The following is a 67,499-nucleotide window of genomic DNA, read 5'->3' on the forward strand; positions in this document are numbered from 1 at the left end:
CATTTGTAAGAAAATGGATGCACCTTGAGGCTATTATAGGCACTTAAGTTAGACAAAAATTAATATGCAGTCTGAGAGGGACAGGGCTCTCAAGGAAGTGAGTGCAAAAATAAACACATAAGCATAATGGCTGGAGGTAAGTGGGAATAAAGGCTTCAAGATAAAGATGCAATGAGCAGACCTACGTTGCCTCCCTAGAGGATAAACAATAATTTGAGATTACATTTTAATTAGCACCACCTGGTCCAGGAAGTCCAGATAGATATCAGTTGCCCAGGTGAACAACCAGAGCATCTGGACCCATCCTGTCCTGAAAATGCCTTTGTTCTTTCCACATACCCTTGCTCTTTGACTATCTCTCCACTCGATCAATATTAGCCAAGCAGCTACATTTTTAATCCTAGAGGTTGATTTTACTTTGACTCATTTTGTACCCACATTGCAACTTTGCAGTATAAATTACCCCTGACAAAGGGCCTTGGTGGCAACCCCACTTGGGACCCTTTCTAACAATCCAGGAGCTATTCTTCTCTCTTTATTTCCAATTAAATTCTCCTAGCTTCTTTCTTGGGTTTGAACTTCATTCCTTGATGTTGTGATACCATAAACTCAGCACATTTGACATCTGACAGGTTGGGGGTTGTATTTCACCAATATCAAAACCATAAAGCTAAGTGAAGTAAATCAAACACACTACTTTAAATATCACATGATTTCTTTTACATGAAAAAACAACATACAAAGTGCAAAGTAAAAGACAGATGAGAGGAAACAACAGAGAAAAAAGTTATTGTAATCCAACATTAACACCGTATTTAAAAGCGTACCTTGATTTAGTATAATTGTCTTACGTGTTTTATATGTTTTTTTGGCTGTTAACCTGTATATATGATCATTCACTTTATTATTTTATTTTTATCTTTTTGAGTTCAGGCTGGCCTTGAACTTACTTTGTAGCCCAGGCTGGCCTTGAACTCAGGGTACTCCTCCTGCCTCAGCCTCCCTAGAGCTGGGATTACAGGATTACAGGTGTGTGCTACCATGCCTAATCACTAACTTTATAAAGACTTATAAAATAAATAAATGAATCTGATATTGGCCAAAAAGGGGGGGGGGGCAAAAAAGAATTGAGATACGTTGTATACATGCACCAATTCTCCATTATGAATGTAACATCCCTTACCATAAACATGTACTAATAAAAAGAAAAAAACAAAAGGAAGTTGCAGATTAGCTTGGGCAACTAAGTGAGACTTAGTTTCAAAATAAAAAAGGTTTAAAAAAAAAAAAAAAAGGCTGAGGATATAGCTCAGGGGTAGAGCACTTGCCTAGCATGTTTCAGCCTTTGGCTTGACCCCCAACCCCAAAAGAGTATAAAACCCCACAGTTATGAACACACTCGAAACTCCAGAGTTGATATATAACATTGTTTTAAGTTTAAAACTTTTCAGATCCAGTAGAGGCGTCCCCCACCCCCACCCCCTCAGAGCTTCCTTTTGTCTGACTAAAAGAAACTTCCCAGAATTGAGGACTTCCATAAATTCTGTTGTTAAGCGTTAAGTAGCTTGTTCTTTTTTTTTTTTTTTTTTTTTTTTTGGTATTGGTGATCAAACTCGTGACCTCACACTTGTCACGCAAGCACTTGTGCCGCAAAGCTGTATCCCTGACCATAAATATCGTTTTAAACTTAGACATAATTAACCTCTCCAGGGGAGTTGTAGGGCCCTGCAGAAAGGTAAAGAGGAGAACCCCAAGTTTGAGGCCAGCCTGGGTTATGAGTTAGGTCAAGGCCAAGCCAGCCTGAAGCACATAGCCAGATCCAGGCTCAAAAAACAGGAAGCAGGGTTGCATGCCTGTATTATACACACACTCTTCATGGCTGAGGTTTGCAGAATCCAGTCCAGGCAATTCAGCGATTTAGGAGACAGTATAATAAGACAATAAATAAAAAGGGCTGGGGATGTAGTTCAGTGTGAAGGCTCTGGATTCAATCCCCAGTACTGAAAGGAAAAAGGAAAACAACAAAACAAGAAAGAAAAAAAACCCTCAGGAAACAATAGCTTTTACCCTGATGGCTACACGTCGTAGTGGGTCCAGTCTGTTTTGGGTGTAAAATCTCTCTGTTTCTTAGTCTTCCCCACCCCTAAGCCTCACACTCTCCTCATCTACAAAACTCAAAGATGTCCTCAAGGGAACCACGTTCCCTTCCATTCAGAGAATTCAGAGCCAAAGGCGACTCAAGGATTCTCAGTTCAGGTAACAAGGGTGCGGTGCCAGGGCAGAGGCAGGACACGGAGAGCTGGGGCCTCCTTGGCAAGGCAGACTCGCGGGCGATCGCCGACCCCGGCCCTCCGCAGCCTCCCCCGTTAGGTGCGCAGAGCACGTGCGAGGCCTCTTTGGGGTCCCCCTCTTCACCCTGCGCCGCCCCAGGCCACCTCCTGCGGCCAGGGCACGGAGACGACGCCCAGCCGGGCAGGCGCCTTCTCTGCAGAACAGGGCGCGGTCGCGGGACCGTCCCGGGCGGGACCCGGGGCGGGACCCGGGGCGGGACCGGGGCGGGACCGGGGCGGGACCCGGGGCGGTCCCAGCGCTCCGCCTCCGCGCCGGGTTGACAAGACTGCCAGTGCTGTGCCGGATCAGCTGCTGGACCAACAGGAAGGGGTGGAGCTGCTGCGCGGCTGACTGCTTAGCCGGCAGCTGACCACAGCGAAGGGTAATCGGGTGTCCCCAGCGCACTCGGGGCCCTGAGGGCCAGCCAGGCCTAGGCCAGTGCGGACCGGAGGGGCAAACCGACCCTGTCCGGGAAGCCTGGCAATGCCCTGCCACGGAGTGTCACCAGGCCACGGCCACCCCAGGTCCGGCTGGGATCAGGGATTTGAGAGACCCCCAGAAGCCTCCAGTCTGGGACGCCTGTGGATCGCCCTAAGCCTGACGCTGGTGCTGATTCTGTGTGACTCCATGATGTTCTGGGCTCCTGCCGGAGCGCATCCTCTTCCTGCTCAAAACTACCCTTCCAGGTTCAGTGGCGCGGCGCCCCAGCTCCAGGCCGCCTTTGGGTGGTGGAACCTCACTTGTCCAGTCTGCAAAGGCCTGTTCACCGCTATCGACTTCGGGCTGAAGGTGAGCAGCTGCAAAATGGGGGGGGGGCACCTGCTGGGGTGTGAGTCCAGGAGGACTAAGGTGGAGTTCAGAGTTGAATGCATCCTGGATGCTTTGCTTTAGGAAGTTTGCTTCCCTTTGGGGACCTCTGGTGCCACCTACCCCCCACCACCACCATGTGACCCTTGCAAGGTGAGGGGAAAGCTTGACAGCACCCGGGAAAGTCAGCTTCCTGAGCTGGCCACTGAGTTAAAAGAGGAAGTAAAGGACCGACCGGTGCCGCCTGAGTCACAAGGTGTTGTGTAGGAGGCACTGAGGTCTCTTAACCCTGGTGGCACCGAGTCCAGCCCAGCCCTCCTGCATACAGGGAGGCCCAGTGGGTGGCTGCAGGGGTGGCCTGGTCTCCTGATGTGTCTCTGACCTCTCACCTCTGGCTCCTCCCACCACAGAAGGAACCTAATGTGGAGCGCCTGGGCTCCGTGGCCACCTCGCTGTGCAAGCTACTAAAGATAGCGCCCCCCAACGTGTGCGAGTCCGCTGTGCGTCTCTTTGAGGACGACATGGTAGAAGTATGGACCCGTTCGGTGCTGAGCCCATCTGAGGCCTGTGGCTTGCTCCTGGGCTCCACCTGTGGGCACTGGGACGTCTTCTCGTCTTGGAATGTTTCTTTGCCAGCAGTGCCAAAGCCACCCCCCAAGCCACCCAGCCCACCAGCCCCGGGTGCCCCTGTCAGCCGCATCCTCTTCCTCACTGACCTGCACTGGGATCATGACTACCTGGAGGGCACAGACCCTAACTGTGTGGACCCCTTGTGCTGCCGCCGGGGCTCTGGCCAGCCCCCTACCTCGAAGCCGGGCGCTGGATACTGGGGCGAGTACAGCAAGTGTGACCTGCCCCTGCGGACCCTGGAGAACATGTTGAGTGGGCTGGGCCAGGCTGGCCCTTTTGATATGGTGTACTGGACAGGAGACATCCCTGCCCACGATGTCTGGCAGCAGTCCCGAAAGGATCAGCTGCGGGCCCTGAACACCATCACTGACCTCGTGAAGAAGTTCCTCGGGCCGGTGCCAGTCTACCCTGCTGTTGGCAACCACGAGAGCACTCCTGTCAATAGCTTCCCTCCCCCCTTCATAAAAGGCAACCAGTCCTCCAACTGGCTGTATGAGGCCATGGCCCAGACCTGGGAGCCCTGGCTGACCACTGAAGCCCTTCAAACCCTCAGGTATTTCATTAACTCAAGAAGGGAACAGAAAGGTGGGTGAAAGCAAAGGGAGAGAACTTGCACTTCAGGGACCCCCAAGCCTGAGTCCCTAGCTCCTCACTGGCACTGCCTGACTCCACCTTCCTTTCTATCTCATCTCCAGCCTCCTCTTTCAGACAGCTAGCAGCCTACCCTCCATGCCCCATGTGCTCCCAGTGGCCTCTAAAGCACCCCACCACCACCACCTTTCCCAGCATACCCAAGCCCGGTCATCTTCCCTCAGAAAAGGCCTCTGCTTCCACCTCTAGCTCACTTTTACCTCTCCCCTGAGTTCTTGGAGCCTTCAGCCCTCTGAGCCTTTCTTCTTTGCTTTACAGGCCCCATAATTAGTACTGTTTGGTCGTCAGCTAGACTGTGGGCTCCTCAGATGTGAGGATGACATCATGTATGTCTCTGCTTAACACAGGACCAGGCATGCAGGACTAGGATTACAAACAAATGTTGATCCCCCCACCACCACCAATTTGTTCACTTTGTTTCAGAATTGGGGGATTCTATGCCCTCTCCCCACGCCCTGGCCTCCGCCTCATCTCTCTCAATATGAATTTTTGTTCCCGTGAGAACTTCTGGCTCTTGATCAACTCCACAGATCCTGCTGGACAGCTCCAGTGGCTCATAGGAGAGCTTCAGGCTGCTGAGGACAGAGGAGACAAAGTGAGGGACCATGGGGGGAGCCTGGGAGAGTGGGCGCTGCCAGGGCTGCGGGAGGAGCAGGCACCTGCCAAGCTGGAGCCCCTGGGAGCAGAGAAGCTTGTTTTTTTGTGCTTCTTTAGCAATCCTGGGGGATTCGGTTCATGGTCACTCTTAGAAAGGCTGGCTCCTTCTATGGCCAGCACTGTCTTGATCCCGTGATGCCCTAATAACTACCCTCAACTTTCCCCCAGGTGCATATAATCGGCCACATTCCCCCAGGGCACTGCCTGAAGAGCTGGAGCTGGAATTATTATCGAATTGTGTCTAGGTAGGCCTGGACCAGGTGAAGGAGTGGAAGAGGGGGAGAAGAGTCTAAAGGCTGAAATTCTTTTGAGCATCTTACTGTCTCTGGGGTGCTGTAGGCTGCGGAGAGGAAGATGGAGAAAGAGAAACTCCCCAGATCTCTGTTCACCGCCCATACCCCACCCCAGCTTTCCCCCACCCCTAATCTTCTAATTACAATTCCGTTTTCTGGCCAGGTATGAGAACACTCTGGCTGGTCAGTTCTTCGGCCACACACACGTGGATGAGTTTGAGATCTTCTATGATGAGGAGACTCTGAGTCGGCCTCTGTCCGTAGCTTTCCTGGCACCTAGCGCCACCACCTACATCAGCCTTAACCCTGGTGAGTGAGGTAGAAGAGTCCCCCTCACCTGGGGTGGCTGGGAAGAGAGGGGGTGGGGCCAAGGCAGCCAGGGGCAGCCTGGATGTGGCCCTGTCTGGAGTCGCCTTCCTTCCTTGCAGGGTACCGGGTCTACCAAATCGATGGAAACTACCCCGGGAGCTCCCACGTGGTCCTGGATCACGAGACCTACATCCTGAACCTAACGCAGGCAAATGTGCCGGGAGCCACGCCGCACTGGCAGCGCCTCTACAGGGCTCGGGAAACCTACGGGCTGCCCAACGCACTGCCTGCCGCCTGGCACGACCTGGTATACCGCATGCGGGATGACACGCAGCTCTTCCAGACCTTCTGGTTTCTCTACCACAAGGGCCACCCGCCCTTGGAGCCCTGCGGCACACCCTGCCGCCTCACCACTCTGTGCGCCCAACTCTCCGCCCGTGCTGACAGCCCAGCGCTCTGCCGCCACCTGGTGCCCAATGGGACTTTCCCAGATGTCCAGCGCTGGTCGCCAAGGCCCGCATTCTGCTAGGACCTCAGGTACAGTCGGGAACGCTTGTTCATGTCTTAGGAAAGCAGCAAAAGCCCAGAGCGCTGCTGCCATTCAACCTGGCAAGGACATCCTGTGGAAGAGCCTATCCTCGGGCCCCAAGGATGCCTCGAAACAGGACGTTCCTTCCTGGAGCCAGGCTGGCCACATGTGGGAGCGGGCTTGCCTGCTCTCTATGTACCCAGGACCTAGACTGCTGTCCATTATCACAGCCACGGAACAGAGGCCGAAGTGCCTTGGACAGCCAGACAGGAGCTGTCACTTGAGGTCGATGCTACTGCTACCTGATCTGCCAGGATGATGAAATAAAGATAAAGAGACTTGGACTCCAGATCCCCTGTGACTGTCCCAGTTTCTTACTTTCAGGTAGGCAGGGCATAGGCACCTTGGGAGCAGGATCATGATGTAGGGGGTGGTAGGGGGTACTGGTGTGGTGCAGGCACAGAGAGGCACACAGCAGCGCAGAGAGGCTTTATTAGTGATATCAGTACAGTGGAGGTACCCGCAGAGCGGTGGAGAGGGGACCCATGCTCACACCAGTCCCATCCTCCTTCTGATCCTTCTGGGCCTTATGAGGATGGTCTGGCCTGGACCAGTTCCTCCTGCTCCACCTCAAACACTGGGGATGGAGAGCCCAGGGCTGGCCTTGCTTCTTTGCTCCTCTTGTTATTAATGCAGTGTTATCACTTCCTTGATGGGATCAGCTGTCTTCTCCAGCCCCTGGGCAGGGAACCTCAGCTCCTGAGGAGGGGTAGCTTGGGGGACCCAAGGCCTGGGAACAGCATCAGGGCCCTTTCCTGCCCCACACCCCTGAGTTCCCTGGGCCCCTGCACAAGCAAGTGGGAGGAGGAGAGGGCTGCTTCATGGGGTTTGAGCCCCTAGACGTTTGGGCTTGAGGGAGCCCCACAGCGACTGAACACCCCTGCGCACTGTCCACCCTACACGCCTGGCTACAGACTCCGCAGGGGGTGCTGGGAGGCAGGAGGTGGAGGTCTGGGAGCGGGCATCCAGACACTTCTGGTAGCGGAGCTGTAGAGGCAGACAGGGCAGTCACTCTCCACCCGGCCCCACGCCAGGTCATACCACCACCCCGCTGTCCTACCTGCTTACCATGCATGCAGCCTGCACAGCCTCAGAGAGGCTGGCGGCATTGGGCTCACACCAGAACATGTGGCAGCAGAAGGAGGCTGGGCCGGCAGCCATGATGAACGCAAACGTGTGGACATCTCTGCCCACAGCCAAGAAGGACAGGAAGCGCACCCGACACTCCCCCAGCACTGCCTCTGTCTGGAGGGAAGGAGCCCGGTTAGGAACCCTCCCCAGCCTTCTGGTCCACTGGGCACGTGCATTTTAGTGGGACCTCTTTCCTTTGCCCTGCATTCTTCTACCCCAGCTCTTTACCTGCTGGTGCAAGATGGTGAGGGTGGCAGGGGCCACGCTGACATGACTTGGGGTCCACTGCTCACGGCTACTGGAGGACAGGACTGACTCCAGGGCCCCGTTAATTACATCTACCCCTAGAAGACACAAGCACGGCACCTGTGAAGATGAGACAGATGCCCCAGTTCTGCCCTAGCCCTCAGAGCTCTGCACAAACTCTTGCTCCCCTATTTTGCGCCAGCCTTCAGCCTTGATCACAGTGCCATACGGGTCCCTCTTCCTGGGAACTGTCCTCCTCCATCTCTGGAGCTGGATGCCTCTCTTTTCTGCCTTGAATCTTACTGCCTCTGCCCCTCCTTCCATCCCCCTAGACTGCCTTGCTCATCTACGCTCAGACTCCAGGCTGCTTTATACGGTGACACTGACTCCCAAGTCAGCCAGGCCAGGATCCAACTTTTTTTAAGGTGTCCCCTTGAGGAGTGAACTGTGTCACTTTGTGCTAAGTCACTGCAGTGAATTGCCTCTTTTATGCCCACACAACCGGTTCACAATAGTCTTCATTACCATTTCTATAGATGAGGAAACTAAACCTTCTAGAGACCAGGCCATAGGCTTTAAGTTACATAGTCGGATGAGGGTTGCCTTTCCTGCAGCTCTTTTCTATATTTGTAGTTTTCAGAACTAGAAGCATCTTCAGAATTTTAGCTTTATTCCAAAAATTCTATGATGTGTTCAATGAACAAGAAACCTGAGGAGTTTAGCTTTTAAGTAAGTATCTTTCTCTTAAAACACAATGACACAGAGCATGGTGGTAAACATCTATAATCCCAGTACTTGGGAGGCTGAGGCAGGAATTGCAAATTGAGAAGAGCCTCGGCTACAAAGTGAGCTCAAGGCCAGCCTGAACAGTACCAGGGTGACCTTGTCTCAAAAAGACAAAAAAAAACTTTCATGAAATATTCAACTACATTTTTAAAAAATCACAATGATCTTCTCTGCCTCAAAATGCTTTTACACAGGCGCTCACACACCCCACTTTTACTCAAATGCAGCAGCGAAATAACACAGGAATGCACGGCTTGGCAGAGACACAGGTCCAATTCCCACTGTGCGTATGAGCAGAGAGGTTATGAACTCCTGTGTCCACCACAAGGCCCTAGGAGTAGACCATATGGCACCTATGTGGATAGAGGATGAAGCCGAGAACAAATCTCTTCCTTGAAAGTCTCTCCCCACTTTGGCCTTATTTATCTTACTTTTCTGGCTGCACCAAACCCAGATTTCTCTCCCAAAGATGTGAGTCTTCCAAACACTGGTCTCATCTAAGCTGTCAAGCCTCATAATTTGACTGCTCTCTCAGCCTCAAATGATTTATATGTCACTTACTAATATCTAATCTTTGGCAAACAGCCTGCCAGGCAGATGGGGAATACAAAGCAAGAGAAGATGATGCCCCCGTGGGACAGACTGTGACTGATGGAGAAGCCTCTGTCTGGAGTGCCCCTCCACTCTCCCTGGCTGTCTGAGAAACGCAGATTCTCATCCTTCAGGTCTTGCCTGGAAAGGCTTCTCCACTGAAGGGAGAGAAGAAGTCTGAGACAGCTCTTACCACAGTATCTTCTAACTGCTGGAAACCCTTTTCCACACTGGACTGTGGCCATCCCAAGGACAAAGCCCATGTTTAATTCATGTTTATGTCCCCAGCTCTAACACTGGGCTAATGTATGGAAAGAAGCCAGATGCATAAGTCACCTTCCAGGCAGCTTTGGAAAGTGGACTGAACTGATGGAACCAAGTACCGAACTGGTGAGACCAAGTCCTCAGGATGGTGACCATACAGGCAGGAGTGGAGAACAAGGGCATACTGCAGAGTGTTTCAAAGGCAAGGCAGAAGGATGCAATGTCTATGACATTTTAGGCCAGGGCAATAGGAAATCTCAAAGTTCACAGGGATAAGAGAGGCATCATAATTAATTGAATATGCAGATGGGGTGGAGTCTGGCCACAGTCTAAGAGGGCTTGGCTGCAAAGTGGCAAGAACAACGAACAGATGTAGTCTGGGACAAGGTGGTCAGATCTGGGAACAACACAGGACTAAAACTTATGCCCTTGCTATCACTTGCCCTCCCAACTTCCTTATTCTGTTATGGTTTTTATTTCTTTTCATGTCAATTGTTGCCTTCTAACATTTGCCTTAACATTTATATAATGTACTCATTTTATTCTCTATCTCTTTGCTAGAATGTAAGCTACTTGAAGACAGGAACTTTTATTAGTTTTTGCTCATCAGCAATGCATGGCATAAATCAATTACTCAGTAATCACTTGCTGAGAATGAAGAGTAAATCATTAAGGTATGAATACTGCAGTCTCAGGAGAAGCGATGTTTAGAAAGGAATGCGGATAGAGCAGGAAGTGGGCTGAGAAACCCCTGGTCCAAAAGCTCCAGCTTAACCAGAGCACAACCACAGTGCTGCTGATGGGGCAGTCACGGGCTGCAGGTGGCTGTAGCATTGCAAAGATCTGTGGAAGGTGGCAGGTGAAAAAGGCACAGATGTGGGAGTGTGGCTAACGACTGGAAGAGCCAGCAAGCATTTAGAAGCTGATTGTGGAGAAGAATCACAGATAAAGGTGCAGGCGTCAACCAAGCCTCATTTTTGCTCCCTGAACTCATTTCTCAGACCCTCAGCTCCAGGTCTTCAGCAGGGCCATTTGATTGCAATGGGAATACCCCATCCTCTCTGCAAATCCACGTCTTCTTTCCCAATCTCTACCTTTTCAAAAAAAGGTTCCCTCTCCGAATGTAAGATGTTTTTGGTTTGTTTTTATAGAACTTAGGGCCCACCCTTTATTTTTCGAGACAGGGTCTCTAAACTGTACAGGCTGGCCTTGAACTCACAATACTCCTACCTCAAGTCAGGTATAGTGGCACACACCAATAGTCCCTGTATCCAGGAGGCTGAAGCAGGAATATTACAAGTTCAAGGGCATGCTGAGCCACAGAGCAAGACCCTATTTCAAAAAAACAAAAATCAAAACAAACGACGACGACCAAAGAAACCCCCACAGTATTCCTGCCCCAGCCTCATTCATGCCACTTTGAATATAAGGGTTTGGTTATGAAAATCAGCATCGTTTAGCTGAGTGCAGTGATGCACACCTATAACCCTAGTTCTTTGGGAGGCTGAGGCATGAGGATCAGAAATTCAAGTTTAGCAAGACTGTATCTCAAAGTAAAAGATAAAGAGGGATGGCATACATCTCAGTGCAAAGGTACACACACACCCCCAACTCAGCATGGTTTGAAGGGAAGGACAGAGAATGGATGACCAGGGCTTGAGTTCTAGTTGTATTATTCCTGGCTCCATAACCTGGGGGTGTCTCATTCCTTCCTTCCTTCATTTGCTTATTCATTCACCTGTTGCGTTCTTCCTCAGAGCCTTTCTCCATGACACCTAGCCACTCCTCAACACAGTCTCTCCTTTCCACCACCTCTCTCCTACCCTCACTGTCCTGGGATGGCCAGCCTCCTTCCATCCGTGTTGCAGGGTCCTGAGGCCAGGCCCAGCACTGCTTCCCTTCCCCTTCAGGCTGCCCAACTTCTGGGCTGACCCACAACTCTGATTACTGACGCAGCCCAGTGATGCCCACGTTTCTGTCCCCAGCCCAGATCTCTGATCTCAGCTCCAGACCTGTGTGTCTCACTACCAACTTGACTTTACCGTGCAGTTTCCTCAAACTCTCCAAGTCCCAGACTGAACTCACAACATTTATACCCACAACCTCACAAGTAGGTGTGACTACTGCAAGGTCCACACCTGCCCAGGTCAAGCGCACTCCTACAACCTCCAAAGGGTGCTATGGCTTGGAGAAGCGTGCCCAGAGGTCCATTTGTGGGTAGTCTGCCCTCAGCCCCAATAGCTGTTGGGAGGTTTTGGAACCTCTAAGAAGCAGGCCAAGCTGGGGGTTCTCAAGTGAAAGGGCACCCCTCACTCTTGATGGGGTTGTGGGATCTCGACCTCTCCTTCCTCTTTACTCCCTGACCACAAGGTGAGTGGGTTTTGCTCTGTCTCATTCCTCCTGCCATGATGGCTGCTAAGTCTAAAAGCAACAGGGTCAAATAGCCACAGACAGGACCTGAAATGACAGGCCAAAACAAAACTTTCCTCCATAAGTTGATTGTCTCAGGTATAATAAGGGAAAGGTGACCAACAAAAATGACTCCCTAGTATGCTTAGGCTGAAGACCGAATCGCAAACCTTCCCTATAAGGTCACTTGAGTGTGACTACTGCCCAGCTCTCATCACTGCCAGCAAGAAATATCAGTGCATGGCTGGGTGTGGCGGTGCACACCTGTAATCCCCGCACTTGAGAGGCTGAGGCAGGACTGCTGAGAGTTCGAGGCCAGCCTGCACTGCGAGTTCAAGGCCAGTCTGAACTGCATAGCAAGAGCCTGTGTCAAAAAAAAGAAAAACAGAAATGTCAATGCTTCCTGTATCACTCCCCCACACTCTCCACAATGGATCATATTTTTTTTTTTTTTTTTGAAAGGAATAGAGTTGAGACAAGGTCTTACTGTGTAAACTAGGATAGACTTGAGCCTACAATGTAGCCTAGGTCGGTCTCTAACTGGCAATTCTCCCGCCTCAGCCTCCTGAGAGCCAGGATTAAGCCACCATGTTCAGCTCATGCTCTCACACACACACACACACACACTCATTCTGCTTGGAACAATCCTACCCTATCTTGTTCCGACTTGCATCCCACTTTATCACACTAGTTCCTATTCATATTTTTTTAAAACTCAGTTTAAATGTCACTTTCACAGGAAAATATTTTCTAATCCTTGAGACTGGATGAACTTCCTCTGATATACCTTGCTACTTTCTTTCCACAAATAAATCAATTTGTTATGACATATTTATTTGTGTAACTGTAACTTTTTATAAATGCCCTTAAAGCAAAACCATAGCCATTCTTGCCTCACTGACTAAGTCACACCCCCAAACTTGATAGTCTTCAATCTATTTGTTAACTGAATAAACAAACGACAAGTACTATGAAAGCTGAGTCCCTACCCTTGGTGCCATAGGTGTAAACAGGATTGTCAAGAATTAAATATAACAAAAGGATAACAAATGCCAACTGTGCTCACTGCTTTCTTCTCTAGATGCCCATGGTCCAAGCTGGTGCTGTAATACTGAAGCCAGCTTCAGGGCACTGCCAGGTATTTCCAATCACCTAACACCCGCCTCCCAAACCCACCACAGTGGGTGCAGGACTGAGGTCTCCCTCTGCACCTGGCTCTACACTGGTCACATGGCAAATGCACAGTGAGGATACGAGACTGCTTCTACAGCTGGGACAGAGGTACAGGAAAGTGGGGTGAATTTTGAGGAGCACGGGGATAGCAAACATGAGGAAGGTCCAGTAGAAGCATTGAAAGGAGAAGGTGGAGGTAGAGTTCGAGGGTCAAGGTGGCAGCCTTGGGTAAACAAGACACACATACCAACAGGTTTAGCGACAGGCACGTTCCCCAGGTAATAGACTTGAAACTTCTGTGCCAACTCATTCTTCGGTGCTGGAAACTCCACTGCGGGAAGAGGAGGAAGGCTGGGTATAGAGGCACATCTTGCCAACTCCTGGTCCCCAACACCAGTGTAGAGGCTGCCCAACCAAAGCCCAACATGCACTCCTTCACCCATTTCCCTTTAACCAAAGTCTGCCCACATATGTATCCAAAGTGTCCATGTTCCTTTTTCTACCATGTCTGTTTAGGAGTTCCTGCCTCTTCTCAGGTCACCCCACCTTTGCTGGCAAAGCTGAGCTGCACAAAGGTTGTGATGCTGACCTTGGAAAGGGACATCCACGAGTTTGGAGTGGTCCAGGGAGAGTCCATTCACCAAGCATCGAGCATTGCGCCGTTCAGCCATGATCTGAGGAAAGAAAGAAGAGAAGGGAGGGGGATCTATTAGAGCTTCTTCACCCTGGAGTCCCCCACCCCCATTCAGTGACCCCACCCACACCCTTGCAGAGCAAAGGTGGCAGCTAGTCCAGGGAGTGGAGGGGGCCGTGCCTTCGAGCAGATCTCATGCAGGCTGGTGGCGATGTTCTTGGCAGGTGCCTCGCAGCGAAACACGTGGCACTTGAGCATCTGGGTCAGCTTATCTCGAGCTACGTAGGCAAAGTCCCTGTTGGGGGAGGGGTGCCTCAGTGTCTTCTGGAACCATCAGGCACAGAGCCTGGCCTCCACCCACCCATAGCCTCCCTGCCCCTCACAGTTCCTCCTTGGATGGTACCCTATAAATGCTGTCTTCTGGAGGGAGGTGGTGGGGGACAGGCAAGCATGCTTAGGTTGGGGATAATGGTCCAGCACAGCGGGCAGGAAGGGCCAGGGCAGAATAGGGGAGCTTGGGCACTTCCAGGCATCTGGTCCAGGTGTGGGAGGGGGCTCAGTCAAGCCAGATAGGCATAGTACCTCTCTCTGGGTCCGGCAGCACAAGAGAGGCAAAGAACAGAGTTAGGGAGGACTCTAACTGCTGGATGAGCACCCACCCTAGAATCCCAGGCCCGGTCCCCACCTTCCACTGTCCCGCCCGACGCCCCACACTCGAATGCTGATGATGGGCTGGGCGTGCAGTAGTGCCTGGCTCTGTGGCTCCACCAGCTTCAGTGTCTCATCCTCCAGCTGTAGCAGCAGATCCTTTCCCTGCAGGCCCAGGAAGCAGACTCAGTGGTACCCCAGCAGGGAAGGTGGCTGATTTCAGCCACCTCCAGTTCCAGGGACATTAGCCACAGCCGAAGGAGCAGCAGGGATGCTTTGGTGCATCTGTGGGCCTCACTCTACTATAGCTCACATGTCCTCTCTTGTGACTTTTCTTGTCATGGCCATCACTGTTAGGCAGTCACCAGCCTGGGTCCTCTCCATCCCACTCAAGGTAGACCAATCCCCCCTCTCCTGGCACTGTCTTGGGCGGGTCAGATCTCCCATCTCTCATAATGCCCCGAACACATGCATAACATCGCTACTCCTGGGTTCAGGCCCTTACCTCTCCCCAGCCCCCAGACATAGGGTCGTGCAGATTGTTTTTGTGGTAGGAGAGCTGACGGATGCAATTGTTGACGGCCACACTGCTGCGTCCCGGGGCCAGCTCCTCCTCAGTCATCTCCACCCAGCCTAGGGAGCGCACGGCAAAACACTGCCAGACACAGAAGAGGGGGAAGGGGGAGGGCCTGAGCTGACATGGGAATCACCTAGAGCTCCTAACTCATAATCAGACCTGCACTGTGACTGTGAAACCCCCAAACAGGATGGGGTCAGGAGAAGCAGACTGCAGGGGAGACCCTTGCTGGTACACGAAAGTATGCAGCTAAGCCTGGAAGGGTCCCTAGCATGTCCCTGGGCTGAGTCAACAACTGAGCTCAGACACAGGGCTCCTTGTCCAGGATCTAGGAGGTTCACTGAGACCCAAGGCACCTCCAAAGCAGCATATGAGGAACTGTCCTGCACATGAGGGTGCACAGGTGAGTGTTGGTTGTGAACACACCTTGATCCCTGGGTTGGCATTCCGTGGAGGCAGCTTCTCCTCCTCTTGGGGCAATGGCTCTGGACTGAAGGCAGATGGTAACACTTAACACAGTGCCCCAATATGTGGAGCATCCCAAAGCCCCCTCCAAACAGATCCTTCTCACTGCTAGCCCAATGCACCTGCCGACTCACCTGAGGCTCTGAGCTGGGAAGGACAATGTCCCCTCCTCAGGGTCCTTCAGTCCCAACTCCATTGTGGCCTCCTCACTGGGTTCATCCTTGGGAAAGGGATTGAGAAATAAGAGACAAACGGATGCCCTTCTCTGGCTATCCTTATGTCGAAGCATGGCCCCTCACCCACCTTCCAAAACTCTCCATCTTCATAGCCTTCTCCATGGGTAAAGCCTGTCCAGGTGAGCTGGGAGGAGACAGGAGCAATAAGTGGTTGTTTCACCCTGTTCCAGCAGCATACACACACACACACCGAACCCTGGTCAAGAAACAACAGGCCAGTGAACCTCACCTGGGACTCCTCTTGAGGGCTGCTCCCCTGTGAAGGAGAGGCTCTGCCAGGGGGCTCCCACTGGGTGGTCCCCGTCGGGATGTGCCAGTAGTAGGTCCCTGAGGTGTCCTGGACCCTCATCCATCCAGCTGGCAGGTCGGAATCCGTCTCGAAGGCGTTGGGGTTCCAGAAGGAATCTGCCAGGTGGCAGGCTTGGTGAGACTGAGCTCACCCAAACAAGCAGACAGAAGACTCCTATGCTCACTCCCCATCCTGGGACCCCACAGCTGAGAAGGAGCTGGAGAGGGGCTGTCCACAGCATGATTCCTGCTTGCCTGTAGGGCCTACAGTTGGGAGTCACTACATGGGGAGCCACCAGCAGGGAACATAGCCCACAGCTCCTCCTGGGCCCTGGTACTGTCTAACACAGCCACACAGGGGGAAGGAAGGAAGCAAGGAGGAAAAAAGGATATTGGGTGGCTCCAATTAACCTCCTTACATACCCATGTCTCGGGGTATACAAAGGTATGCACACTCAGCAGCTTCTGAACAGAAACACAAGTACACAGACATACAATATATGTAAGTTCTACCACACACTCATGCAGACACAAACACAGATATGCAACATACAGCAAATGCAAGTGCTGGGTATTACATAGAGGTGCATGTGAGTGGAGGCAAACACACACCAACTTTAGTCACATACTCATGCAGAGGTGCACACACATGAAACTATATACAACAGCCTTGCAACATGGGTGTGCAGATACCACACTACTGTGACCCCAAACACATGTGTGGGTACCACACATATAGGTAGCCATACACCCAGTAAGCGTATGTCAACCCCTGCTGCCACACTCACACAGGTACACATATCATGCACATACCACTGACACATACACCATGTATCTGTGACATACACCCTTCTGTCTCTGTCACCCAGCTCACACATCCTCCATCTCTGTTGTCCCTGCCAGCCCCACCCCACAGCACAGCCGGCCCCGAATTGCCCTTCACCTGGGCTACTATCCTGCAGGATGATGGCCAGGAAGAAGTCTTGGGAGAACATGGCGAACATCCCTGGCCCCTACTGCCTCCACCCTCCCTCCTCACAGCCCCTCCAGCCCAGCCAGCTGGGCTCACAGCCTGGTGCTGGGCTGCAGAGAAAAGCTCATCCCGCCCCCTTCTCACCAGGGCAGAGCGGCTGCCAAGCTAGATCCTCCCCCGCTCTCGCCCGGAGCTCACTAGGGAGGGGCCAAGACCACCACACTAAGGAACCTCCTGGGGATGGGAATGCCAGGAAGTGGGGGGGGGGCGCTCATGAGACTCCACCCTTCTCACTCACCTCTTCTTTACCCTGGCTTCCTTCCCCATCACGAATCTCCACCCACACTCCAGTGATCACGTCAATGCCACTGTCTCAATGCCACTGTCGAGCCCATTCTTAGGAACACTAGCAGGCTCAGTCTCTGGGGTATACCCCAGCCACCTGAGGCCCTGTAGCATCTATACCTCCAAGGATAAACAGGGTGTGGCTTCAAGGCCTTCAGGGACCCCTCTCCTGTCTAGAACCTGCCCAGCAGATTGAACCCAAGGGTTGGTTCTTGTGGGTTGGAGCCTAGCAAGCTAGAGCTAGGGTTTGGGGAAACACCCGCCCTCCCTCACCTGCCAGGGCCCAGCTAGGCTGCAGCGTCTCCTCGGCAACCGCAGCACCAGGACTGGCTGGGAGCGCCCAGACTGCTGACGTGCTAGCCGTTACCAGGGAAACCAGGAATCCTCACTGGTCCAAGAGGCAGCACTGAGGGACAGACAATCTCAAGATCCAGGCTGCTGGGCAACCAGCCACAGAGGGGCTGGGAGTGGGTGTGGTTACGCCAAGGTGTCTGCACACCTGATGTAAGTTAAATGCCTCACCATCTCAGCTTACAAATGAGGATGGTCCACAGACATCCAGTGAGGAGTGGTTCTTATTGCTCACCTACCTTCTAGGCAGCCTCCACTGCCCCTCCAACCACTACTTCCCGAGTGTCAGGTTCTGATACTCAGCCAAGACTCAGCAAATCCCTGCTCTTCCCCAGAGAGCTTTCTTCTCCCTTAGAATTCTCTTACTACAACCTTCCAGGAATACCAGCACCCGGAGCTCCATCCATCACAGCCCCAGCCTGCTTCCTGGAGGGTCATACACTTCTGAAATCAGGGGGCCAGCTCCCTATCTCCTGAGTCACATGCACCATTCCATCTGCCATCCCTGTAAGCCTGTGACTTCCTGCCTCAAAGAGCTTCATCCTTCCGATCTGTCCTGGAGGGGCAGCTTCTCCTTCCTCCCCGCCCCCTGACCATCTGGGAGGCCCTTCTGGAGCCTGGCGCATCTCTCTCCAAGCAAGGCTCACCTGGGGCTTTTGCTTCCACAGACATGCATTTATTCCAGAATGTGCACTTTCGCTCCTCTGTCGATTCATGTGGACACTCACGAATCCAAATGTTCATACATTACCCTTTGTTCATGCATTCATTGTCAAATGCCACAGTGGCTAAGCCAGGTGTCCTCACTTGCCAGGAATCAGTGATTCCCTTAATGCTTCCCTTTTCTTTCCATCTCACATCACTAACACACTCCAGACAACTAGCCTGTTTTTTTAAACTTGGATTATTGTGATATCAGCACCTCATAAGAATGGGGGTATCCTCCTTCCTATTCAGTCACCTCTAATCTGGGCTGTACACTACAGCCTAAGTGATTCTTATGAGATGCTAAACAAATCAAGTTGCTCCCCAGTTTAATACTCTTAACTATTTTCTCATTGCTCTCAGGACAAATTCAAATTCCTGCATAGACCTGATGTACTGTTTATGCTCTTGATAACCTGCCTCTCATCTTATCTCTTACCTGCCTGCACTCCCTCTGCCTTGCTGTTAATGGGACAGATCCCTCATCTTCACCCAAGCCCAGCCTCCCTCTTCTTGATCATCACCTACCACCTACTCCTCCTTTCAAGCATCAGTGTACAGGTCATTTTCTCAAGCTGACCTACTCCCCTCTCTCCTACTACACACATAAGCAGAGAAGGCATCCCTGCTATACCTCCCCTAACCTCCCCCAGGCTATCAGCCTGATTATAACTAATTCTGTGCCTCCACTAGACTGTGAATGCCAAGGGGGTTAGAATGTCTTTGCCCCATAGTATACATTCCAGTATTTAGGACAAGGCCTGATGCAGAGTGTAAATCCAATAGATAGCATAGCTCATTCATTCATTTAATTCGTATATTCTTGCACTTATATATTCAATCAATTATTTTGTGGACAGGACAGGAAAGAGAAAATGATTTTTGTTCAATCCAAAACTTAATTCATGCATTCGTGCATTTATACATTTAATTGATGATTTTGTGGAGATCCTAGGACAGGAAAGATAAAATGATTTTTGCTCAATCCAAGCCCCTTCCCACAGGAGCTCAAACCTCCACTGTGGCCTTCACAGTCATAGCAACACAGTTATAAAAGAGTGAGCAATGTTTCTGGGACTGGCTCCACTCTCTACCTTAATACCCACACCCACCCGGGGACTCCTTGCCACCCCCAAAGCCTGCTGAAAACACTGTCCAAGCCCAGCAACCTCATGCCAGATCTTCCATTTTTCTGTCCTCCCCTCAGAGAGCCACCCCATGGTGACTAAGTGACCAGAACTCACAGTCCTAGGGTGGCAAACTAGTCACCTGCAACTTGCAGACTGATGCAAGCCTCAGGCAGACTGTGTGACCTGCGCTGATTTTGACAAAACAGAATTAGTTGTTAACTTCTTTTTTTGAGACAAGATCTTGCTATTAGTTTAGGTTGGCCTTGAACTCACTATGTAGACCAAACTGGCCCCAGACTTGTGGTGATCCTCCTGCCTCAGCCTTCCAAATACTGGGATTACAGATGTGTGCCACCACCCTCAGCCAGTTGTAGACATTTGGAAAATGGGGCATTTTGCATCGATTTCAGTTCCCTTGAACTGCTCAATTAGGATTATATCCCCCCATTGTCGGGAGCCGAGCCAGAGGACCTGCCTAAGCAGATGAGGCCTGTAGGAAAGAGCGAAGCCTTCAGTAGATTACCCCTCCCATCGAATGATGCCAAGATGGCGCCCGTTTCCTACTTCCGTATTCTTACCCTCAGCTTCTGCCTAGCTACAGCTGATGTCCCCCAATCAGACTTTGCCACGCCTTGTTACCCTATAGGACAGGACTATAGATATAAGGACAGAGCAGGAGGTAGAGAGGAAGAGAAGACACGCAGACCATAGAGAGTGGAGGACTACGCGGGGTTACTCAACAGAGAGAGCCCCACTGGAGAGTCCGATCAGGGAGGAACGTTCCGGGGACGACCTGTGTGGAGAGTCAATAAACGCGACCTCTGTCTCTGCATTCTGGTGTGTCGTGTGAGTCAGTTCCCCTGCCGGTCGGGGGTTCAGAGGCCGCGCGGCGCATTTTGGTGGCCCGTACGGGGAGCTGATCACCCCCGTACTGCAGAGACAGACCGCTTTTGGCTTACCACACGGCAGAGGTCGTCGGCCAGGTAAGTTGGGAGTACGCCTGGGCCCTGGGTGGCGCGCACCTACAGGGCAAGTTTCTTAACTCCCCTGGTGTACATACGCCAGGTATCGAGGTGAGCAGATCTTAGCCACCCGAGGGTATCTTTTGATAGAATATGGGCCAATTACCGAGCAAAGAGGCTGGGGATTTAGCCAAGGCCCTTAAGAGACTGTTAAAAACAAAAGATCTTGGGGTAAGTCGTGCCACTCTCGAGCTGTTTATTGCCGAGATTGACCGGATAGCCCCGTGGTTCCTACCCACGGGACGTTTGACTTTGCCTTCATGGGAGAGGTTGGGGGGGGATCTGGCCTCTGCCGAGCTCGGCGGGGACTTATCCCCTTCCGTTCGCCCCTTGTGGGAGATGATACATACCTGCTTAGAGAAGGAAAACGAGGGTTTCCCGCCCGCTGTCCATGGTGCAGGTATCGAAGAGGTGAGAGAAGCCTTCGAACGGGCGAAAGCTGAAAACTCTAGGGAAGGTTCCCTTCGGGAGGAAGACCCCAGGGGGGAGGAATCGGACTCGTCTGATTCCTATTATGAAGAAGCACAGTCCAGGAAAAGCATCTACGGGGGTCTCCGACGCGAGCTCCGCGCCATCTCAATGGGGGACGCGGAGGGAGAAAAAGAGAAACCCTCTGCTGACCCCTGCTGGCGACAGGAGAAATTACCTTCGGCCCCACCTTGGGACCTATTTCCGGAGGCGGTGCGCCGTGAGGAACTGTGCCACCAGGGGGCGCAGAGTGAGGTTAGGAGACTGGCGGCTACTATCGGTCCCCGCCCATCGCCACCGTCCTATGCTGAGCCGCCTCGGGGTTCAAGATACTTCCATGGCTCGCTCTGGCGTTCTAAATGGTGGGCAGGACCAAGGATGCCGGAACCAGGGATAGACGTGGGCCCCTATGGAGTGTACCCCATACAAGTTGCCCCAGGCCAGGGTAGGAATGTGTGGGAGCCTTTTGACCTTAAGCAGATAAAAGAGTTGAAAAGCGCGGTCACGACTTTTGGCCCCGAAGCTCCATACACGGTGGCAATACTAGAAAATCTCTGCTCTATTCCCCTTACGCCTGGGGATTGGGCCCAATTGGCTAAGGCCTGCCTTCCAGCTGGCAGCTATCTGGATTGGAGGGCTTGGTATGCTGAGTACGCAGCAGAACAGGCAGAGAGGAATGCTGCCGGGGGTCATAGGGGATGGAGCAGAGACATGTTAACGGGGGAGGGGCAATATGCTGAAGATCAAACGCAGTACCCCAGTGCAGTCTACGAGCAGATCAATACTATTGGAATGCGAGCCTGGAAACAGGTAAGCGGCTCTGGGACCGCATCCGCATGCCTCTCTAAGGTAGTTCAAGGCACCGCAGAACCATTTGTAGATTTTGTGGCTAGAATGCAAGATGCAGCAGAAAAGATTTTCCCTAGTAAGGAGACAGCTCTACCACTGGTCAAGCAACTGATTTTCGAACAATGTACTAAAGAATGCAGGGCAGCAATCGCACCACATAAGAACAAGGACTTAAACACCTGGATAAGAATTTGCAGGGAGATAGGGGGCCCCCTTTCCAACGCAGGTGTGGCCGCCCTGCTCGCAGCGGCTACCAATAACAAAATAAAGGCCAGAGAGAGGCCCCAAGGAGGCGCCTGCTTCACTTGCGGAAAGCTAGGGCATCTGAAGCGTGAGTGCCCCCAAAGGAATCGCTCCGGCGGATCCGTCCAAGGGGGAGGGGAGATTTGCAGGCGCTGCCGGAAAGGAGCTCACCGTGCTGAGGACTGTCGTTCCATCTTTGATAGTGACGGAAACCGCTTGAGTGGCAGACAGCTATCAGAGACAAAAAACGGCCAGAGGGGGCCCCTCCAAGGAGTGGGCCCCCGGACCCTGAGAATGTCCCCTCGAGACAGCCAAACCTCACAAGAGCCACGCTCGGCTCGGGAGGACTGGACCTCTGTGCCACCACCAGACTCATACTAACGCCTGAATTGGGTACCCAAATCGTAGAAACCCCGTGTTGTGGACCGCTGCCTGAGGGGACAGTTGGACTGGTGTTGGGTAGAGCTTCAGCTGCCCTGCAAGGTCTCATTGTTGTCCCCGGAGTCATTGATTCTGACTACACAGGCCGCATAAAAATTCTGGTCCGATCCCCTAACGGAACTCTGGTCATTAACGAGGGAGATAAGATAGCGCAGCTTTTGTTGCTCCCCAGCCTTCACGGAAAATTCCCCTCTCAGCAGAGGATCAGGGGCGGTAGGGGACCAGGCGCGGGGTCGGGGATTTTCGAAGGGCTGCATTTGACACTTGACAAAAGACCCATGTTATCATTGAGAATAAATGGGAGAAAAATTACAGGGCTTTTGGACACTGGGGCCGATCGGTCTATCATCTCTAAGAAGGACTGGCCCTCTAGTTGGCCCACAAATACAGCAGACAACACACTTCAAGGGTTAGGGATGGTGACAGCTCCTCAGGTTAGCGCCATAACCCTGCCTTGGTGTGATGAGGAAGGCCACCAGGGTCATTTCCAGCCTTTTGTCCTACAACTGCCAGTGTCTCTGTGGGGGAGAGACATCCTTACCCAGATGGACGTCACCCTTACATCCAATTGTTCTCCTCAGGCCAAGGGCATGCTTAAGAATCAAGGGTATATCCCCGGCAAGGGCTTGGGCTCTGCCCTACAGGGCCAGACTTCCCCTGTACCTATGGAGAAGAAGGAAGGCAGACATGGCCTGGGTTTTTTCTAGGGGCCACTGAAGAAGTTCTCCTACCCACCCCGATTAAAATCACTTGGAAGTCCCCAAGTCCAGTTTGGGTACCTCAGTGGCCCCTGCCCAAGGAGAAGCTCTCAGCACTAACGGAAATAATAAAAACCCAGCTTCAAGCTGGACACTTAAAGCCGTCGACTTCCCCATGGAATACCCCCATTTTTGTCATCAGGAAGAAATCAGGCAGATGGAGGCTGCTCCATGATTTGAGAGCGATCAATGCGCAGATGCAACCCTTAGGGGCAGTTCAAAGGGGGCTTCCGGCACTCTCAGCGATCCCAAGACATTGGCCAGTCTATGTCATAGACCTTAAGGATTGTTTTTTCTCTATTCCCCTGCATCCGGAAGACACCCATCGATTTGCCTTCACCCTGCCCACGGTTAACCAGGAGAGCCCTGATCTCAGATACGAATGGGTGGTCCTACCTCAGGGTATGGCCAACAGTCCCTCTATGTGTCAAATCTATTTGGATTCCTTGCTGACCCCTATACGAAAAGCCTTCCCCAAGATTAGATGCGTTCATTATATGGATGACCTGCTTATCAGTGCAAAGGAAACAAAAATGTTAGAAGATATGTTAGGCCAACTGGTCAAGGCCCTGAGAAAGGCTAACTTGAACATTGCCCCTGACAAGATTCAAGGGGGAGAAGTGGTGACCTACTTGGGTGCCAAACTCTCCTCTACTCTGGTTTCTCCGCAGAAGGTAACCATCAGAACGGATAATCTCACCACTTTAAATGACATGCAGAAGTTATTAGGAGATATAAACTGGGTCAGACCTTACTTACATGTCTCCAATTCTGACTTAAAGCCTCTGTTTGATCTCTTGAAGGGGGACCCGGACATTGCCTCCCCCAGAGAGTTCACCCCAGAGGCCAGGGTTGCCTTAGAGAGGGTTGAAAAGGCCATAAGTAGAGCTACTTTACAGAGGATTGACCCAGGACAGCCTTTCAAAATCTGCTTGCTGCAGACCAGATGTCAGCCCACGGCGGTGATTTGGCAAAAGGGACCACTCCTGTGGGTGCACCCTAAGGTCTCACCTGCCAAGGTCATTGAACACTACCCGGAATCAGTTGCTTCTCTGGCATTGGAGGCGCACAGTAGAGCGATCCAACATCTTGGTTCCCCGCCTTATGCCATTCGGGTGCCCTATACTGCTTCTCAGATAAAGACCCTGACCGCCTGCCTGGATACTTGGACCATCTTGAGATGCGTGTTCCCCGGGGATATAGATAATCAATTTCCTAAGGACCCCATACTACAGTTTGTTACTCAACATCCGGTGATATTCCCAAAGATCACCGCCTCCGCACCTCTTGCTCATGCAACAACTATCTATACTGATGGGTCGAAAACCGGGATAGGGGCCTATGTAGTCTCAGGTAAGTCTCCGGTTACCATACAGTTTGAACCAGATCAACCACAGGTGGTAGAGTTGTTGATTGTACAAACAGTTCTCCAAAAATTTTCAGAGGCCCTCAATATTGTTTCTGATTCGAAATACGTTGTTAATGCCCTACAGGTCCTGGAAACTGCAGGCCCAATCAAGCCAACCTCTAAAGTAACAAACTTGTTCTTATCTATCCAGGCATTGCTCACGAGTAGACACCATAAAGTGTTTATCACTCATATAAGAGCACATACGCACCTACCGGGGCCCATGGTGCAGAGCAATGCGGCCGCGGATGCGGCTACTCGCCCGCTATGGATTCTCAATATACTGTCCCCACTGGAACAAGCCCGTCAATTTCATGACAAATTTCATGTTAATGCCAGGACTCTTGCCAATACATTCCATATCCCCAGAGCAGATGCACGCGACATTGTGCGACTCTGTGGCTCATGTGACACCCATTCGCCTGTAGTGTCAGTCGGAGTTAACCCTAGGGGGTTGACCCCCGGCGACATTTGGCAGATGGATGTCACTCATGTGGCAGAGTTTGGTTCTCTAAAGTATGTTCATGTCTCCATAGACACCTGCTCTCATATAATCTTTGCGTCAGCGGAAACAGGGGAAAAGGTGTCTAATGTGATTAACCACTGCCTGGCAGCATGGGCAGCCTGGGGAAAACCCAGACATCTCAAAACAGACAATGGCCCAGCATACACTGGGAAATCTTTTGCAAAATTTTGTGAAACCATGCAAGTCCAGTTAAAACATGGAATCCCCTATAACCCACAAGGACAGGGCATCATTGAGAGAGCCCATAAAACCCTCAAAAACATCTTAACAAAACAAAAAGGGGGAATAGGCCACAGCCTGACCCCAAAAGCAAGACTATCCATGGCACTGTTTACATATAATTTTTTGAATCAAAACTGCAATGATCGCTCCCCGGCGATGGAGCATTGTAGCCCTTCTCCCGCCAACAAAGGATGGGTAAAGTGGAAGGATGTCCTAACGGGACAGTGGATGGGCCCGGATCCAGTGGTCAGCTGGAACCGAGGCGCGGTTTGTGTGTCCCCACAGGAAAAGGAACCACTGTGGGTACCGGAGCGATTGATAAGAAAGACTCCAAGCCCCACAAAGGAAGAAAAAGGAGAAGGGGACCATAATGCTAAGGACCAACTTGACAACGCAGAAGGAGAACAATGACACCCTAGCCAAGGCACCGAACCACCTACTGCTGGGTGTGGTAATGTATACTCTGGTATTCCTCTTTGGGGTCTGCCTGGGACGGAGCGCCTTCTTGTTTGCTCATGCACCGCGCCCTGTCAACTGGCATAAAATATGCCTGGCGGTACTACTGCTGATTAACGGTGCTTATGCTGAAATAGTATGGGGGGCTACATCCCCCAGCCCTGTCCATTGTTTCAGTTACATCTCCAACCCTCCCGCGAACCTATGCCCACAACTGTACAGCTAGATTGCCATGCCTTCCTGATGCCCCGATTACTTCCCATGAGTTCAATATCACTGTGCCCCTCTCTAATGATATGGTGGTTTTCTCCACCTTTAAGCCCCCAAATGCTTCCTCGCTGCCCAACTGGATCATGTTTACTGAGGAAAGCATCAGTTGGGGACCGAGAAAGACAGGTGCCTCTGGATGGCATCCTTCTTCCCCGAGGAGATGAGTGATGGAGTCAATGACGGGTAAGGCGGGAGGGGCTCTCCCGACCAACCTAAGACAGACCCCACTCTATTAGGGTCCTCTCATGGAGCTAAGTTGTTGGCATTGAGATGCGAGACCAAGGGTACTGCAGTGCCACCCGCCCCAAAGCTGGGGGGAAGGCAGGAATGAATGTCTATATGCATCCAGGTTCGGTTCACAAAAGCCTGGCCCTGCGAAAAAATGAACCACTCACCTCAAGCATGGTCCTAGCGCGAGGATATGCATCGAAATGAGGTGATGCACAGCGGGGTATAGACCTCTACATTCTCTCATGCCGTGGCCTACAAAGTAGGCCCACTCCCAGGTATCTAACAACATCATACCTTGGAGGGACCCTTAGATCCACCGCCTTTAATAAAGAAAAAAGGGGGAGATGTCGGGAGCCGAGCCAGAGGACCTGCCTAAGCAGATGAGGCCTGTAGGAAAGAGCGAAGCCTTCAGTAGATTACCCCTCCCATCGAATGATGCCAAGATGGCGCCCGTTTCCTACTTCCGTATTCTTACCCTCAGCTTCTGCCTAGCTACAGCTGATGTCCCCCAATCAGACTTTGCCACGCCTTGTTACCCTATAGGACAGGACTATAGATATAAGGACAGAGCAGGAGGTAGAGAGGAAGAGAAGACACGCAGACCATAGAGAGTGGAGGACTACGCGGGGTTACTCAACAGAGAGAGCCCCACTGGAGAGTCCGATCAGGGAGGAACGTTCCGGGGACGACCTGTGTGGAGAGTCAATAAACGCGACCTCTGTCTCTGCATTCTGGTGTGTCGTGTGAGTCAGTTCCCCTGCCGGTCGGGGGTTCAGAGGCCGCGCGGCGCACCCCATCCCTATAAATAACCAGCTAGAGTAAAATAGAGGTTGTTCCCCTTAAAGGGTAGGGGCAAAGAGGAACAAAAGCCACAAAAAGGCCCGGGAGTTTAGATCAGTGGCCTAAGAGCCTGCCTGGCAAGCATGAGGTCATGAGTTCGATCCCTGGTACCAGAAAAAAAAAGTACAAAAAGAACAGCAAGTCAGCTTTCCCTTTAGTAGAAGTTCTCAGTACCATTCGTAATGTGTTCTTATAGAAACAAAACACAGAAAGCCTGAAGTGTGACCAAGGATCTAGAACCCTTCACTAATTTACAGAGAAATGAGAGGAAGAGAAACATGTTAAATACCACCAAGGAACAGAGTTTGAAAAATCCAGAGTACAGAAAACCAGGCAGACAACACAGTTCTTCACAGTTCTTCTTTAGATGATAAGACAGATAGATAAATAGATAAAATAACTTGTAAATCAAAAGAAACTTTGAGAAACCTGTTAACAAGGGCCTATTTGAATACTGATTCATCCACCCCATACTGTGAAAGGCAACTAGGAGCTGGACATGATGGCACATGCCCCTAATCCCAGCACTTGGAAGGCTGAGGCAGGAGAATCATCACAAGTTCAAGGCCAGACTGGACTACATTGTGGGTTCAAGATCAGCCTGAATTACATAGCGAGACCCTGTCAAAAAGATAACTAGGGGAATATAAATATTGAATTGGTATTGATGATGCTAAAGAATGTTCAATTTCTATAGATATGATAATAGAATTGTGGGGAGTAGTTAAAGGTTTTTTTCCTGCAGATATGGATGCATAAAAATTTACAAATGAAAGTACTTGTTTAAAAATAACCTAGGCTGGGGGTTAGAAATGGGTGAAAGTACAGATGTAGCAAGATTAGTTATGTAGGGGCTGGGGATTTAGCTCAGCGGCATAAGCACCTGCCTTGCAAGCAAGCAGTCATGAGTTCAATCCCTGGTACCGATAAAAATGAAAAAGACAAAAAAAAAAAAGAAAAAAAAAAAAGATTAGTTATGTATTGATAATGACTGAAATCGGGTCATTTGGTAAATCAGGTTCATTATTCTATTATCCCTACTTTTATAATATGTTTATAAGCTTCCACAATAAGTTTTTCAAAAGGAACTTCTTTGCAGCCCGAGGCTCATCTGAATTGCATGCATCATGCAGAGACCCAAAGTTTGGGGTCTAGGAATGATGTCCACTGCCTGGGGAGAACAAGGTGTGTATGTGTGTGTGGTGCCTGGATCAATCCAAAGGCCTCATGTACAGTGGGCTAGGCGAGCCTTCTACCACAGCTACACCCTGGCTGCCCTAATCTTTGCTTATACTCCCATCCTAGAACTTCTGGATTGTGGTTAAAGCTCAGCATCTCTGATCTTAAACTCTGCCCTTACTCCTGTACAAGCAAATGTGGAAACTCAGTTTAGTTAAATGAAATACTTTTAATGACCAGTCTTTACAGCCCTAATATCTAATGCTCCTCCACAAAGAAGCATACGGTAATTCTCCCTTCCTTCCCTAACGTTTGGTCAATATCCAGATGATACTACATCTTTGTAATGGCCAGAAGGTGCTCTGCACGGGGTTAAGCACAAAACACTTGCAGTCTTTCCTAACAGACCTGGGGGGAGGTGCTGGCTACTCCCTCCATATCTTGCCTGTTAAAATAAACAGACCGTCCCAAGTGCACAGGCTTCCTGATGACAGTGTAACATGGAGCTGAGACTCAGATCTGGCTTAAGTCTCAGTTCTAGCGTGATCCACTCTGAGACTTTCAGAAAATGATGAAAATCTCTCTAGGTTTCCTTATCATTATGGCCACAATGACAATATATATTTTGCAGTGTTACTGTGTTGAATATAATAGTTCTGGGCAAAAGGCCAATTAAGTGCTCAATAAACCCACTAGCTCCCATATAAACCCATGCACAACTTACAGATCCATTCATCACAGCATGCATGATGAACAGATCTACCACGTCCAAGCATGCTCTGAATGAAAAAAACTTAGGCATGCCTGCTATAGCCTGAGGACACAAGCTCTCCATTGATGTCCAGACTGGCCATGGCATATCATGGTGATGCTTGACCTCTGACCCCATGCCCGCCCATATTCCTATGGCAAGCTGCAAAGGTACCTGTGTCCTCCGGGGAACCATAGGAGGGGCTGCCCTGGGATAAGGTAGCCCAGCTTGAGTCCTCATCACTGGCTGCACTGTTCCGCATGCCAAATAGGAGGCTGGCACTCTTGCCATGTTCCCTGGGGCCATCTGTAGGAGGCTGGGGCCCAGCACGGACCTCCACACTCTCCAGGGGCTCAGGCAGCCCTGGGGGAGAAGACAAGTCCTCCTCCTCTTCATCATCCTCATCTTCATCATCCTCCTCGGCCTCCCCTGCTGCCTTCTCCTCTCCCTCATCTGGCCCATGCTCTTGGGTGCTGATGATCAGGCCAGGTCCTCGAAGCCCTCGGTTAGCTGCATTTTGGGCTGAGAGCTCCAGCTCAGAGTATAGATGCATTAGCCCTTTGGGGCCCAACGGTGCGGTTTCAGGATCCTGATTGGCTTCCTCTGCCAGGGTCAAGGTCACGTTGCGATTCTGGTCACGGTGGGCTGTGGCTGCCCGCCGGAGCTGGTTCTGGCCCTCCTTCAGCCACTTGGCATTGGCAGGGCCTGGCTCAGGCCCACCACCCTCCCCCATGGCACTGCGCAGGTCCTTGGGTCCTACAGCTGTGGCCTGCAGCTTGGCGTTGAGCAGCTGGTTGTGAGCAGCGTGCAGGGGCAGGGGCAGGCTCAGTGCAGGGCCTCCGTGGCTGTTGGCATTAATGGCCGACTGGCTCAGGGACGATGGGACAGACATGGCCTTGGCTGATCCTGTGGAGTGGGAAGGGGGGACCATGTTGAGCCTTGTGGGCAGGATAACCCCTCACCTTCCCACACTCAGTGGGCCCGCACTCACTGCTCCATTCCCCAGGCGTTGTTTTCTCAAGAGAAAGACTGGACTCAATTCTCTTTGCACCATCAAGGCCATGCCCACGTCTGTAGCCCACCCTAGCCCCAAATTCTCCAGCTCAAAGTTTTTCAGGGAAATGTAGCCTGCGCCTGCTTTGCCTTCACCACACCAGCACAGCTTCTACACAGTGGCTCTCTGTGCATCTCCACATCCCCACCCAGCTCATCTGATCGGCGCTTACTGTGCCAGGGGCACAGCTGGCATGGGGCTGGCCCATGCTTTTTGAACACTGGACACTGATTGTCCCTTTCTTCCTGCCTCACTGTTATTCAGAGCCCCATTACTATGCGCTCCCCAGACTGTTTGTATCAACTACCACTGAACTCACCAGTCCCCAAGCCTACCCTACATGAGGTACAGTGTAACTGACAGCAGAGTCAGACCTCTAGGCACAGCACAGGAAGGCTGGCCACAGAGGAAGGGGCCAGCATAAACATGCAGCTACTTGGCCAGAGGAAGCTACGTTTTGGTGACTATTTCTATGACGTGGCACAGTTCCCCTGCCAGCTCTTACAATGCCATATGCTCAGGTCACTGCAGGAGCCCTTGACCTGGACCCTTCAGCCCTTCAGTTCTTTGCCCAAATGTCACCTGCTTAGCAAGGTCTTGCCTGAGCAACCATTTGAAAACTGCAAGCTAACCCTCCCCTCTCAGCAACCCTACACTCTGCCCAGGCACCTATCCCCATCTGACAAGTTACTGTAGCATTTACTTAGCTTAATGATTGCATCCTCATGACTAATTTAAGCTCCATGTTGGTGAGATTTTGTATTTTTCTGTAATACACTATGCCCAGTGCCTAGCACAGTCCTGGCGTAGAACAGGAACTCAATAAGCATTTGTTGAATGAATGCAGGAATCTGCCCTCCCACTCCTCCAGACCCTATTTTAGCATCTCCTCTGCCAGTGTCGGAAAACACTGGTTATGTCACTGAGTCTCAGCAGTGGCTCGCGGTACCCAAACAAAAGCCCCTCCTGCCCTGAAAATGAGAGGCTGTCCTCTTCTACAACGCAACTCACCCCATCTCCTCAGAGGTCTTCCTTAGAAGCCCCACTGAGCACCTCCCTGCCTTGTTGAGCCCTGCCCATCCTCCCTGTTGCTCTGCTCCAAGGCCTTCCTCAGCCCCTTCCCATCCTCCACACTGTCTGACCTTCCACCATTCTGCTACTCTTCCCTGGCCCCACTATAAAGCTCTCTCCTGAGACCTTCTCTGTCCCTCATCTCCAAGTTCTTCCTCCCTAAGCAACTACACCCCAGTTGCCCCACCCTGCATCACTGCAGCCCCTCCCTCAGGAGCTGTACCTCATTCCCTCCTTTTCTGCAGGCTTGGGTCACCCTCACAGACCTCTCTTCCTACCTGACCAGCCCCCATCATGGGCCATCTCCAGCCCACTGCACTGTGGGTCTTTCTTTCTAACTTCCACTGTACAGCCCACTGCACTCCTCAGTTTCTTCTGAGTCCATTCTCCCCCACTCCCTGTTCTCCTGGACACCCCACTGCTCCACTCTCTCTGCACAGGCTGCCTGAGCTGGCTCTTATTTCCTCAGCTCTGGTGCAAGGACCTAAGGAGAGAGCCTCATCTCACCTTTCTATCAGTTTAAGCTCTTTAGGTTCTAGCACAAAGCTGTGCATACATCTATAAAAGCAGCAGGAAAAAAAATGTTTCTGTAATGTTTCTGGCTCATGTGTCACTGTTAGTGTGCTCTACCTGGGCAATGAAGAAACTCATGGTCACTAAGATAAGTGAAGGAAAAAAATAGCTCTGCCTCTACCAGAACCACAGTAATCTTCCAAAAATGGAAAGCAGATTGTGTCACACCCTGGTTCAAAAAATTAAAGGGCTCAACACTGCCTTTAGGATAGTATCCGAGCTCATTAGCAGGACACTCAAAGCCCCCTTGAGCCAATCTCTATACAATCTCAGATCTGTTTCTCCTCCTTTATACGTATTCTCTAGCTGCATGAACTGTGTCAGCTTCTGGCATATGTCACACATGTCAAACAAAGCCTTGGGTTTTTGTTTACATTGCGCTGTCAGCCTGGAATCCTGCACCCCTGAAATAACCTCTTCTTATACTTCCAAACTTGGCTCACTTGTCACAGGTTCTAAGTAATCTTTCCTGTTCTCTCCCCACCCTCAAGTGACTACTCCCTCCTTTGTGTCCCACAACATCCAGGACCTCACGCTATCAGGATCAGAGACCAAGTCTTATTCAATTTCACATTCTCATTGCCAAGGAGAGTCTGATGTATGTCTGCCAGGGTGAGTTGCTTCATGTAGAAAGAAAGATGGAAAGGAAAGACATAAAGGAGAAATAGGAAGCTTGGAAGTGGCTGAGAATAAATACCAAGGAAGTTTGTGTGGCTCCATCGGCCAAGGATAGGCAAAGGCAGTCTTAGGGAGGGTACAGGAGAATGATGACAGGATCCTGAAAGAGTAATAAAGGGATAAGGGTACCAGACAGACGAGGCTGAAATCTAGGAAGAGAGAGGGAGAATTCATTTAAATAACATCCTCGGTCACAGATGGTTCAACAGTAACAACTCCCTCAGTCAATTTCTGGCAGTGGAAGATCAGAAGACCTTAGGATGATGAGCCCTTTTTTTGAAACAGGAGTTCAAGGATCCAGTTTTCTCAGAGGTCAGACTGAGGCCATTCTCTTAGTGGCAGGATGTGCTCAGAGAAGAACACATCTCTGCAAGGCTGGGACAATGAAAACACCAGTGGACTTCAGGCAGCCCCGCCAATCTGGTCACCAGGACGAGAATGGGGAGGTTCTACTGTAAGTACTGAAACCTGAGCAGCTATCCCAAAGGAGTGTGGTCACCATTGCCTCTTGGAAGGTCAGAGAGATGACCAGCGGCCCAGTTTCTCCAAGAAGAAGCACAACCCAGCCTCTCTTCTCTCATTGGAGTTATCCTAAAGATAACTAGAACATCTCAAAAACTGGAAAGAGCAAAATGGGTTCTGCCTCAAGGCAGAAAGCCTGAAAGAGCCTTCTAGATGGAAACTAAGAGGAGGAGCCATTAAGCCTAAAGAAAGGGATATCAGATCACAGGTGCTACTCTTACTCTTGCTCAAAATCAGGGTCGTCCAAGCTTACTAATGCCACAGACTATGCTAGGATGGAGGAGAGTGATGAACAATAAGGAAATAGTTCCTCCCTGGAGGGTCCACCAGTCTAGGGGAAAGAGTCACTGAAACACTCTGTGCAGTGCGGATGAACAAACGAATGACTACCGAGGTGGGGGAGTCACAAGGGACCACCCCAGGGGCTTTCTCCAACCCAGCTCAGTGATGGCCTGCCTGAGCCTACAACACAGTTCTTCTCAGATTACCCCTTTCAGCTCCCCTGCCTATCAAGATGACATTCTCTCCTGATTCACAGTAGAAAGGGAAGCCATATTCTTAATATTCTTAAATAATATTCTTAAACAAATTCACCAACTTGAGTACCTATTATTTTCCTTCTTCCTAAAACCAACTGCTGCTCCTGGAATTTGGATCCTTCACTTTGTCTTTCTAGGAATTCTATGCTATCATTTATCCATTTTCCTCTTCTATATGATCAACCTGGATTTCTCAACAGGATTCAAAACCTCACAACTTGAAAACAAAATATTTTTTGGCCTGACCCTCCTCCACAGCCATTGTGGATAGCTCATTAGTGTCTCTTTTCTCTCCCACCTTCTTTCTTTTTTTTTTGGTCTTTTTCGTTTTTATCGGTACCAGGGATTGAACTCACGACTGCCTGCTTGCAAGGCAGGTGCTTATGCCGCTGAGCTAAATCCCCAGCCCCTCTCCCACCTTCTTGAAAGAGTTCTCTACTCACCATCACCATTTCCTTACTTGTCACCCCTCTGCCCTTTCTAGTCCAGCTTCCATTCCTAGCACTACTCAGTAAATAGTATTTACTAAGGTCAGTATGACCTCAGCGTCATGTAATCCAACAGATGCTTGCTCATCTAGCAGCATTTGATCCCATGAACCTCTCATTGAACTTTATTTCTTTTCTTTTTTTTAATAAAGTTTATTTAGAAAAGTAAAAGTGAAGAATAAAGGAGAAACTGGCTCTGCAGAGTGAGTGTGGGTTGAGTAAAAAGGAAAAAGCAAGATAAAAATACACCCTTGAGGACACCAGGTGGGCTATTGTGAAGAAAAGTCACTTGTGCAGGGACCAATTCTCTATGGTGAATGGGATCATCATGTGTATCCAAAATGTACCAATAAAATATGATTTAAAAAAAAAAAGAAAGCCATAATAGCCTCATCCAACTTTCATACATGGCTTCCACACTCTAAATTTCCTGGTTTTCTTTCTATGATTCTGGCTTCTACATGTTGGCTTCTTAAGACACCTTTCTCTACCAGCCATTATAGGTTAGTTTGTTCTTATTCCTTTTTTCCCTTCCTATGTTCAGTGTATGTATTTAATCACACCTACATTTCAGTCTCCACCTATACACTGATGACTCTAAAATTTACATCTGTTTCAGATCTCTCATCTGAACTCCAAACTTTCTACTGAACAGTTCCATTTGGATGTCTCCAATGCCCCTTAAACTAATATGCCATTCATACTTCTCACAGCTGACCTAGTAGAGGTTCTCTTTTGGGAACTGGGATCATGGAATGATATAACCGCCTACCGTGTTATGCAGGCTACAAAGGGATATTATTTTTGATATACCTTTTCCCTCACTCCCTATATTCAATCTGTCCCCAGGTACTGAACTAAGAAAACTTTTTTTGGACTCCATCTACACTGCACCTCCTTTACCAACAACAATCTACACTGGGGTCAAAGGCCTTAAGACTGAAATTCTTATCATAGCCTAAACTGTGCTGGTTAGCCTGACTCCTATTTGCTTTCCTCCTGCACCGAGCCAAATTGGCTTACATTTGATTCCTCAAAGACCTCATACTTTCTCTTTGAACAAGACTATCTTTCTCCTTGGGACTTCTTTCCCTGCTCCTTTACATCTTAGTTCAAGTGTCATGTTCTCAGAAAAGCCTTCCTTGACCCTCTCTCCCTATCCCCAAGCCAGTTTAGTTTCTGTTCTTGTGGGGGCTCTCAAAACAGCACATATCTTTCCTTCCTGATTGTTATGGCTGTGTCTAGATGTTCCCCCAAAACCTCATGTAGTCATAATGGAGGCTTTTCAGAGATAGCTGAATGAATCTACAGTGTGTGGGGCTGGAATCAAGTGTATGTGATTATTAAATCAGTCCACTGATTGGTTTGGCATAGTTCTGGCTAGGATTGAGGGTGTGCTACACCACTCTAATCCTGGTACCCTGGGTACAATAAAAGGACAGAAAATGGGCTAATGTGCTCTCACCCACCTGCTTGCTGTGAAGTATTTCTCCTTTTTGAAGCCCCTCTGCCAAACTACCCTGCCTTTGGAACTACTTCACTATGGACTGAAACGTCTACAAACTGTGAGCTAAATAAACCTTAACCCCTTTAACTTTGGGTGTTGGGTATTCTGTCTCAGCAAAGAGAAAAGGAACTAAGACAGTGGTATTTATTACATTTGTAATGTTACTGGTTTTGATTTTCCTCCTAGATTATCCATAAGGTCAAGGGCCTAGCCAAATAGATAAGATAGATAGATAGAGCCAGTATCTAACCCAGTATCTGGTAAATATTTTTGAATGAATAAATATCAGATGCATTATCTTAAGGGATCATTGTGAATGCTATGTTGAGAATACCTTAAGGGACATAAACAAGACAGTATGTTACTAGAGCATCTGAGAAAAAAAAGATGACAATCTAAATCAAGTTTAACAGAAGGAGGGATGGGGTAAAATGAATGGATTTGAGAAATGTTTTAAAAGTGGTTGTGAAAGAATTTGGTGACATTGGATGTAGAGGGGTGCAGGAAAGGGGTGCATCTAGCATGTTGCCCAGAATTCCAGCCTGGGTAACTGATTAGGAAGTGGCCATTTCTAACATTCGAAAGAAGATTTGAAAGCAGGATGGGCAGGAAACTAGGGGCGTTAATTCAGCTTGGAGTTTGCAGCCTGTAACTCCTATTGGATTTTCAAAGGGATGTCAAGAAGACAGCTGGATATATGAGTCTGGGATTTCAGGAGAGGCGTCTGGATCAGATATGTAAATCTGGGAATCATCAGCATATGTATGAAATTTGATGCTTTGGAAGTGAATAAAATACCCAGGAAGAAGGGAAAAGGGGCAGAATGAAAGAAAACAGCTCAGGACAGAACCAAGAGCATCATCAACATCAAATAAAGAGGGAGGGAGGACAAGGGAGAGAGCAGCAGCAGACAATGCCTAGGAGAGAAACTGGGAAAATGCTTCAAGGAGAGTGAACTGACACCACCAGCATAAACGCTGCTAAAAAGTAGAAGGATCACAGGCGAGTATCCACTGGAGTCTGCCACAGGGAGGTCTCTGGTGACCTTGGCACTGGCAGTGTCAGTATATGACAGGAACAGAATGGAGTGGTTTTAAGAATGAATGGGAAGTTGGGCAGTGTAGACAAGGTTTTGGCTTTGAAGGGTGGTAAGAGCTAGGTCCACAGCTGGAGGGGCTCTGGTTGCAAGATACTCACAGGCAGATTCAAAACAGATTATTCAGAACAATCGCTGAACCGGAGATGCGAAAACTGCTCCTGCCAGGGCTAGGCCTCCTGGCAGAGCTGGGACACAGCTGGCACCAAGGCACACCCCTCGGTCGCGGAGGGCAACAGAATGCGGCTTGACAGCTCCGTGGCCTGGGACCTCCGCTGGAATCCCCACGACGTTCTCTCACCCCACCCCACCCCAGCCCAGGCAACCCAGCCCACCCCACCGCACCCCGAGTCCCCTTCCAGGGCCTGCACCTCCCCTCCCCCACCCACTCTTCCCCTCGCTTCGCGCCCCTCCCCTGCATTCGCCCCTAGACACCCCGAGGAGCAGAAGGTGAAGATTTGGGGAAAGGACGCTGGAGGGCCAAGGTGGACCGGTGGGCCTGCGAGGGAAACGCGAGGGGCTCAGAAGGCGCGCGGCCCTTGGGGATGGGCCTGGCCGAGACCTGGGCCGCGGCGGGGCAGGGGCTGCAGGGCCAGGCGGCTGCCGGGGATCGGATTGGGATCCGGCCGCGGGGCTGGGCCCGGGCTGGGGCAGCTCCTACCTGCGCGGCGAGGCCCCAGGCCCAGGTGGCGGAGGTGGCTCAGGCTGCGGGGCTCGAGCTCCACCGCTGCTTCTCCATCACAACATCCCCCGCCCAGGAGCGCGCAGGCCGCGGGGCCGCGCCCTGAGCGCGGGGACGCGCGGGGAGGGGGCGGGGCGCCATCTTGGGCCGGCGCGGCGCGGGCGTGAGGCTGCAGGCGACGCTGGCTGCTGCGCCCCGGGCCTCGCCCCACGGGGCCCACCCGCCGCCCCGAACCCCTGGGCGGCCCGGCGGCGGCAGTAGCAGACCCCACCGCCGCCCGGAAGGCCGCGCACTCACCGCGCGCTCGCTCGGCCTGGCCGTGCCGCCGGAGAGGCAGAGACCCGCGTCGGGATGTGAAGAACTCGCGTTCATCGACCGCGTAGACCGCACGGGCCATGTGAACGCCGATCCTCGCGCGTCAGCCCTGCGCCGGGGCCGCGGCGGTTCTCATTCTCCGGCGGCGGCGGCCGATGCAGAGGCTCGGAGAGGTAAAGCGCCGGCCAGCAGCGCGGTCCGTGGTGCGATCCGGCTGGAACTCGAGAGGCTTCCGAGCGCCGTGGCCGGCTGCCGAGCTGTGAGATCAGTTGCTCCCCGGCAGAGTTCACAAGAGGGAAGGAAAAGGGAGAACGAGAATGGAAGATGTGCGGGGAGGGCGGGGAGGGGGCGCAGTGTTTACGTCCGCCCCTCCCGGAGAGCGGGGCGGATCCCCGAGGTCAGATCACCGCCCAGAAGCCGTAGAGGATCCGGATGGCAGCGTTTTCGTTACCACGCAGAAACCCTCCAAAGGCACAGTCCTCGGAGGCCCTCAGGCCGAAGTTTTAATTTGCTGAATCTGTTAACTATTGACAACTGACTGGAGGTGCACCTAGAACTAAATCCAAATCTTCTAAGGTGTTTTATTGGGGTGAAAATCAATCTCTCTCTCTCTCTCTCTCTCTCTCTCTCTCTCTCTCTCTCTCTCTCTCTCCCTCCCTCTCTCTCTCCCTGGATGTAGCTCACTTCATCCATTGCAGTGAATAGGATGAACCCTTATTTTCTGGTTTGCCCAAGCCAGCAGGGTTGACTTTGAAAATACTTTCACTTCACCTGAGGTGAATATACATGTTGTAACTGTTTGAAACATGGTGGAAATTTTCAAGTATATATTTAAAAAGAACGCTATAATGGACCTTAATATACCCATCACTCATTTTCTACAGTTAACAGTTCATTATAAGTTGGCAAGCACCTATGATATACTGTGTCCCAACCAGGCCCTAAGGGATTCTAGATAAATCACATTTGACTGTAACCCACCTAGAGGAGGTGATGTCTGACCTGAATCCTTGAACCATGAGCAAGGATTACCCAGGAAAGGAAAGGTGTCCTTTTTTCAGTCAATCATCCCTTCACTAGCTTTCAACAAATAATTATTAGACATAAGGCACTGTCCTTGGTGCTAGGAACACATAGGAAATCAACTATTGAGTCCCTGCCTTCCTGCTGTTTGAATTTAACAGAGGAGAGAGACATTAAGCACATAATTAGAAATGTGCTGAGTGTGGTGAAGGAGAAGTACAGGTCCCCACGTGAGAGGACTTAATTTGGCCCTGGAGATTTGGAGACTTCACAGGAAGTGGCACTTAATGTGAAGGGAGGGGATGAAGGAAGTAGAGATTGGGCAGAAGAGGAGTAGGAGAAATACAGCAAGGCCACTGTGGGTATTGCTATGGTTTGAAACTCCTACCAAAATATAGGTTAAAATTTAATTTCTATTATAAAGTGTAGAGAGATGGGACCAATTTCTCTTAAACAGTTTAAGTGAAATAAATCACATACTTAAGCGTAAATAGCACATGAAATCCAAAAATATAAATATAAGAAATCCAAAATATAAATAAAAGATAGGATTTGGTTTAGTTTTTGGTTTTTTGAGACAGTTTCTCAATGCAGTTCAGGTTGACCTTGAACCTTCTTGCAACCCTGGCTGGCCTAAAACTCATGATAATCTTTCTACCTCAGCTTTCCAAATGCAGATTTATGGCACCATACCCAGCTGAAAGATAGATAATAAGAGAAACATTTTTCTCAAATGAGAAGGATCGAGAGATGAAGAAGGGGAAAGGGAGGATAGGGCAAAGTACTGAAAAAAGAATGCATATATATGTACATGTACCAACTCTCCACAAGGAGTGTAATTATTATGTACTGCAATTATGTACTAATAAAAAGTAAAAACTCAGAAAAGAGGTAATAAGGCATAAAAGTTTGTTGCAGTTAGGGTTTGCAAGGAAAACAATGTAACACAGGGCACATAATTTATAGGATTATTTTATAATAGCCAAAGAGCCACATACAAAAAAGTACAAATCTGTCCACATACTAAAGATCCAAAGAATCCAGCTAAGGGCCCAGATCCCATGGCAATGTCCTGCATGAGCCCAGTTGAAGACCTAGAGCCCATGACAATGTCTCATGAAAGTCTGTATCAAGGATCTGTGCTGGTGAGGCCCAGAGGTCAGCAATGGAAGCTAGAAAGTCTGTGCCAGTGGGATGAAAGATCTGTGTCAATAGGCTGAGGGATCTGCATTGGAGCCAAGAAGTGACACTCAATGTAAGGAACAGGGACCCCCAAAAAACTACCACAGCCATCTTCAGTGACTAAGTGGTTCTCAAGTGATGAGAACAGGCAAGTTCATATCAGGAAGCCAGCATGACAAGCTTCTCCATGAGACTAAATGGCACACCATCTTCCCCTCCAGAGGCAGAAAGTGAGGACCAGAGTTTCCTCAAAGTGAATTGCAGCCATTCTCAGCAACAAGGTCTGAGCTCCTCTGATGATAACATCCAAGTTCATATCAGGGAAGCCAAGAATGACAAGCCCCTCCAGGAGAACCAGCAGCAACAGCAGAGCCAACAACACTACTTCTTTCTCTCCAGTTCTCCTTTTTATGTTGGCAACAATCTTCAGGAGAGCCATCCACACCTACCACAGCACTGATTTAGTTCTGCTGGGTGTTACACATTGACCACCAGTTACCAATCCACCAAGGTTTCTGCTCCTATAAATGGGTAATCAATTTATTCATGAGTTAATGGACTAATGGGTTACCAAAGCCAGTTGGTCTCAGTCTCTTCTATTTAACCCCTATGCCATGTGATGCCCTGTGCCACCCTAGGACTCTATGGAGTCTCTACCAGCACGGGGACCTTCACCAAATATAACCCCTTGATCATAAACCTTCCAGCCCCCAGAACTATAAGCTGAGTAATCCTCTGCTTTATAAATTACCAAGTATGTGGTAATGAGTCATAACTATAGAAAAAGAACTTAAGATAGGTGTGAGGATACAGAGGAATAGTAGAAGAATGGCATAAGAACTGGAAATGCTGGAGGTGCCAAGTCAAGGATGACCTGTATGTTCAGCTAACAGTTATGAACTCTAAGACCAGTGGAAAATTATTAAAGGATTTGAAACAAGGGATTCGCATGTTCACTCTTAAACTTTAGAAGATCATTTCTGGCTCCTTAGGGAAAACAGGAGAGCAAAACTGGAAGACTAGGAAGCAATGAAGGCAGTGTAGCTGGAAGACAATGATAGCTTTGGATGATATCATTGAAAGTAAGGAGGGAGAAATTTGTAGGTTTAATGAACATTAAGGAGATAGAACTCACAGATATTAGTGACCAACTGGTTGGTTGGCTGTGGAACTATGGAGAAAAGATGACTTGAGCTTTTTTTTTTTGCTTGAGCAAATGAAACAAATCCAGAAGTATCATCTACTTACAAATGGCTCCCTAGAATATTTGTCCTCCCAATAATCTGACCAGGCTGCTATATTAGTCAGGAAATATCTTCAGGTTAGCAGGGAAATATCAGAGGGACACTGTATGATAGGGATGAGGAAAGGGATAGAATTAGGGTACGAAAAGGAAGGTGTTCCGTTTACCTGGTCATCATCTTCCTGTTGTATTTAACCCATATACAGACTTTGTGAATTCCTTAACTACCCCTAGGTCTGCACAGCCTCCTGACCTAGGGAGAATCCGCATGTGTCCTTCACTGGCACTTTGCTATTCTGATGTTATTCAAGGCAGAAGAGCAACCTGTAGCCTATGAACCACTTTGGATGCTGTGAACGGTTCTGACTAATCTGGATCCTTCTAAGGCAGCAATTTTAAAATATTACAGTGGAACTATTGTGAATGATTTGAATTAAAAGCCAACCATCCAGTTATTACCAAGAGTAATTGCCTTATGTTATGTCGTTTGATAGAACAGCAAAAACACTACCAAGCAGTTGGTACCCAAGTCACCTATATGGAAATCAGAGTTTTCATCTCTATTAACCCAATTCCTTTTTTATGGAAAAAAAAAGGTAAAGCAAAATCTCATAACAGTAGGAGAATAACAGTAGTTAATATATTGCATATTGTTATATTTAAAGTAGTTCTTCAGTGTACAAGATATGGGCCTTAAAATTTTTCTCCAATCAATATTAGTGTAAACTTTCCCTTTCAGTGAACTAAGAGACACTAATAGTATAACTGATATGCTTTTCCCCACTTTTCCCTACTGTCCTTTCCCCTCTCACCCATCCTTTCCCTTTGAACCATTTTCTTCCCATCTCACAATATCTGCTGTACATTTTAGACCTTATTCACTCGGTTTCTCACATGAGGGAGACTACAATGTTTACACATGTGGTCTGATTTATTTCATGTAATGAGTATAGCCTCAAATTGCATCTATTTATCTATAAAAGTCTCAAGTTTATCCTTCTTTATGACTAAGTAGTACTCCATTGTTTAGAAAAGACCACATCTTTTTTATCCATTCTTTGTTGATAGATATTTGGGTTATTTCCAAGATTGAGATATTACAAATTGTGTTGCTATAAATGGGGACATATATTACTGTGGTATGATGTTTTTATTCTGGGAAGATACCCAGAGGGGGAATAGCTGAGTCCAATGGAATCTCTAATCCTAGTTTTTTGAGGAATATCCATACTGATTTCCACAGTGGCTGTACCAGCCTGCACTCCCACCAACAGTGCAGAAGGGTTCCTTTTGCCCCACAGTCTGCCCCCTCAGCATTTATTATTGGTTGATTTCTTGATGATAGCCATTGTTTCTGAAACACCCCAATCTTTCTCTTCTTTTCCTTTTGTGAATTTTTTTTTGAGGCAGGATCTCACTATGTAATTTAGACTGGAATTTAACTTACTATTATAGCGCAGGCCAGCCTTGAACTCACACAGATCCTCCTGCCTCAGGCTCTCAAGTGCTGGTTCTATAACGCAAAAGTAGCTTTATCCTCCGTTATATATGAGTATTGTTTTTATGTTGTAATTTTTCTGGTAGGTACAAATTTCCTTCTGGTTGGTAGTTTTTATTTGGAAAATCTTTGAAGAGTAAAACCTTCTCGTATACTACATGAAGTGGAATTCAGAAGTCAGATTTAAGGCCTGGAGAGAATTTCTTCAGTGCCCTTCAACAGCACTATTTAACACACACTCAGAACAGTGTGTGAGGTGAGAAAAGGATTGAGAAGTAAACATGGGAAATGCCAGCATTTCCCATGAGCTAGCAAAGGAAAAGAAGGCCAGGAAGGAAACTGAGGAGGAATAGACGGGGAAGTGAAGAATCAGGAAGCAGTAATACCGTGGGAGAAATTCAAGAGAAGAAAGACAAATTCCTATGATTTGATCTGCATCAGCTGGAAAATGGGGGCAGAAGCCACAATTCATTTGAGCAAATGGAAAATGAGAAAATGGAATAAATTCTTGCATACTCCCCTTTTGAGATACTTGGGTTTGGGGTGTGTGTGTGTGTGTGTGTGTGTGTGTGTGCTGATACAAAGGTCTGGGCTGACCTTAAACTCACTATGCAGCCTAGGCTGGCCTCAAACTTAGTGCTCCTCCTGCCTCAGGTTTCTGAGTGCTGGGATTACTGGCATATACCACCACACCTGGCACTTGTTTTTGTTTTGTTTTGGTTTTGGTTTTTATTTTTTGAGACACAGTCTTGTTATGTAGTCCAGGTTGGCCTTGAACTTACTGTGTAGCTCAAACTGGCCTCAAACTCACAGCAATCCTCCTGCCTCAGCTTCCCAAATGCTGGGATTGCAGGTGTGTGCCACCACATCCAGCCTGAGATATTTTGAATAGAAAACAGATGGTAGCTATAAAGTTATATGAGATTAAAATTTCTAGTTTTGTGGCATTGAGTTTGGTTAAAAACTAAAATAGAATTACCATACAATCCAACAATCCTGCTATTGATATATCTCCTATACACAGTGCATATATCTATTGAATGTAGCCAAAGGAACTGAAATCAATATGGCAAAGGGATATCTGAACTCTCATGTTCATCACAGCATTATTCACAGTAACCAGGATATGGGTTCAACCTAAGTACCCATCAACTGGTAGAGAGATGGGTAAAGAAAATCCGGTGCATGTACACAATAAAATACTATTCAGGGGCAGGGGATTTAGCTCAGTTGCTTAGGGTGAGGTTGCGAGTTTGGTACAAAAAAGAAAAGAAAAAGTAGCTGCATTGTTTCATGAATTCCCTCACCATGATACTCACACTAGTAATTAACATATTACAATATGCAGTTTAATTGTGGAAGATGACAAAGTAGTTTCCCCAAATCCAGCACATTAACTTTAATATTATTCCCCTCCTGGGTATTTTCCCAGAAAAACTGAAAAGGTCATATCACAGTGATATATGCACACCCATGTTCATAGAAGCCCAATTTGTAATAGCCAGATCTTGGAAACAATCAAGATGCCCATCAACCACAGAGTGGATGAAAAAGATGTGGTATTTTTATACAATGAAATACTACTCAGCTATAAAAAAGGATGATTTTTGAGGCCTTCATAAGTAAATGGAGACAACTTGAGGCAATCCTCATTAGTGAAATAAGAATCATATTTATAAATATCACATTGTGTCTCTAGTGTAAAAAGTAGTAAGAAATGTAGGCGTAATAAAACCCAAAATATGTAATTGCTATAATTAAAAAAGGGGAAAAGAAAGTGCTCTGAATGATATAACTGCATGTACGTTTAAGTGTGTAGGATTGATAACCATATTACCAAGTTTTTGTTGGATAGTTAAACAGAACTGTTTGCTGTCTCGCTGATTGAATGTCCACTTTGTATGCTTTATTTTTGTAACTTTTCTAAGAAGACAATATGTAGTTATCAACTAGTGATTTCTTACTGTTTTTTTTTTGAAATTATGTATTATCTCTACCCTTTTTCTGTTTTTTTTTCTTTAAATAAAAAAAGAAATACTATTCAGCTTTAAAAGGGGTAGAGAGCTGTGTTTTGTGGCAAAAATGGGCAAACCTAGAGGGTGTTGTACTAAGCAAAGTAGGCCGGGCACAAAAAGACAAGTACCATGTGATCTCAATTATATGTAAAGTCTAACGAAGGTGAATGTACAGGAGCACACAGTTGCATGGTAGTTACCAGGGGCTGGGGGGTGGGTAGAAAGTGAGGGAATGGGAAGTTGCTGATCAAAGGGTACAAATTTCCAGATTGGAGGAATCTGTATTGAGAGCTATTAAATAGCAGGGTGATTATATTAAAAAATAATATGCTGATATTTCAGAGTAAGAGAATAAATTTCAAATATCTGACCATAAAAATGACAGGTAAATAAGACAAAGAACATGTTAACTAGTTGGACTTAATCATTTCATGTTATATGCATATATCAAAAATCATACTGTATGTATGTAAATGTATGTAATTGTTACTCATAATGCCTTCAGATTTAATAGGAACCAACTTCCTTCTGTTACCCATAAATGTAAGTAATTGTTACTCATCAATAACAATAATAATTCTTTTAAAAAGAAACTGAAAAATGAAATTTGAATTTCATCTCTGAGGTTTAAAAAATTCTGGTTTTAAGGGCCAGAGATTTAGCTCAGTGGCATAGGCGCCTGCCTGGCAAGCACAAGATCATGAGTTCAATCCCTGATGCTACCAAAAAAAATTCTGGTTTCAATTTTTTTTTTTTTTTTTTAATGATAGCTGGTGGTGTTGGTGCATGCTTGTAACCCCAAGAGGATCTTAAATTTGAGCACAACCCAGCCTGGCCAACTTAGTTTCTTAGCAAGATCTTTCTCAAAATGAAAAACAGGAAGGGGGTGTAGCTCGGTGCAGAGGCTCTGAGTTTAGGTTCAGTCCTCAGTACCACACTCCCACAAAATAATTCCATGCAAGAGAGTATAAATTTGTTAGACCTCTTGTCAGGGGAAAAAGCAGTCTTCCCAAGAATAAGCCAACTGAAAGGAAGCAGAGCTTCAGGACAGGGAGTGACAGATGACTGACAACATCAATATAATTCCTATACTTATCTTTACTTGAAATCAAATCTGCCATAGATTATTTTAGCTATGGAAGTAATACATTTCCCTTTTGCTTATGCCACTCTGAGCTTTATTCCTTGCAACTAAGAGCTGTGATGAGTCTGAGTAAGTGTGGCAGCCATTGCCCTTGGTCCTCATTCTCACCTTCACTCTGCTGTCATCGCCCCTGTGTCACCACTGTAGGAAAACAAAAACCGCAGTTCTCACATTTGCTTGTCAGGAAGTTGGTTCCTATTAAATCTGAAGGCAGAAGGAAGGGAAAAGCCCCACAGTTTCTGGCAGGGCCTGTGGCAGCATCAGCAGCAGTGGTTCCTGCCGAGCAGAAGTGAAGAGGGTTTCAGTAGAACAGGAATTAGTGAAACAGAAAGTTAGAATTCTATTAGACAGTAAGGACAGTGGCCTCCAAATGGAGTCAGGAAGCCCAAATGGAGTCTGTTAAGTCACAGCCCTCTACAGACCTTACAAAAGCATTACCAGGTGTCCGTCAGCTGTCCAAAGCCTCCCCAGAGCACGATCAGGCAGGCCACTGGCTCAAGGGTGCGTGAAGCCTGCGTGGGCCCTGAGTGAGCACTGCATAGATCTGACCCTAAAACTGTGTATCCTGTGCTAGGTCAGAGATCATATTGCTGACACAATGACCCAAGCTGCCTTCTAAACACCTTAAAAATTCCCAAACAGCCTTCTTGAGTTTCCTGCTCAGAACCCCTTCCTGGCTAACATAAGGAGCCTTACTTCCTTACCTTTCTATCCCTTAGTTTCTTGCCTTTCCATCTGTCAAATAAATTTCCTTGCACTCTGCGTCCTCCATCTGTAGTTTCAGTCTTCATCGTGGTGGGACACAACACCAGCACTACCAGCACTACAAGCTCACCCAGACCTGTGGGCTGCAGTTTCTGATTCTTTGCCTTTTCTCCCTTTTGCTCCTCTGAATCTTCCTGATCTCTGGTTAACCTTACTTTTTCTCTTGTGTGTCTACAAACCTCCCTACAACTTTCTAATAATTCCTTGCATTAAATCTTTCTTATCTGGAATAACTAGAGTGGTCTCTGTGTTGTTAATGAAAAATGAATGATGTAATGCACATTCCTATTTTGCATACACAGGCAAGGCGCGCATACACACAAATGCAGTTCAGAAAGGCTGAGTCTCTCAAATCTGCAGGGAGTGAGGTTTAGCTGGCATTGGACATAAGACATGTTTGATTTTGGTTATTATTTTTGTTTAATCACTCGATAAAACTTAAAGTAGGACAGAAAAATAAAAATATCATTAAGAAACTTGTTCAGATGACCAGCATTGATGTTTTATTTGGGCTAGTAAAAGCAGTTTTTAGGGAATGGAAAACTAAGAACCAGTACTGGGATTACAGGCATGTGCCACACAACCAGTTCCTGTCCTTTTTTGTATGGTGCAATTGAGTTTTTTGTTTTGTTTTGTTTTGTTTTCCTGTTGTTGTAGGAGATCTTTGTGATGCTGCACCTGTCCGTTCATCTGTCAGCTCACCAGTGTGCTCCACAATTTTTTTGCATAGTTCCCTGGGCAGAAACATTTCGTTTTTCATCTGCTGTAAATGATTTCTTGTGAGTTCCACTCCTAATCTTCTAAGAAAATTTTTCTGTGGTATTTTGCGCTTTTATTTTCTCTGTAAGCTATCAAACTACTGATGACACACATTTAGGGTTGAGTAAAATGCAACCACTGGCCAACATTTTATGTTTCAGGTGACATCATAGTTGCTGCATTACATGTCCTCTGCCTTTAGTTTTGTTGTAGAAAGTCTCTATCTCAGTCTTCTAGTTTGTTGAGGTTTCCCTATCAGTACTTCCATCGTGGTGTGATGTGGACATCAGCAGTACCAGTTTGTTTTTCTTTGCTATGTCCTGTTAGATTTATCTGGCACAATAGAGAAGCAAAAAGTAAAGAAAAAAGAACAAGTTTATTGAGGATGTGGAAAGGAGCACACAACCCATGGTGGTTGGGGCCATTTCCTTTGATCAGACAGAGAGGGTTATATGACCTCTGACCAGAAGTGGCACGTGGGGCCATGGGGCGCCTAGGGCGGATACTGATGATGTGTGAGGAACGGATTGGAATTCACAAACAGGAAAGGGAGCTGCAATTAGGGCTGAAGAAGAAGGATGAAGTGGTAAGCATTCCCACTTTGGCCTTCTGCCATGTTAGATTACCACCATAATTGTACAGTAACTTATACTAGGGCAAGAACCTTTCAAATATGAGGCCATTATTATATCTTGCTGAAATCCAAAGATTTTACTCTCTCTCTCTCTCTCTCTCTCTCTCTCTCTCTCTCTCTTTTTTTAAACCGGGGATCGAGCTCACGACTGTGTGCTTACAAGGTAGGCGCTTATGCCACTGAGCTAAATTCCCAGCTTTTCTCTGTCTTGAAATTACCCACAGATGCAGCTACTGAGACATATGACTGGCTACTAGTCTGTTAAAGTACAAATTTACAGTGGATCAGTTGTTATAACCCAATGTTACACTCTACAAGCAAAGAAAAGGTGATTGGAGCTAGGACACAGAACCTCAGAGTAAAGGCCCCTGCTAGAGTTTCAGATGATTTTTTGAGCCTAAGACAAACCAACCACCAACCTCAGCTGGGCTGGGAAAGTAGAGGAGAAAAAGAGTCTCATCTAGCCCCAGTTGTCTGTGAGGTAGGCCCAATCCCCAGTCAAATGACTGTTGGCAGGCTGGGAAGGTAAACCTTTGGTCAGTTGATGATCGGAAATGAACAAAGTACTATATCTTTTATGCCAGCAACCCTGCCTGGCCTAGGAGACTGACGGGTTGGTCAGAGCTGTCTGCTGGCTGAGCTCTTTGTTATACTAAGATGCTAAAAATTAAAATAATTGATTAAAAGATAATTAACAAAATAGTTACTTAAAAAGGTAGTTATTAATAATATTGTCATTCTGTACTGAGCTCATTACCCTAGTAACCAAGCACCAACCACATAGTTATAAATTAACTGACCACGTTGTTCTGCTGTTCGGTAATGCATCATTCCCCCCCCCCACGTTAGTGACCTGTATGCTATGTCAACTTTTGTTCCCCTTGTAAGAGACAAATGATGCTGTGTCAACCACTGTTCCCTTTATGAGAGACAAATGTTCCTGGAATTGGCAGACCAAGGGCTATGAATTGGCTAACCACCCACTGTGAAATGCCTCTGACCTCAAGCAAAGGGGAACAAAGGCCCACCTTGTTTCTGTTTCTCACCACTATGTACTTAATGATCAATGAGCTAATCATAAATGAACTATAAAAATCAGTCAAAACTCTGAGTTGCACAGCTTTGCAAATTCCATCTGCACTGTGTCGCTGGGCCAGCTAAAATAAAAGCGCTTCTTTTAAAAAAGATGTCTTGCCCCATTTGTCATCTTGGGGTCTTGCCCCATTTTTCATCATGGGCCCTGTTTTTTGAGTAGAGTACAACACTCTTATGTTCCTCAAATGTGATTTGTGGTGTCACATCCTGAACCATTCCTCCTCTTCCCCTCCAACTTGTCTCTGACACATAGCTGGTATCTTTGTCACCCAACTCCATTCCACTTGTTATCTTACCTCATGGCAGCCCAATTCTTGTCATTTTCATCTGACATGCTACCCCTCCAACCTAACAAGAACCCTTCATGGTACTCTGACCAATCCACCTTGCACACGCACAGCCACCCTAGCGTCCATGGCTCCTGATGCCTGGGGGTCAGTTGGTGGCCAGTTATTAGCAGGCTGAAGCAGTGTCCTAGTTCTACCTCCTATTTGCTGTGCAAGCTCAGCAGTTTCTCTTCCCACTCTACTCTTCTTTTTCTCTCCGTGTCTGGATAGACTGGAGAAAGCCAGTTTGTAGTCTACATTTAAAAATCATTTGTGTAGATCTGTGCCTTAGACTTCTCCCCATGCTTCCTGGAACCTTGTTAGAGCCTCACAGAGAAGTTGCTTTGTTGAGGACCACAGATTCACAATGGCTGGTTTTACTTACTTCCATAAGGAATGAATGGAGGCTTGGGATCATCAGCATCACCCTTCTGACATTCCCCATTATTTTATTAGGGGTGGGCCATCCTCTCCCACCTACTAAAACTAAAACTAAAACTAAAACTAAAACTACTGAGACCAAAGATGCCCCAGGGCAAAATCCTCATTAGTTTGAAATCACTACCAGTTTCTGAGTCATCCGATAATCCCCTTCTCAATCAATAAATGCCAAGCTTCTGGCTGCCTAATGGCCTTTTGTAAACAACGGGTGATCTCAGATTCCCACTGTACTGCCATTTTGCCTCTTTCTTTCTTTCTTTTTTCTTTTTACCATGTGCCACATCACCTGGCAGGAGACTGGGGCTCACTGTAGGGTTCTCTGATAATTGCTAACTTTTCAATTCAAAGAAAATTGTTTCGTAGCAGCACAATTCACAAATTGTCAATTCACTAAATTATAGAAGTGGCTTATATATGTCCATTGACAGATGAATGCATACAGAAAATGTGGGAGATATGCACAATGGAATACTCCTCAGTCACAAAGAAGGACAAATTTGAGTCCTCTGGAGGAAAACGGACGGATCTTGAGATCAAAATGTTAAGTGAAATAAGTCTGACCGACAAGTTAAAGACTACATGGCTTCTCTTACCCGAGAAGCCCAGAGTAAAGGAGAGATGTAGAAAATGGGGAGCCAGGTTTGTTGGCAACGGGAAGAAGAGCAGGAAAAAGGTGGGGGAGGGAAGAAAAAATGACCATAGCCCACGTTGGGCAAAGTCCTGCATACCTGTGACCCCAACACTCAGGAGGCTGAGGCAGGAGGATTGCTATGAATTTGAGGCCAGCCTTGAGCTATCTAACTCAAGACCAGCCTAAACTAGAAAAGTGAGATCTTGTCTCAAAAAAAGTCAAAATACCATACATGTATATGTACCAGGTCCCCAAACTGTATGTAAAATGTATGTAATCAGTATGTGTTGCAAACATAGTAATAAAAAATAAATTTAAAAATAAAAAGTTTAAGCCCAGGCATGGTGACACACATCTGTAATCCTAGCACTTGGGAAGCTGAAGCAGGAGGATTGTTGCAAGTTTGAGGCCAGCTTGGGCTACATAGTGACTTCAAGGCTAACCTGAACTGGGTAGGGAGACCTGTCTCAAAAAGACAATAATTAAATAAAATTTAAAAATAAAACCTAAGTTTAAAGGAGAAAGATTATTCGAAGGGTCTGTGAGTCAAACGAAGAATCCATCTGGCTTTATTGGGAGAAAGGCGACGCGGCGGGGTTGGGCTGGTCCCACCTGGAGGTGCCTCAGTGGCCGCAGCCCAGGAGGCTGGCCACCTTCTGCGGCTGCGGGAGGGTCTTGGCTGCATTCAGTTTCTCCACATCACTGTAACAGTACACATTGGGGCCCCGGACAAGGTATAGACTGGGGCCAGCAGCAGAACACGAGCTGAGGCCAAAGGACTTTTCCACACACAGGGCCGCGTCGATGTCCTCATGGGCCCATGGGAGCTCTGTCCATGTGGCCTGAGGCCCCAGCTTCAGGTCCAACCACCACAGCCGCCGACCTAAACAAAAGACGCCACATGTAAGAGGGCTTCCGAGTCCTGCAATCCTGACTTAGCCCTTTCTCCTGCCCTGCAGAGGTCTGTGCCATAGAGCTGTAGTGGAACAAGTCACTTCCTTTAGTCCCCAGAAGCTCTCACCGGCTGTGACATAGAGCTGAGAAGACCCAGGACAAGTGAAGGCTGCGTCCACGGCCTTAAGGCTGATCCCATGAGGGCCCCCGAGCTCCTTCTCCAGCCGCTTCGGGTAACCACTCACGAGGGTGTGGGCTGCCTTGGTCAGGAAGACATACACCTGGGTGCCCTGGAGGACAGAGGGACAGAAATCAACCCAGAGCAAGATATTCACATCCCAGTTTCCACCTCAAGCCCCCCTCCTGGCACCCACCTGTAGCAGGTAGAGTTTATCCTCCCAGGAAAAGGCAGCGTCCACCGTGGAAGGGCCCTGGGGCCACTGATGAGCGATGGGCCAGCTATGCCACCCGTCCCGGCTGGTGTCCAGACGCCAGTAGTGGGGCCCTGTGTGGTATCAGAAGTAGCTCATGTGTATGTGTGGAGGGGGTGGATTCCAAGCTATGGCAGATGCAGAGGTGAGCCATGAGAGGGACAGAAGGCACCCAGAGGCCAAGAAGGAAGAGGCAGGTGAGCGGGAGAAGCACAGTAACGTGGAGGGCTGGAGCCCTGCTGGAGCTGGGTCGGCTGGGCAGCCTTGGACAATGGTGGTAATGTTTCGAGGTAATAGGGCAGGGTACAGGCTCCCTATAAATCACAGAGGGCGGAGATGTGGTCACACATCACAATATCTAGCAGCCAGAAGCTGAGAGGGAAGCTGGACAACAAACTCCCGCTGTGCGTCATCCCAGCTGGGGGCACTGATCCTGGGAAACAGCGGCAGAGTGAGGGCGTAGCCAGGCCTGCACCCGTGCTTTTTTTTAGTACCCCATTTTTTTCTTCCCTTTCACAACAAACTTATTAAGGGAATTACCTAGGCTCCCACTGATCCTTTTTTCAGTACACTTCTGTATTCTCCCTCTGTCAAAACTGTTCTTCTCAAGATCACCAGTGTTTGCCAAGCTTCCAGGTCTCAAGGTCAGTTCTGTCTCCACCTGAGTCCACCTCCCAGCAGCACCTGACTACTTACTGCTCCCTTCTTTGAATATATTGTTTGAATCTTTGTTCTTTTGATATCAGCCTCTTCTAGTGTTCTTCTCATCTGTTTGACAATTCTCTTCAGCGTGAATCTAAAGATTCCTCAAGAAACTAAACATAGAAATTCCATTCTACCCAGCTATTCCCTTCCATGTATCTTCCCAACAGTTAAAGTCATTATAGTACAGTGATACACGCTTGCCCATATGCACATCAACAGATGCATTGATAAAGAAAATGTGGTATTACGCGCAATGAACTACTACTCTGCCATAAAGAAGAATAAACTCCAGTCATTTGCAGGAAAAGGGGTGCACCTTGAGACCACAGTGTTAAGTGAAATAAATCAGACACACACCCTTAAGACACATAGCTTCTCTCATACAAGAAAATCAGGATATAAATAAATTAATGAGCAAACTGAAAGACAGATAATAGGAAATAGGAGACAGATGAAAGTGGACCAAGAGATAGGGAAGAAAGGGAGATGTGACGTTACATACATGTATTGACTCCCCACAATGAATGTGGCCATTCTGTACTGCACATATACACTCATAAAAAAAAGACTGGTATCCCCAATTTTCTCTCCTTCCTCCTTCCAGGGGTAATCACTGAGTTCTGGGGCTTTAATCATTAATAAGCAGAGGACTTCTACTCATCTATCTTCAGTTCTTCTCCTTTGTTTTTGTTTTGTGTGTTTATTTGCTGTTTTTTGTCTTTTTGAGGAACTCACTATGTAGTTCAGGCTGGTCTTTTTATTTTTATTTTTTTAATGTCGCTGAGCTAAATCCCCAGCCCAACCATCAGGCTGGTCTTGAACTCACTATGAAACCCAAGCTGTCCTGACCTCTCCTTTGAACTTCAGGCTCAAACTCAATTACTTATTTGATATGTTTACTTGGTATCCTTAGGCACCAAACCTAACTTTACAAATTGATTTCTTGCCCTACAATACACAGACACACACACATACTTCCTAGTGTTTCCACACTTTAGAAAAAGACACCAACCACCCAGTTGATCAGTCCCCAAAAGCTGAGTTATTCTTGAACATTCTGATTTATTTTCCTTTCTCTTCACCATTCTGACCACTATTCAGTTTATCAGTAGATTCTGTCTGCTCCATCTGCAAAACATGTCCCAGTGACTCCTCTTCACCTCTGCTGCTATCTTCCCAGTCCAAGCTGTCCTCACCTCCACCCTGGACAGCTGAAGGAACTGGACCCTCTGCTTATGCAAGCATGCCTTTACAACTGATGCGCCCAGGGAAGTCAGATTGGTCTTTTTAAAAAAAATAAGTCAAGACATATCACAATCCCTGTTAATCCTCTTGGCTTCCTTCTATAAGTGAAAATCCTTACTAGGCCTGTGTAATTACCCAACTTTCTATTCCACCTCATTGGTTTGCATTTTATTTTGTTTCTTGTGTTTTTTGGTGTTTTTTAGTGGTGTTGTTGTTGTTTTATTTGTTTAGTTTTTGAGATAGGGTCTCACTTTGTACTCAGTCTGGCCTTGAACTCACTAAGTAGTCCAGGCTGGCCTGTGAACTTGCAGCAATCCTCTTGCCTCAGGCCCGCTCCCTCTCTCTTTCAAACTGCCCACCTACTCCTGTGTGCCAGCTACTGTAGCCTTCTTTCATGATTCCTCCAAGTATTTGCTGTTTGCCCTTTCTAAACTGCTTTTCATCTAGGGATTTCTGTGGTTAGTTCCTTTTCATCACTGAAATACTGGCTCGAAACTCATCTCTTCAGAAGGGGACCTCATTTTCCTCACCTCTATCCCATTATCTAGTCTCCATATATCACAGCTCTTAATACTGTGTGGCAGTGTCCACTTTCCTTATTCCTTGTTGTTCTCTCTCCCTAATGGCTTTATAGGGCCAGGTATCTTATCTTCCGTGTTGACTATTGTTTCTGGGGCCCTAAAATAATGCCTGGCGCCTCTCAGGTACTTAATGAATGTTTGTTGGATAAGCACCTGTAGTTCTTGATACAAACGAGAGCTATGAACTCAGTTTTCAGTGGTGACCACCATTCATCTTCCCCTGCTGCTGTGACTACCATGCGCAGAGTCGCTATGTGTAGCATCAGAGTGCGTTGCTGTCTCTGCAGAGAATGTAAGTGAACATAAGTCATCCAGCAACCATTTTGTCTGGTATGAAAATATGAGGCTGGGCCATTCTGAGTCTCTCTCTAACCAGGTAAGAGAACGACTGAGAAAGTTATCCATTGAATCTGAGGCTCAAATGTCATAGAATAGACAGAAGGTGGAGAAGGCATGATGGTCTGTGTGCAAGTCAAAGTTGTAGAATCAGACAGAGCCAATAAGAAGCTATGAGGCAGAGGAAAGAGAAAGATTTAGAGAAAGAAAAGAGATGACCAGCCACATGCTAAAAGTAGCTAGGTCACATGGGTGTTCTCAAGCCAGGAGTACTTTCTTCAGCTGGGTATTTTTAATACAATAATGTTATTCTCCATAGCTGTGTGCCCTCTCAATAACTATGGAACATACATACTACTTTTCATTTAGGAATTTGCCTTTCTCTCTCTCTCTCTGTCTCTCTCTCTCTCTCTCCCTCCCTCCTTCCCTCTCCCCCTCTCTCTCTTCTCTCTCTCTTTCATGTACACAGAGGTTCAGTTTGTCTGTGTGTTCTCCTGATGGTTTCCTGTTTTCACTACGCTGATGCTTATGCATTTTTACTCAGCACGTGTTCCTAGGTTAGCTGTGTATTGTCATCGCTACATGTACATACTATGGTCCAGCTGTATGTTCTTATAGTGTACCTTCCTACAGAGAGCATATGCCCTCCATCTAGCTGTGATTTTTCAATAGAACTTGTAGTCATGACTGATGAAAAATCTGTCTCAGATTTAAGAGCAAAAAATGTTCTCATCACCTAACTTACTCTTGTATCTGATCATACACACATTTCAGGCTGATGCAATGTGGTCACTCATGCCCTCTCCTGGGGACATTAAGTATGGAGCATGACTCATCATTGCCTATTTGACTAATCCGAAAGCAATCCTACTCATCATTAGATAGTTTTTACCAGTTGATGACACAGCTGAAAGCAATAGGTATCACCACTGAAAACTCAGATGAGGAAACTCCTTGAAACCATCTCTTAGATCTCTGTGGTACCCAACATTCACTGTCTGGTTTTTAGCAATGGGGAAATCTCAAGCCCAGAAGATGTTTTAGTGCAGAGACCTGTACATAAGAACCAGTCACCTGGGGAAAAGATGGAACTTCTCAAAATTAACTCAAGGGCTCCAGAGAACCCAGACAAACACGCAAGAGCAAATAGACACAAGAAGGAACACAGTCCTGGGAAGTTCAGAAAGCAAGAGAGAGTCAGAGTACTCAGCAGGGTCCCAGGCAAGGGAGTCACTGGGGCCCAGAGAGATTCACAGAGGGCACAGCCATGAGAAGTAGACAGGTGGGTTCATTTAGAGGCCCAGGCAATGAGACAAGGCTGACAAACAGGAGGATGTGGAAGGACATAAGTGGAGGACAGAAGGGGCAAAATACATAGCATAGCAATGAAAATGGAGAAAAGTATAGCGGTGAGAGGCCCAAGTGAAAGAGGCAGGACTGACGTGGGATGCTGGGGGGAATCTCTCACCACTGAAGGCATAGGTGGCACCATGGGTGTCTGATACCAATGCAGATAAGACTAGATGCGGGCTGCAGCGTGATCCCTCAAGTTGATGGTGGGTGCTGTTTCCATGGCCAGTTCTGTTCTTGTGGCCTAGAGGGAGAAATGAGTGAGGAGACACAGGGGGAGGTCAGCATTCAGAGCGGGGCTCAAGGTAGATGAGATGACTGGGGGCAGTAGGACTGTGGCCTTCCTGTGTGAAGACAACAAGAAAAGCCATGGTGGAAACAGGGCTAGAGTTAAGGCCAAAATATTACAATCCAGAGAGAAGGGTTATGGGGCACCTGGGTATGGGGCTTTCTCACCTCTGCCAGGACAGGGTATGAAGTAGTCACGAGCATCCAGAGGGTAACGGGCAGGCACCTCTCCCGTGATGGGGTTGAAGCGCAGGAACTGGTTACCCTGGAAGCAGTAGTAGCGGCCAAGCCACCGCAGAGCAGAGGTGCAGTTTCCAACAGCCGGCCAGAAACGCTCTTTTTTGGTTCTTGTAGTAGGGTCCCAGAACCACGTGCGGCTACCTTTGTCCAATAAATCAACAAGCATTAGATAAGGCCAGGCTATGCTTTCTCTTATGCCCTCACTGGGCTCAGGTTGGACCCAATATAGTATAAGCCACTTGGAAAGCACAGCCCAGGGAGACAATCAAGGAAACTAAACACAAAACAAAATTCAGTGGCACAGTCATATGATCAGATCATAAATGGAGTAAGGGAAAATTTCTCAGGGAGGATGATGGCTAGCTAAGCTGGCATAGGAATTATAAGTCAGCCAAGAAGGGGAGATAAAACTTTAGAAAGACGAGAGCCTGGAACATGAAGCAAACTGAGTATATCAGTATAGAGAGGTGACAGCAAATGTTTTAGAGCTTTCAATGACCCAAACATCCTGCTGCAGCACACATGCCATAGGTTTGATGATCACTGGTATAGAATTTCTGAAGTTCAGGATTCAAGGCAAGGGCATGGTAAGAGTCAAACCTGGAGGATCACTAGGGGTTTAGTTATGGGGGGCCTTATATAGAAGACTAAGGAACAAAAAAGGTGGCCTAGGTCTAGGATAATGAAGGATTTTTAATAGAATTCCACCCAACTATGTTCACCAAAATAATTTCCTCTTTCTTTTACTTGACCTCTACACTCTAACTGGCTTCTCTATTTTTTCCGCTCATAAAACCTACAATGATTCCACCCCCCCCCCATTAGCAGTGTCACTACTCCATCAATACCAACCCACCATGACGGAGGCCTTGGATTCCAGACTGGACTGACCTTGGAAGAAGAGAATGCCTTCCTCCTGGCATTCTCCACGGTGACATTCCACAGCTGCATCCAGAGGGGATGGAATTCCAGGAAATTCATCTTGGAGCAGTGTTGGATATCCTTTCTCCTTCTTTTCAGGAGGGTACACCCAGACTTTGTCCCCCTGAATGCAAACATACTCTTCTTTTAACTGCGCATTCCCAATATTACCATTCTTCAGTCACATGTATTTTTGATCTATCACTCTTATACAATTACCTTCCTGCAGCCCTCCACACTTTTAGCCCATGGACAACAGAGCATTGCCCTTTGCACAATAAATACCCACAGTTTGTGTAAATACAGTCACTATTTCTACAATATATGCATATCTGGCTATGTATAACCACATATATATCTGGCTATGTATAACCACGTATTTTGATAGTATGCCTAATTACAGTCAGACTTGGCAAATATATTCACAAATAATCATCTTGCAGTTAACCATTTATTCATTTGGTCATCTAATTATGCATTCATTCAAGAAAGTTACTGAATGACCATTATATGCCAGGTATTGTGATTGAGATTCTATCTTTGACTTCAAAGAGTTCACTGTACAAACACAGACACAGCTCCTACCATCCTAGCCATGCAACACTAAGGAAAAATGCCTAAGTCTGCCTCAACAAGTACAAGAAGGTGGTCACAATGGAAACAAAGTATTTGCCCCAAGAAATGAAAATTAAAAAGAAATTTTCCAGGACAAACAAGTGAGGAAAGTGTGTCACCAGCAGAGGGAGCAGCACGTAGAGCCCAAACAGAGGAAGAAGCACAGGGTGCTCAGAAAACTTTACATAATCTCCTGTGGCTGGCACACAGTAAACACTGCAGGGGAGAAGATAACCAAGGGCCAGACCTAGGAGACCCGTGTGCTTCTGGTTTGCAGTAACCAGGAATGTGATGGCACCTTTATTGAAATGGGGAACAAAGGGGAAAGGAAGATGTTAAATGCAGTTTTCGGGCTGCTCAATTTGCAATGCCTGTAGAACTTGTAAGTCAGAGACTTCTGCCAGGAAATTGGAGAGGCTCTCTGGAGTGTGAGAGAGATCAAGGTCTGGTGTCCACAGCACGGAGAGTCCTCAGAGCTAAGGTAACAGCTGAGATACCCAGGAAGAGTGTGAAAGGCTAGGAATAGGTCTCCAAGAAACACTTTGAAACTGCAAAGGATGGGACACCTCAGAAGAGAAAGAACAAAGCTAGTCATTAGGGCCACCTGAGGCACATATTTTTGGCAAGTCAGAAGAAGATGCTCCTCTGAGCAGATACAGCTTAAGCCAGGGTACTGTATTCAGTGAACATAATAACTTGTGTTTCATTCTTCACAAGCTCTTTTGGCCAGGTCCAACTGTGGTGGGAAAGGCTTGGTCCAGCATATAAAAAGGACCTGACCCAAGGTCATGGAAGCCAAAGAGAGACTGCAGCAGGGAAAAAATGGCCAGCAGTGTTAGTTACAGCAGAGCCAGCTAGAATTAAAATTAGGAGTAAAAAATAGGCACTTGATGTGGCACCATCCAGGCCTCATGCACACACAACCTCAATTTGTCTTTTTTTTTTGAGACAGGGTCTTACCATGTGTAGTTCAGGCTGGTTTTGAATTCACTATGTAACCCAGGCTGGCCTAAAACCCAAAGTGATTCTCCTGCTTCAGCCTCTTGAGTGCTGGGGTTACAGGCATGTGCCACACACCAGGCCTACCCTTAGCTTTCTTGGGAAAAGAAAGCACAGGAGAAAGAAACCTGATGTCTATGGGTGTGGTGTGGGCCCTGCTATGGTTTGAAAGTGTCCCCCAAAATTCTTTCGTTGGAAACTTCATCCTCTTTGCAACAGAGTGACCCAACAAGAGGCAATTAGGTCTTTAGAGCTCTGCCCTTGTGAATAATGTTACTGTTGCACTAATGTGAAAAGGGGAGTGGCTTAGTGTAAGATTGGGTTGTTATAAAAGTAAGTTTGGACCCTTCTTGTTCTTGCTTTTGCCTGCTCTTCTGCCTTTCTGTGATGCTATGATGCAGCACAAATTCCCTCACCGAAGCTCAACTTCCCAGATGCCAGAACTGTAAGCTAAATAAATTTCTATTTATTAAAATTATGTAGTCTGAGGTATTCTGTCACAGAAAATTAACCCAGGCGCTGACTTGAATAAAGATTTCTGATGCAATTCCAACCCTTTCTGGCCCAGCCCTGACCCTGGCCCAGCAGTACCTTAATCAGGAAGACACTGTCATGGCCACGGCGGAATGCTGCATCCACAGAGCTGGTGAAATTCTTCCACCTCTCTGATATTAACTCCTTGGTCCATTTGTGACTCTTCCATACGTATTCCCCTGAAAACCCACATTCACTGAGGGATCCAGAACAAAGCTTTGGCCTCCTGAGGTTGTTATGTCAGTGATACCCTCAGATAATTCCCAAGCCCTCTCACAGAAAATGACACCCTCTGTGAAGGAGACTGAGACTGAGACTGAAGTGCTAAATGTTCCAACCCCGTCCCTCCTACCTTTAAAAAATAGCATGGCTCCACTGTCATCTATGGTGGTGGCATCGAAGCTCCAGCTATCTGAGCAGTATTCTGGAGTGAGGCAGGGAGACAGCAAGATAAACAACCAGGAAGGTGATAAAATGTAGATATAACCAGACAGACTCAAGAAGTTGGGGCCTCACCGATCACATGTTGGTCTGTCTTGGTCTCACTCTCATGTTCAGTGACATTCCCATGCGTACTAGTAATAGAGGGAACACAGGTAGATATCTGGGTTCATTTAGACCAATCCATTTCTCTTAGCTCTTGACCCAAGCCTAAAAACTGCCCCTACCTTTACCAAAGCCCAGACCACCATCCTCTATCCCGAGTCCCAGGTTTACTCACCGAGGAAGAGGGGTGGCAGTGGCCAGAGACCAGCACAGGCTCAACAATGCAAGTACAATTGGTGCTCCCAGTGCCCTAGCCATGGTGAGCTGGGAAAGCCACAACACAGCCCTGGGTGCTGGGTTGAACTCCTTAAATAGAAGCAGCAGCACCACCCCCACTCCCAGCCCTACTGGGAATGAGCTGTCTCCAGGACTATGGCAATATTGACTGATTACATCACTGCAAATAAGGTCAGGGTCTGGACAGAAGTCCGGACTGATCCAAGACTCCCTCTTCCCGGCAGTATCCCCCATCCCCCTTCAGCAACTTGTCAGCAATGACCAGCCCATGTTACTCACAGCCAACTGTGATGTTCATCATACTGGCAATGAGTCTGGGTGTCTTCGAGTCCAAAAAGTGGGTCACCTTTTCGTGGTAGACTTTATCTCTACTGGGGCAGGGGGAGAAGCATTTTTTTGTACTAAATGGCAAGCCCTACTCACCTAAAGCCCTAAAGCTAATACATACATTTAGTAACCACAGAGACAAACTTACTTAGAAGCACTCACAGAACAGCCTCTTCCAAGCTCCACCAGAGCCTTCCAGGTGCCCCCAAGCCATTTTAGCTTTAACTCTAAATTAGTGATGAAAGGGGCAGTACTGTCTCACTATTTCTGAATGTCCCAGCTCTGAGCCTGGCCTCAATCCAGGCAAAAGCTTGGGACAGAGGGCTGACTGTAATGAGGCCAGATCAGGAGTTGCCTCTCTTCAAAGGGCACTCGGGCCACCAGTAATTAGTCTTTCCTGGTAGTTTCCACCTTAGGGGAAAAATGCTTTATTTACCTATCCCAGGACAAATAAAATGGTAATTGGAATTTCACAATATTTTCAACCGATTTCTGCTTACATGCTACCTTCTCAGTAACGACTTTCTTGGCTACCACATCCAGCCATTTCACGTTCTTGCCTGTGTCTTTTATGTCACTTACCAAAACTTAAAATTAAATCATCTATCTACCTCCTGGATTGGTTGTTGTTTGATTTGGGGATGCTTGGTTGGGGTTTTTGTTTTGCAATCCTGGAAATCAAATCCAGGACCTCAGGCATGCTAGGCAAGCATTCTACCACTGAGCTACACCCAAGCTATTTTTTTCTTTATCATTACATCCCTTTATCACCAAAAAAGGTGGATAACAGGAATGAGGATATAACTTGCCTACCATGTACAAGGCCCTGAGTTCAATCCCCAGCACCACATTTTAAAAAAACCCAAAACCATATGATAGGTGCCCAATAAGTGAATGAAAAAATACATTCCAAATGCCACTAGTGTTGCTAGTACTGCAGCCAAATTTCTGACAATTTTCTTTCTCCTTGGATAAAGGTCATACTAGTAATGAGGATATGTTACGATGGGAGCAGATTGAAATCTAGGGGGTCACAGATTCCCTTATCACACTGCTCTTTATTTGATGGTCCTGTGTCTCTCTCCAATGTCCAGTCCTACTTACCTATCTAGGATGTCATATTTATCACCTGCTATCCCCAGTACTTCCTGGGACTACTCCCAAAATCTGCTTCTATTTCATCTGGGATTTGCCTCCTAGACCAGAACAGAATTATGGGTAGAATCAGATGTGGGCCAGGCTGAGGTTCCCAGACCAGTTTTCCACCTAAGCCTGAAAACCCCGTATATAACTTAGCAAAATCTGAGAGTTTTGGTGCTGAAATTGAATCTAGGCCCTTGAGCATGCTAATCACTCACTCTACCGTTGAGCTACACCACCATCCCTGAGAGTCCTTGTAAAAGATCTTTCCAACAGGAAAATAATGATTTAGGGGACATCAGAAACATACCAATAGGTCTCTGCCACAAGGCACAATGTATTCTCCTGACTTACAGAGGAAAGCAGAATGTCGGCATCATTCCCTAAGTCAGTGGGCAGAGCTGGATTCCCTACAGGTGATGATAGTCCCTAACCCCACCTTCTTCCATTGTGGGGGCATCTCTGGCTGGACCAGATGGTGGGCTCTCAGCACTGGGAACTGCTATCGCTAGACTCCACCTCATCTTTTCTTCCCCTCTTAGCCTCTGAACTTCTGTATAACTTTGCTGGGATCTTCTTGCCTGAGCACTCAAGGACTGCCATCAGAAACATCCTTAACAATTAATTCATCACCAGCTGTCAGAGGCCTGGTCACATGTCCTATAGGCACTGTCATAGCCTGCCTGAGGATCAGGTAGAAGCTTTCACTCCAAATCATGAACACGACCAGAAGAGCCAGGGTGAGTTTCCACAGCCCTGTTACCAATATGCTGGCCCAGGGATCAGTCTCCATTTGGCCTAGCAAGGCTCTTTGAGGAGCAGCTACACATACACTGGCTGATAGTTTTCTAGCTTGGACTCTGTTTTGCTGCACAATTCTTCCCTTCATAGCCCCCCTGATCCATCTATGACAGGAGAATGCTTAATAGTCCCTTTCATTGTCATTTCCTCACCCCCGTGTTTGCTCCCAGGATGGCGTAAATGTATTATTAGAGCCTCATGCCCTGGGTCAGCCGTCTTCTGCATGCCCCACAACCCAGGTGGAAGTACCATTTTACGCTGGAGCTGAGAGGCACAGGACCGTTTCCTTTTATGAACTCGGGGCTGTGGATATGTTGGCCACTCTCGAGCTGGTCACAGAGCACAAGGCACAGCGCAATTCTTCTGAGGCACTCAAGCTAAGGCTGACCCTTCTATTCACTGGAAGAGGCTCCCTCTGCGCGTCCTTAGTCCAACGCCCTTCCAGCCTCGAGGCTGAGAAGCTTGTACATGTTTGTGCCCGAGCGCCCTCTGGAGGCCAAAGGAACCAATGCACTCCTCCCCTTCAACCACGTACAGCCTGGTGTCTCCCGGAAAGGTGCTCTCACAGCCTTCCTCCCCTACTCTCCTGGGGGCTTTAGCGGCATGTCCATCTCTATGCTACTTGCGCTTCCTCTGCAAACTTCTGCTCTCTACAGCAGGAACAGGGACCTCAGCCTCTTTCTTACTTGATTTCCTGGAGATTTCAAGCCCAAAGAAATTCAACTGTGCCATTTTTGGTGTAGTCTTTTCAGTCCTCCTCAGCAGCAGCCTTTCATTTCCTGTTGAGGGAGTCTAAATGTAGGCCTGCAAATGTCTTCAGCAGCAGAGCTTCCCTCTGCATTGCCAGGAGCCATATTTAAGCTGGGCACTGGCCTCTGGTCTCTTGGGATGGCTATGTCCAACCTGCCAGATGCTGTTGATCTGAGTTCTCTGACCTCGGTCATTTCTCCTGGGGCTCTCTGGGAGCTGGGAATGCTGGGCCTGATGGCTTGGTTGTGTATTCCAGAGCACAGGCTGGCCCATCCTGGGATAGAAGGCTTAAGGATAAAGCTAAAGAGCTCACTTTCTCACAAATGACCCCTTTAACATAAGCATTTTCTCTTGCTCTGTCTGTAATCTCCTGAATCGTTGTCCATTTTTGTTTCCTTATAAATAATTCATGCATCTCTTTGGGGTGCCTATGTGTGTCTGACATTGTGTTCATCACTTGGCACAGATTATTTTATTAAGATATTATTTCATTAAGATATATATCTGTGGTTTGAATTTTTTTGTCCCTTCCAAATTCATGTGCTAGAAGCACTCCCCAAGTGTGGGGAGAATGTTGCAATGGAAAGTGTAGAGGATTATTGATAAGATTATATCCAAAAGATGAGAAGTATAAAACAAAAGAGGCCTTTATTCTGAGAACATAGAAAGAGAAAACCAAAACCCCCGACTGCTGGAGTCCAGCTTTCTCTCTGGCGGACACGTGGCTTGGCGGGTATGTAAGTAGCCTCGGTTTGGGGTGGAACCTAAAGGGGCATCAAGGATGCATGGGTAGTCCATTGGTCTTTGCTTGGCGCCATAGATAAATTCTTAGAGGACAGGGAAGATGGAGTCACAGGTAAATTCTTAGGGGTGGAGGAGATAGGAGCTCTTTGGTTCCGCCTCTAAGGCTTCACCGGCTACAGTGTCCTGTCTGGGCCAAAACCCTTTCAATTATTACCACTATAAAAAGGGCATAGGGGAGTTAGTCCCCTCTCTTCTGTTCTTCTACCCTAGAAAGAACAGAGTTCTTCCTCATTAGATACCAAACCTACTGATAACTTGGTTTTGGATTTCTCTTCCTTGAGATCTGTGAGAAATACATTTCTGTTCTTTATAAATTACCCAGTCTCAGTGTTTTGTTATGGCTGCGTAAGAGGACAGAGGCAGTGCTGTGTGAATGAAGAAATCAACATTAGGCATTTTAGCCAAATTACACTATAATCAAGTGGGAGAACCCTAATTTAAATCCTGGCTTTCAGACTTGCTTAAAGTGACTCCTTAACCCTATGAAAGGGTGTGCTATAAATACTTAGCAGGAGCTTTTTAGAGGGAGAAGAGCCCTGATTTGTAAAAGTGCATTTATACAATGCACTTATCACAGCTAATCAAGTTGCCAATGAAATGTCACCAGAGAGTTGGGAAGACATGTGCATGGTGGATTACTATGTGGTATTTCCACCACACCAGACAGTAAAGCACCTCAGAGCATAGGTAATAGTAAAATGAAGTGGAACAGTTAGGAAGTGATGAGCTTTGCATAATCTTCAGCTTTAATAAAATTTATTTGAATGTAGTTTAACTTTTAATAATGATGGGTTTTTAACAACCAGCTCTCAACCCTCCACTGCATGAAAATTTAACTATCAGTTCTTGTGAACCAGTGGCTCCAGCCCTCACTGTCCACCATATCTCCTGCATTCAGAGAACAAAAATATGACCTGCTTTTTTCTCGGATATGTCTTTGACACCTAGAATAATGCCCAAAGTATTGCAGCTCATAAATACTGAATGCTATGACTTAATTCCTAATTATACATGAAATACCTCTGTCTTTTCCCTAGTACAAACATCTCTTTTATTCATGCCTTTATTTTCCCCTACACCCTTTTCAACTCCCCTTTATTCCCTTCCTCTTTTCTAAAAATAGTCTTCCTCGTACTTTCATGTCATTTTTTAAGATTCTACACATTTGATATTGTCTTTGAGTCTGGCATATTTTACTTAACGCAATGATCTCCAGTTCCATCAACTTTCCTGCAAATGGCAAAATCTTGCTTTTACAGCTGAACGATATTCCATAATGTGTATATACTCATTCATCAGCTGGTGGGCACCTAGGCTGGTGCCAATTTTTGAGTTCTGTGAATTATGTCACAATAAACACGATTATGCAAATATCTCCACAGTAAGCTGACTTCAATTAATTATTCAGGTATATACCAAGGATTGGAACACCTGGCTCAAAGGGTAGCTCTATTTTTAGTTTTTTAAAAATCTCCATACTGCTTTCCAAGTGGCTACACTAATTTACATTCCCACCAGTAGTGGAAAAGAGTTTCTTTTCCCTCACAGCCTCACCCACGTTTATTTTTTGAGGGGCAAGATTGAGTCTCAGTGCGTTTTCCTTTAATTTTTATTTTCAGTAGTATATATTTGCAGTCTAGAATGATTGCATTTATCAGAGGGAGCTGGTGCATGTACACATCTTAATTCTTGTTATGTCTCCTTCACCTCTCTTTCCTTCCTCCATCAATCTCTTAGAGATCTCCATTTTCTATTACCTATCTTTCACTTCGTTCTTTATATTTTGGGTTTCTTATATAATAGAAACTATGTAATATTTAAGCATGTGTCTGATTGATTTTACTTACTGTTATGGTCTCAAAATGTATCTATTTCCCTACAAATGACTCAAAACTTATCCCTTCTTTATAATGGAGTCAGACTCCTTCATGTATAAATGTTACATTTTCTTTACCCAGTATTCTGCTGATGGACATATAGGCTACTTCCAAGATTCAACGTGGTTTTGATTTGCATTTCCTTAATGGCTACAGATGTTGAACACTTCTCATATCCTTACTGGTCATTTGTTATTCTTCTTTTCAGAAGTGTCTGTTCAGTTCTTCTGCTTACTTACTGACTGGGCTATTTGATTATTTTTTGGCAGACACTCAAACAGTCTTCCTGCTTCTCTTGCCTCTCTGCAACACAATGATCTTCTGCCCCTTCCATAACTGTCCATCTGCCAGTTTGTTTCACTGGGCATCCTATTCCCCCTACTGCTTCAATTTATTGCTGATTACTAGTTATACTCCAAATCAAACCCAAGTCCTTTGCTTAAGTTAAATGATCCAACTCAAGCCTCTCTGAATTGGTTCCATTCCTGCCTCCCACTACCTGCCTTCCTATAACTTCCCTGGCTTCTTTTCAGATCCTCAAACACACCAAGACTTCTAATCTTAGGACCTGTGTACCTGCCTTTCCTTGGGAAATCTCTGCCTCCTTTTTTTAACGCCCACCACAAATTTGCCAGTCACTGATTAAAGAGATTTTCCTCATCCTTATCACTATGCTCTGTCTCTCAATATGCTCTGTTCTTTGCCTTCACAGCTTGAACTCAAAACTATCATTACACATTAAGCTATTGTTTTTGTGCTTTCCTTTCCCACCAAACCATAAGCTCCACAAGGGCAGAGATCACTCTTGTTCATGTTCCCAAGGCCCATCATTTTGTCTAACCAATAGTACTAAGCAGTAATTGCTTGATAAGTAACTGTTTAATGAATAAAAGAACCTACAGGTCATGCATGACCATAGAGCCAACCACCAAACAGCCTATGTAAGCAAGGTTCCCATGCAAGACCACTAAATAACTTACCTGCCTCAGTGGAGGCTTCCCAGTGACCCCCAAGTCTATAAAGTTCACTTAAGACATATACCAAGATAAGGCATGGCTTCCAATGCTGGGCACCACTTGTATCTACTTGAGCCCAAGGTCTGATCTGAACTGGAAAGAAAATACCCAGTACAGATGGATCTAGAAGGTACTAAGCTATCTACTCTGAGACAGTTTTTGCCTGGCATATGGAGACTACCTAATCTGGGATCTAGGAAAATCAGCTGTAATAGCCTATTCTTGTCTTGGCCAGGGAGCCACTTAGGTCTTCCCACCCAAGGGTCACCCTTATTGGCATTTTATTCCCCTGCTACATTTAGCTTTTCACAATGTATGTGGGCAATTTAAGACTGGTAACTTTGAGCTTCTGCATTATTGCATTACTTCTTTGCTCAAACTGGGGGTGCAGAGGAAGAGTAGAGCATCACCTGAGAGCTTTCTGGGAGGACCCACTGGTGATAAGTGACTAACAATATAGTACACTTCCTCTTCTGGCCAGGACAGGGGTTCAGGCAATTCTGCTCATAAATGGAACCAGAATAGACCCTGTAACACCTGCCCTAGAGCCTTCAAGGAATCTGTCTGTCTCCCCACTTGGCTACTGGGTATAAGCCAGAGAAGATGAGAAAGATAGATATAACCAAAGCTGGCTTATGGTCCCAAGTAGTAGCTTCTCATCTCCATAAAAGCTCCCATGGCCTTCCACACATCTGCGT

At 47.5% G+C, this 67,499-nt stretch overlaps 3 protein-coding genes across 9 annotated transcripts; 1 reads left to right on the forward strand and 2 right to left on the reverse strand.

Annotated features, from left to right (window-relative positions):
• Nucleotides 1–2,616: 2,616 nt before the first annotated feature.
• Smpd1 (sphingomyelin phosphodiesterase 1) lies at nt 2,617–6,556 on the forward strand. The gene is made up of 6 exons (XM_003465319.5): nt 2,617–3,120; nt 3,549–4,321; nt 4,843–5,014; nt 5,245–5,321; nt 5,533–5,678; nt 5,798–6,556. The coding sequence occupies exons 1-6, from the start codon at nt 2,815–2,817 to the stop codon at nt 6,205–6,207; spliced, it is 1,884 nt and encodes a 627-aa protein (XP_003465367.1). The 5' UTR covers nt 2,617–2,814; the 3' UTR covers nt 6,208–6,556.
• Nucleotides 6,557–6,681: 125 nt separating this feature from the next.
• On the reverse strand, nt 6,682–37,722 carry Apbb1 (amyloid beta precursor protein binding family B member 1). 7 transcript variants are annotated; one of them, XM_063256625.1, is made up of 15 exons: nt 37,391–37,722; nt 29,058–29,789; nt 27,841–27,870; nt 15,657–15,832; nt 15,495–15,551; nt 15,326–15,411; nt 15,153–15,216; nt 14,655–14,804; nt 14,187–14,314; nt 13,682–13,796; nt 13,457–13,541; nt 13,115–13,198; nt 7,627–7,742; nt 7,336–7,512; nt 6,682–7,254 (listed from the first exon to the last, which is right to left on the reverse strand). In XM_063256625.1, the coding sequence occupies exons 1-15, from the start codon at nt 37,488–37,490 to the stop codon at nt 7,087–7,089; spliced, it is 2,268 nt and encodes a 755-aa protein (XP_063112695.1). In that variant the 5' UTR covers nt 37,491–37,722; the 3' UTR covers nt 6,682–7,086. The 7 variants fall into 7 exon arrangements, with proteins under 7 accessions (XP_063112695.1, XP_063112696.1, XP_005001716.1 ...); XM_063256626.1 differs by lacking the exon at nt 37,391–37,722 and adding an exon at nt 37,073–37,229; XM_005001659.4 differs by lacking the exon at nt 27,841–27,870 and having other exon boundaries at nt 37,391–37,719.
• Nucleotides 37,723–50,704: 12,982 nt separating this feature from the next.
• Nucleotides 50,705–60,208, reverse strand: Hpx (hemopexin). The gene is made up of 10 exons (XM_003465318.4): nt 60,025–60,208; nt 59,820–59,878; nt 59,656–59,727; nt 59,361–59,482; nt 57,126–57,279; nt 56,163–56,375; nt 55,825–55,950; nt 51,433–51,563; nt 51,186–51,348; nt 50,705–51,047 (listed from the first exon to the last, which is right to left on the reverse strand). The coding sequence occupies exons 1-10, from the start codon at nt 60,105–60,107 to the stop codon at nt 50,788–50,790; spliced, it is 1,383 nt and encodes a 460-aa protein (XP_003465366.3). The 5' UTR covers nt 60,108–60,208; the 3' UTR covers nt 50,705–50,787.
• Between the last annotated feature and the right edge of the window lie 7,291 nt (nt 60,209–67,499).

Source organism: Cavia porcellus, unplaced genomic scaffold (genome assembly GCF_034190915.1).
Source record: "Cavia porcellus strain 051 isolate PalLab524CR breed Dunkin Hartley unplaced genomic scaffold, mCavPor4.1 scaffold_9, whole genome shotgun sequence".
NCBI classification, from domain to species: domain Eukaryota; kingdom Metazoa; phylum Chordata; class Mammalia; order Rodentia; family Caviidae; genus Cavia; species Cavia porcellus.

What these genes read in the sequence shown, in the direction of transcription:
- Smpd1 (XM_003465319.5), top strand. Translation starts at nt 2,815, where the DNA reads ATGCCCTGCCACGGAGTGTCACCAGGCCACGGCCACCCCAGGTCCGGC. An exon ending in CTATCGACTTCGGGCTGAAG is followed by an intron (nt 3,121 to 3,548) that starts GTGAGCAGCTGC and finishes CTCCCACCACAG; the next exon opens with AAGGAACCTAATGTGGAGCG. An exon ending in TATTATCGAATTGTGTCTAG is followed by an intron (nt 5,322 to 5,532) that starts GTAGGCCTGGAC and finishes TTTTCTGGCCAG; the next exon opens with GTATGAGAACACTCTGGCTG.
- Apbb1 (XM_063256625.1), bottom strand. Translation starts at nt 37,490, where the DNA reads ATGGCCCGTGCGGTCTACGCGGTCGATGAACGCGAGTTCTTCACATCC. An exon ending in CCAGGCCGAGCGAGCGCGCG is followed by an intron (nt 29,790 to 37,390) that starts GTGAGTGCGCGG and finishes CCCACTCCACAG; the next exon opens with GATCAGCCAAGGCCATGTCT. An exon ending in GCCCTCAAGAGGAGTCCCAG is followed by an intron (nt 15,552 to 15,656) that starts GTGAGGTTCACT and finishes GTCTCCTCCCAG; the next exon opens with CTCACCTGGACAGGCTTTAC.
- Hpx (XM_003465318.4), bottom strand. Translation starts at nt 60,107, where the DNA reads ATGGCTAGGGCACTGGGAGCACCAATTGTACTTGCATTGTTGAGCCTG. An exon ending in AGGCATTCTCTTCTTCCAAG is followed by an intron (nt 56,376 to 57,125) that starts GTCAGTCCAGTC and finishes TATTGGACAAAG; the next exon opens with GTAGCCGCACGTGGTTCTGG. An exon ending in TCAGCTCTATGTCACAGCCG is followed by an intron (nt 51,048 to 51,185) that starts GTGAGAGCTTCT and finishes TCTTTTGTTTAG; the next exon opens with GTCGGCGGCTGTGGTGGTTG.